We start from the raw sequence: 70,850 nt of genomic DNA, 5'->3' as shown, positions 1-70,850 counted from the left end.
TGAGTTTTATAACTCGGATCATCTTGGTCACTATGCTCCTCGTAAGGCAGCTCTGTAGGAAGCTGGCCTGGTTCCTGCTGAGCAGACACCACTGCTCATATGGCATCCCTTGTGGTGCCCAGGCCCTCCTCCTCCTGGGCACTGCTCACTCAGCAGTGTCCCAGTCTGCTCTGATGTGTGGGGTTCCTCTTCCTTTGTTGCACGACTAGGCTCTTCTCCCTGTAAGTGTCAGGAGGGTTCTGAAGGTAAATCCTGGAATTTCTCGTGGTTCCCCCAACCAATGCTGCATTCTGTCAGCAGTTAATGTCTTCAGGAAGATGGCTCACCCTGACTGTGCTGTCTCTCACAAGATAACAGCATCAGCAGTTGCAGGACAGTTTGTATAATACAGGAGTAACTAGTTGAATGGATTTCCAGCACAAACTTAGAGAAGGTTAGAGGATGGAAAGTTGCCAGGTTCCACCTTTTCTTTGCTTCTTTCCATCCATGCAGTCATTTTGTGTAGAATTGAATCCTGAATGTCATGAAGTTGTGCAGGGACAAATTCAGAATGGCCAAATCCCAACTGAAGCTCAATCTGACTATTACCTTCAAAGACATACGCTGCATATTTTTATGTGTAAATACATTAAAAGAAAAAAAAAAAAAAAAAAAAAAAAAAAAAAAAAAAAAGAGCACTTAGGTGAATCTTCATCCTGTATGGGATGTAGGGGGAAGCATATTCACAAGAGTTGAGGAAAAGGCTGAGGTACTTAATGTTCTCTTAATGTTCTCTTTGCCTCAGTTTTCAGCAACATGACCTGTTGTTCTGATACTCAGCCTCCTGAGCTGGTAGATAGGTACAGGGAGCAGAATGAAGCCTTCATAATCCATGAGGAAATAGTTAGAGCCCTGCCACTGCACAAAGATTTACACACATCTATGGGACCACATGGGATCCACCTGTCACTACCAAGGGAGCTGGCAGAATCACTTCCCAAGTTGCTTTCCATCATTGATCAGCAGTCCTGGCTATCGGGAGAGGGACCAGTAGACTGGTGACTGACAAATATAATGTGCGTCTACAAGGGCTGGAAGGAGGTGTCGGGGAACTACTGGCCTGTCAGTCTGACCAGTGATGAGGAAGTTCATGAAGCAGATTATCTTGAGTACCATCAGGCAACACTTAAAAGACTTACACTTACAAGGTGATCAGGCCCAGTCAGTAGGGCTTTATCAAAGTCAGGATCTACTTGACAAATCTGAACTCCTTCTATGACAAGGTGATGCACTCAGCGGATGACGTAACGGCTGTGGCTGTGGTTTATCTGGACCTCAGTAAGGATTATGGCACTGTTTCCTACAGCATTCTCCCAGAGAAACTGACTGCTTGAGGCTTGGACGGGTATATGTTTCCTTGGATTAAAAACACTCTGGATGGCTGGGCCCAAAGAACTGTGGTACATGGAGCTAAATGCAGATGGAGGCCTTTCTCTAGTGGTGACCTGCAGGGCTCAGTTCTGGGGCCAGTTCCCTTTAATATTTTCATCAATGATCTGGACAAGGGGATCGAGTGCACCCTCAGTAAGTTTGGAGACAACACCAAGTTGAGTGGGTGTTGGTCTGCTCGACGGTAGGAGAACTCTGCAGAGGGTCCTAGATAGGCTGCACCCATGGGCCAAGGCCAAATCTATGAAGATCAACAAGGCTAAGTTCTGGGTCCTGCACTTGGGGCATGACAACCTGTTGCAATGCTGGGGAATGGCAGGTGGAATGCTGCCCATTGGAAAGGGTCTTGGGAGTAATGGTTGATAGTCAGCTGAATATGAGCCAGCAGTGTGCTCAGGTGGCCAGGAGAGCCAACAGCATGCGGGCTTGTACCAGGAATAGTGTGGTCGGCAGGAGTAGGGAAGTGATTGTGCCTCTGTACTCAGCCCTGGTGAGGCCACACGTCAGGTATTGTGTTTAGCTCTGGGGCCCCCAGAACAAGAAGGACACAGGTCTATTAGAACGAATCCAGAGGAGGGCCACGAGGATGATCAAGGGACTGGAGCACCTCTCCTCTGAAGACAGGCTGTGGGATTTGGTGTTGTTCAGCCTGGAGAAAAGAAGGCTCTGGTGAGATGTTATAGTGGTCTTCTAATACTTAACGGGGGTTGTATGAAGGCTGGAGAGGGACTCTTCATCAAATAGTGTAGTGATAGGACTAGGGGAAATGGTTTTAAACCGAAAGAGGGTAGATTTAGATTAGGTATTAGAAAGAAGTTCTTTACTCAGAGGGTGGTGAGGCACTGAAACAGGCTGCCCAGAGATGTTGTGGATCCCCCCTCACTGGAAGTTTTGAAGGCCAGGTTGGATGGGGTTTTCAGTAACCTGGTCTAGTGGAAGGTGTGTCTGCCCATGGCAGAGGGGTTGGAATGTTATTATCTTTAAGGTCCTTTCATACCCAAACTACTCTCTGATTCGCTGATTCTGTAGAGCACCATACCAGCTACTAGGAAGAAAAATTAAGTCTATCCCATCTAAAACTCAGACTGTATCCAGCCCTTATTCCGTACCATTGTTCCTATGTCATATTCAGGTCTGACACTTACTTAATAACTATCACCACTTTTCCTGTCTTTTGATATACACACAGACATATCTTGCCCTTAGCCTATTTGTGTCCTGGTTTTGGTTTGGATTTAATTAATTTTCATCCTAGTATCATAGAATCATAGTATGGCTTGGGTTGGAAGGGACCTTAAAAATCATCTAACTGAAGTCCCCCCAGATTCCACCCACTAGATCAGGTTGGCCAAGGCCCCATCCAGCCTGGCCTTGAACACCTCCAGGGATGGAGCATCCACAACTTCTCTGGGCAACCTGTTCCACTACCTTACTACCCTTACAGTGAAGATTTTCCTCCTAATGTCTAATGTCTAGTCTAAATCTCCCCTTTTTAGTTTAAGATCATTTCCACATCCTCCTGTCATTATCTACCTGAGTAAAGAGTCCTCCATTTTTTTAAAAAAGACCCCTTTAAGTATTGACAAGATGCAAGGAGGTCTCCCTGGAGCCTTCTCTTCTCCAGGCTGAACAAACCTAATTCATAGAATCATAGAGTCATAGAATATCCTAAGTTGGAAGGGACCCTTAAGGATCATCAAGTCCAACTCTTGACACCGCACAGGTCTACCCAAAATTCCTTCAGCCTGTCTTCATGGGAGAGGTGCTCCAGTCCTCTGGTCATCTTTGTAGCTCTCCTCTAGATTCTCTGTAAGAGGTCCACATCTTTCTTGTGCTGGTGGCCCCAAATCTAGACACAGTACTCCAGGTGAGGCCTCACAAGGGCAGAGCAGAGGGGGGCAGTCACCTGCCTCCACCTGCTGGCCACTCCTCTGTTGATGCAGCCCACGATGCAGTTGGCCTTCTGTGTTGCAAGCGCTCACTGCTGGCTCACGTCAAACCTTTCGTCCACCAGTACCCCAAGTCCTTCCCCACAAGGCTTGTCTCAATGTGTTCTTCTCTCAGTCTGTACTCATGTCCAGGATCACCCCCACCCCAACCCGGGTGCCACAACTTGCACTTGGTCTTGTTCAACCTCATTAAGTTCACGTGGGCCCAATTCTCAAGCTTGTCCATGTTCCTCTGGATGGCATCCCTTCCTTCTCTTGTATCAACTGCATCACACTGTTTAGGGTCATTTGCAACCTCGCTGAGGGTGCACTCAATCCTACTAAGTCATTGTTGAAGATATTAAACATTTCTGGTCCCAGGACAGACCCCTGAACAACACCGCCCATCACCAGCCTCCACCTAGACATAGAACCATTACCCCTACTCTCTGGTTGTGGCCATCAAGTCAGTTTCTTTTCCACCAGGTAGTCCACCCTTCAAATCCGATATCTTTCCCATTCAGAGAGTAGTATATCATATGGGACCGTGTCCAAGGCCTTACAGAAATCCAAGTAGATGACATCAGTCAGTAGATCATCGTTTTCTAATTGCACCATGGCTTCCAGGTCCTCCTGCTTGTTTCCCATTCTTCATGCATTGGTGCAGAGGCCCATCAGCTGGGCTATGGGCCACATCACCTTTTTAGAGGAGCCCTTCCTAATTCCTATGGGATGATTCACAGGTGTTTCCCTGATATTTGTTAAGGTTATTGGCACTCAGGGGTTCTTCCGAGTCACTTACAAGTACATCCCCTTCCCCTACCAAATCTAGTTTAAAGCCCTGCTAATGAGTCTGGCCAGCTTGCTGCCCAAAACACTATTGTCCCACTTGGTCAGGTGCATCCATATGCTGCCTCCTCCTCAGTTCCCAGTCTCTGACTGGGAGGATCGAGGAGAACACTACGTGTGATCCAGATCCCTTCAGCATCTTTCCAAGGGGCATAAAGTCCCTTTGGATGCTTCTGAGCCTCCTTGTCATGGCCTCAGTTGTCCCTACGTGCAAGAGCAGGAATGGGTGATAGTCCGCCAGCTTGAACAAGCTCGGTAGTTTCTTTGTGATGTCACAAATACCGGCCCCAGGCAGGTAGCAAACCTCTCAAGAGAGATTGTTTGGGCAGAAAATTGGTGCATCACTGCCACTCAGAGAGGAATCTCCAATCACCAACACCATCTTTTTTTGTTTGTTTGTTTGTTTGTTTTGTCCTTTCTGGTGCTTTGGTACCATTACCATTGCTGTTATTGACACCCTCTCCTTGTTTGAGTGCCAGAGCATCATATCTGTTGTGTAGGGGTATGTCAGAGGCAAGGGGGAGGTTTCTCAGTCTGCTCTGAGTGGAGACAAGGGTCTGGTATTCCTCCTCTTGTGAGTCCATCAATTCTGCTGGTTTCAGGTTGGAAACCATTTTACCACCCCATTGCAAGGAGTTAAGGCAAGTTTGTAAGACTGTTGCTCAGTCTATGCCAGCTCATGATACCACGCGTCAATCTCTCACTTGGATGCATCGCAGCCTGCCGATATCCTCTTGCAACCTGGCCACTTGCTTAGAGAGTGTGTCTATCTGGTCACGATTGCACCCACGAAACACAACCTCTGCCTTCAGGCCTTAGGGGGACTTCCAAATTCTGGAGTTCCTTCAGCTGAAGGTCTGGGCAGCTATTTCAGTCCTTGGGAGGATAGTCTGGGTAGAGGCATCTGCCAGGATGGGTCGTGGCCCCCCTGTCTGGGTTTCTCAGCCTGGCAGGTGCAACAGGTGGACACCATTTTTGTCTCACTACAAAGCCACTCCATATTGCTCCCAGAAGAGAGAGTAGAGAGCCATCTGCTTCCTGCCCTCCCTGGTCACTCTGCATGTGTGCACTCAAATATTGCAAGGGAACATGGGAATGCAGGCCCTCACTACCACAAAGTATGCAGCCAAGGTTTCCACATTTGGAAATCCACATTTTGGATATCCTCCACATTGCAGGGGCCAGCACACCTGGTGTGCAGGGGATGAGCCTCACCCTGGGAAAACAACCTGCCTGATCACGGAGTCTCTGCTGCCCCAAGTGCAGGAGCCAGCACTTAGCCTTGTTGAACTTCATAGATTTGGCCTTGGCCCATGAGTCCAGCCTATTCAGGTCCCTCTGCAGAGCCCTCTTACCCTCGAGCAGACCAATACTTGTGCCTAACTTGGTGTTGTCTGCAAACTTACTGAGGGTGCACTCCATCTCCTCATTTAGATCACTGATGAAGATGAGAACTGGCCCCAATACTGAGCCCTTGGGGTCACCACTAGTGGCTGACCTCCAAATGGATTTAGCTCCGTTCAGCACGACTCTTTGGGCCCAGCCACCCAGCCAGTTTTTAATCCAAAGAAGCTCTAAACCTTGAGCAGCCAGCTTCTTCGGGAGAATGTTGTGGGAAATGGTGTCAAAAGCCTTACTGCATTGCAGGTGGACCACATCCACAGCCTTTCCCTTATCTACTGAGTGCATCACCTTGTCATAGAACGATATCACATTCGTCAAGCAGGACCTGCCTTTGATAAATAACTTCTGACTGGGCCTGATTACCTGGTGGTCCTGGAACTGTTCCATGATGGTAGTCAAGACAATCTGCTCCATGAACTTCCCCGTCACTGAGGTCAGACCTACAGGCCTGCAGTTCCCTGAATTGTCCTTCTGGCCTTTCTTGTAGATGGCTGTCAAATTTGCTAGTTGCCAATTGACTGGGACCTCCCCTGATAGCCAGGACTGCTGATCAACGATGGAAAGCAGCTTGGGAAGTGATTCTGCCAGCTCTCTCCGTAGTGACAGGTGGATCCCATGTGGCCCCATAGATGTGTGTAAATCTTTGTGCAGTAGCAGTTCTCTAACCATTTCCTCATGGATTATGAAGGCTTGATCCTGCTCCCTTTCCCTACCTCCCAGCTCAGGGGGACGAGAACCAGGGGAACAACTGGTCTTCCTGCTAGAGACTGAGGCAAAGTAGGCATTAAGTACCTCTGCCTTTTCATCATCTCTTGTCACTATGTGTCGTATATTTGAGGAATGTAGGACTTCTAGAGAGGGTCCAGCATAGAGCCAGGAAGGTGATTAAGGGATTGAAGCATCTGTCCTCTGAGGAAAGACTAAGCACGCTGAGGGGACATTGTAAAGAGAATGTTGCCAAACTCTCCTCAGTGATGGCCAGTGGTAGGACAAGGGGTGATGGGTACAAATTTAACCACAGGAGGTTTCATCACCAAATGAGGAAGAACTTCACTGTTTGGGTGATGGAGCACTGGAATAGGGTGCCCAGAGAGCTTTTCTCACCCAGAGAGGTTTCTCACACTGGAACAGGCTGCCCTGTTTGAGCAAGGGTGTTGGATTAGATGATGTCTGCAGGTCCATTCCAACCTCAACATTTCTGTAATTCTGTAAGAAAGGGTCATTTAATTAAAAAATAATAATTATTCTCTGTTAGGAATGTTTTAACAATTCGTGTCCATAAAGAGCAGTCCTGTCTGCCTCTGGGCCCTGCACTGGCAATTTAATTCATGAACCACAGATACAGTGTGTCCCAGTCTCCCCCTCATTCTAGTCAATTTATCAAGTCTTCAGAAAATACTCCTCAAATTTATGAACCTGTTTGCTTTTGTTATTCCAGACTTCTATTTCTAACAGTTACAGCCTTTTTTCTGTCTTCTTCGAGATTAACTTAACACTGCTATAGGTGTGACTGTCCCTGTGAATGGCTGGTGAAGAATGTTTTAATTACTGGTGAAGTGTCAATAAGAAAGCTATTTGTGTTTGTATGAAGTCTTTGATGTCTGGGGGTTTCAGAACAACTGATAACAACTAGTGACTGTTATGGGATACTATGCAGGCCTCTGATATCTGGCCAGGTGGCCAAGAGATTAAGAAGAAGAAAAAAAAAAGAAGCTGAAGGACGGCTGGGAGACAAGACCTGCAGGGAATGTTCTACAAACTTGATATGGTGCCAAAGGAGTACAAAGGGGAAGGATGAGAAAGAAACTTGGAGAGGAAGACTACGAGCCTTCAGCATGAAAGACCCCTAGAGACCTCCAGAGGAACCACCGGAGACTGATGCGCATGCTCCAGTAGGAGGGACTGGACCCTGGAAGCTAATTATAATAACCTGTTTTTTTTAGAAGTAGTAATGAATATGTATTAGTCTAGGAGCATAAAAATCAGCTACTTGATGTAACTGGTGTGCGTCCTGGTGGAGCAGAGACTCCCGGTGCACCCAGCACTGTTTGCTTACATCTATTCCTTTATATTCTTTCAATAAATCCTATTTTTTATTTAATCCTATTTTGAAGATTGAGCCATTTCTAACATTCTCTACTTCCCATCACTGAGTGATGCTCAGTAATGTTCTGGGAAGCAGGGCCTGCATACACTTACTGGCTGTACGGAAGGATAGACGTTTTCATAATGAGGGCCCCCTCTCTTCCTCCCCTTTCCCAACTTTTGTTGCTGAGTGTGACCTCATATGGTATGAAATATCCCTGTGGTTGGTTTAGGTCTCCCAGCTACAGGCTGGGAGATGAGTGGTTGGAGAGCTGCCAGGCAGAGAAGGACCTGGGAGTGATGGTTGATAGTCGGCTGAATATGAGCCAGCAGTGTGCTCAGGTGGCCAAGAAGGCCAATGGCATCCTAGCTTGCATAAGAAGCAGTGTGGCCAGCAGGGCTAGGGAGGTGATCGTCCCCCCCCTGTACTCGGCTCTGGTGAGGCCACACCTCGAGTATTGTGTTCAGTTTTTGGCCCCTCACTACAAGGAGGACATGGAGGTGCTTGAGCGGGTGCAGAGAAGGGCGACGAAGCCGGTGAGGGGCCTGGAGAACAAGTCGTATGAGGAGCGGCTGAGGGAGCTGGGCTTGTTCAGCCTGGAGAAAAGGAGGCTCAGGGGTGACCTTATTGCTCTTTACAGATACCTTAAAGGAGGCTGTAGAGAGGTGGGGGTTGGTCTATTCTCCCACATGCCTGGTGACAGGACGAGGGGGAATGGACTAAAGTTGAGCCAGGGGAGTTTTAGGTTGGATGTTAGGAAGAACTTCCTTACCGAAAGGGTTGTTAGGAATTGGAACAGGCTGCCCAGGGAAGTGGTGGAGTCACCATCCCTGGAAGTCTTTAAAAGATGTTTAGATGTAGAGCTTAGGGATATGGTTTAGTGGGGACTGTTAGGTCAAAGGTTGGACTCGATGATCTTGAGGTCTCTTTCAACCTAGACAATTCTGTGATTCTGTGATTCTGTGGGCCTGCTGCTGGCCTTGCAGCTTCTTGTGGAGACACAGCCAAGCCTTGTGCCTGCTGCTGCCCACTCATGGACTCAAGCAGAAGGGACAGGACAACCCATATGGGGCCTTCTTTCTGCCTGGGTCGTCCTGGCTCTGGAGGCAGAGGGGATCCCCCAGTCAGCATGCCAAGCAGGTGCCTTCTGCTGGCCTAGCAGGGCCACTGCCAGATGTCAGCCCAAAAGTGCAGATGCCAGGTCTATGTCAAGGGTGACCTTCCACCTCCAGACACAAGTGACCTCACAGTCCCTTTCTGTGACACGTTCCTGCTGCTGCCCTATCAAGTGCAGAGACAGAAGTGACCTCACATTCCCTGTCACAGTCACATTCCTGCTGCTGGGGAAGGAGATCCTGAGGCAGAGCTTGCATCTCCCTAGTCCCTTAGGGACTAGGACTCACTTTTCTGGGTTAAAGTGTAAACAGAGTTTTTTTGGGAATGTTTGGTGTTCTTCTGTGGTTAGGGTATGGACAAGCTCTGTAGTTTAGCATTTTATTTAGGTCTGCCAAGAAATCGAGGGATAAATAGATCATTTTGATACTAGTGTCCAGGGAAGGCATTTGGGTGAGTAAGCCTCAGCTTGGCAAGAGATGCAAGGAATAATAGGAAGAGATTCTAGAAATACATCGCTCAGAAAATAAAGGCCAAGGAGAGTGTACCCCTTGTGATGGATGAGAAGGGTGAACTGGCAATGACAGACATGGAGAAGGCTGAGGGACTCAACAACATCTTTGCCTCAGTCTTCTCTGCCAGTCAGGCTTCCCAAGTCTTTCATTTCCCTGGACCCATGGATGGAGGCTGGGGGTGCAAAGTCCCACCCACTGTAAATGAAGTGCATGTTTGAGACCACCTACTGGAACTCCACAAGTACAAGTCTATGGCACCTGATGACTTGCATCCGAGGGTCCTGAGGGAACTGACTGATGCAGTTGGCAAGCCTCTCTCCATCATATTTGAAGATTCCTGTCAGTTGTGTGAAGTCCCTGGTGGCTTGAAAAAGGGAAATATCACTCCCATTTTTAAAAAGGGTAGAAAGGATAACCCAGGGAACTACTGAATGGTGAGCCTCAGCTCTGTGCCTCAAAAGATCATGGAAAAGATCCTCCTGGGATCAGTGTCAAGGCACAAAGAGGTGATCCGAGACAACCAGAATGGCTTCACCAAAGGGTAAATGGTGCCTGGCCAATCTGGTGGCTTTCTACAATGGAGTGACCACATCAGACAACAAGGGAAGACCGACCAATGTCATCTACTTGGACTTCTGTAAGACCATTGACACTGTCCCACATGACATCCTGGTCTCCAAATTAGAGAGATACGCATTTGATGGGTGCACCATTCAGTGGGTAAGGAGTTGGCCTGAAGGTCACACCCAGAGAGTGGTGCTCAATGGCTCTATGTCCAAGTGGAGGCTGGTGATGAATCTTGTACCTCAGGGGTCTGTCCTCGGACCCATATGGTTTAATATGTTTATTAGTGACATAGACAGTGGGGTCGAGTGCACCCTCAGCAAGTGTGCAGATGACACCAAGCTGAGAGGTGTAGTTGATGCAACCGAGGAAGGGATTCCTGTGCAAAGGGCCCTGGGCAACCTGATCTCGTAGGAGGCATCCCTGCTTACGGCCGGGGGAGTTGGAACTAGATGACCTTTAAGGTCCCTTCCAACAGGAGCCATTCTCTCATTCTATGCTCTCACAAACTATACCTCAAGCATGACTCCCATCCCATCAGCCTTCCTGTGGTCTCTCACCTGACTAGAACAGAAGGTGCCTCACCATCATCTTCAATGCCATGTGCATGCTTCTGGCCATTACAGTCCCTATCTGTGCCACATTTCTGCAGCTGGTCCGTCAGCTGTACAGACAGAAGTGGCCTCCCAGCCTTCTTCACAGCCATGGGCCTCCTGCAGGCCCAGCACATCCTGAGGCACACCTGATCCCATCCCAGCATTCCCAGCCAGCTCTTCCTTGTGGACTGTGATCTGATCACATACCTTTCACCGCACATGCCTCTTCCAATGCCATGGGACTGCTGCAGGACCTCACAGTCCCTGCCCTACCCCAAGCATAAAAGCCACACAAGGTAGGGGTAGGAGTGGGGTTGAAGCTGAGATGTGCTGTGTGCAGGGTGGAGGGCTTTGAGGGTTAGATGATCAGGTTAATGTTTAGGAATAAGAGGTCACATTCCAGGGTTAAAGGAATGGCAAGGGCTTCAAGGAATTGTTTGGTGTTGTGCCTAAGGAACCTGCTCAGGGTTTAGAATAAGGGCAAGCTTTGAGGACTTCAGTTTAGGTCTGCTTTGGGGCCTAAGGCTAAGGCTGGCACTTTTCTCCTTGGTTAGGCTTAATCATCCTTCTGCTTGCCCCTCTACTAGAAGATGGGTTTGACGTCTACCTTTTCCAAATCCTGAGGAAAGTCTTTGATCCATCTGTCCTTTCCAAGGTATTTGAGATAGGTCTTATGACAATGTCAGCATCTCCACTAGCACCTCTCTCACCCTTCCCACACCACCACTAAGAAACCTGAGGATTCACCAGGGGATGATGAAGGTTTGGAAAGAGCTTGGTTAAGATCTGTGAGGTGGGCTGTTCTGTGCTTCACACAGAAAATGATGATTGTGCCATAGAAAACAGTGACACTCGTGAGGACAGAAGAGCAGGTGGATAAAGCCTTGGGCCTGCCAACACAGGACACACACACATGAAATCTGCATGATTAGGAATTGGAAGATTGGATGCAAATGCAAATTTTGAAAGCAAAACCAAGAGTATCACCGTGGCACTGCAGAACAGCTCCAGCAATGGGGCAAAACAACACAAGAGGTGTCTATGACACAGGGGCCACAGAACTGTAGCTGGGAGGAGGAGAAAGAATTCCTGTACATGAGAGAAATTCCCCTGGTTCAGGTACAGCTGTCTTCTGGAGTCAGACCTTCCACTTCTTGAGCCTTGCAGAGAACAGGGATGGCATACAGCCCAGGGCTGACCGTAGGACACGACCCCAAGCAGGAAGCACTGCGGTAATGCAGAAGGTGCAGCTGAGAGTGCTGCCACCTCTGTGAGCAAAGGGGGTGCTGTCCCCAGCCAGGAAGATGGCCAGCACCTGGCACAGGGTGCTGGAGCTGTGCAAGGAGGACAACTTTCCCCCAGGAAGAAGGCCACGGGCATCTGCAGGTGTTTGTTGGCAGGCACCAGCACAGTGATGAGGGTGTTCCACATCCCAGTCACCATGCCGGTCAAGCAAGAGAGGAAGAAGAGATTTGTGTATGGGTAGAGGATCTTCCAGATGGACAGCTAGGGAAACTCAATGAATGGTGTCTTAGTGTCCAATTCCCTTCTTGGAAAACCTTTTAGAGCATTCAGTTCCCCCCCCCTCTTTTGTTAGAACACAATCAGAGGGGTGAAATGATCCCTGGCAGTCATGGCTGAAGTGTCCTGCCATGCAGTGGGAACACAATAGGAGTTAAGGGAGAGAATCATTTGTAGTCATGTTTGACAAGCAAACTTTAAGAGCATAAAATCAGTCTCTCCCAAATTCATCAAGGAGCAGACAGTGATGACTTCAGTCTGCTTCAGACACCACACGCCAACAGAGACCCTGCTGCCTTGGGGAGCTGTCAGCCCTGAGGCCTTGGGGACACCTCGAGGGAGCCCAAGGGCACAGAGCAAGCGATGCCATGGTCGGGTGCTGTGCTGCTGAGCTGGGCCGGGCTCCTGGGCCCAAGGGCAGCTCCTGGCAAGTGCTGCAGAGAGACAGCTGTGCCCAGAAGCAGGTCCTCTGCACAGTGCAGCAGGGCTGGGGGCTCTGACCGCAGCTGGCACACAGAGAGGAGAGAAGGAGAGAGGGCTTGGAGGCACTGAGGAGCGCAACAACAGAGGGCAGCGTGTGGCAGGACACATCTGCAGGCTCTTGACACCGTGAGGCTCTGGCAGTAGGAACGTGCAAGTGGGGTTGCCAGAGGGGTCTTCTACAGCTGGCACATCCGATGGCTGATAGCATCTGTCAGGGTGGGTCTCTCTGTTTCTCCAGAAACGAGTAGAAAATGCTTTAGAGAATGGCATTTATGATTGGATTTTTGAAAAGGAAGACCAAGGCAGGGGCTACCTGAATGGCAAGACTTTTTCTGTAGCCTGTGCTTGCAGATACCTGTGGTAGAGCGGAGGCCGGTTTCATGGTAATAGGTGGTCAGGTTTGTACTGCAGACTGAGACTCCTAGAACATTGCAGTGAGAGATCAATATTTAATCAATGAACTTCATAAAGTCCCTTCCGACACTTCAGCCCAGAAACTACACCAACATCATCATTGTGGTCCTCTCAGGTTTTATCCTAGCTGATCTTTTGGAGCTGCAAATTCTCCAGTGACCAGTGCCCTGTCTTTTGGAGGTCTCTGCTGACTTGAGGTGAGCACAGATCACCTGTAATGAGCATGATCTGCCTCGTCTGCAGGCAGAGCTGCAGCACAGGAGGGTCTGCTGAGTGTCCGTCTGTCCCTCCCTGACCTTGCCTCCCCTGGCAGCAGCACGCTGGCATTCCTCCTGGCTTCTCCAGCTGGCCATGCTGCTGCTGGTCTTGTTTGCAGGCTGGCTGGGGATGGGGCTTTCACATGCCCCTGGAGTGAGCACTCGGTGTGCTTGGAGGAAGGGGAGTACAGGGACTGGTTTAGGGGTCTGGAGATGTGCACTTTGAGCCTAGATTCCTCTGCTCTCAGCAGTGTCCAGGTTCTTCTCAGGTCAATCTCTGAGTAGAACTTTCCTGCAGCTCACACGAGGTGGCTGAGACCAGCACTGATGGACGGATTGTCTGTCCTCACTAAAGGACACACTACGCTATAGGGACAATCCTTTTTTCTCTTAGGATGCACAAAGTTTGCCATTAAGTGCAGGAGAAAAGCCCAGGAATTCTGTTTTAGAAAAGCTCAGCTGGTGTGGTAGGGTAGCAACAACAAAAATCTGACCCTATGAATTAAAAATTAAAAAAATCCATATATATATATCTGCTCTGAAGTTGGGTGACCTGGGAGCAACACTGGGGCAAGGTTCTTTGATACCAGCAGTGAAGTGAGTCTGAGTTTACCCCATGTTCAACCTTATCTCTGGCTGTAGGGCAAACTTGACTCTTCCATTGTCGACAGAGGAGTCCCCTTCTCCGAGGGATAACCTCAGGCATCATCAGGAAGAACTCAAGAAAGGGAACCACCAAATACCTTTCTGGAAGTGGGCAACTTTTCTGGTGATATTAGATGAGAAATGGGATGAGTTTTTCTGATAAGTCTGTTGTACGTTATTACTGTTCTTCCTCTTCTATGTGCAGGACCACATCCCAAAAACGCAAATGTCAAACAGAAGCAACATCACTGAGTTCCTCCTGCTGGCATTCTCAGACACGCGCGAGCTGCAGCTCCTGCACTTCACACTCTTCCTGGGCATCTACCTGGCTGCCCTCCTGGGCAACGGCCTCATCCTCAGCGCCGTAGCCTGCCACCACCGCCTCCACACCCCCATGTACTTCTTCCTCCTCAACCTCGCCCTCCTCGACCTGGGCTGCATCTCCACCACTCTGCCCAAAGCCATGGCCAATGCCCTCTGGGACAACAGGGCCATCTCCTATCAAGGATGTGCTGCTCAGGTCTTTTTCTTTCTCTTCTTCATATCAGCAGAGTATTATAACCTTACTATCATGGCCTATGACCGCTACGTAGCCATCTGCAAGCTCCTGCACTACGAGAGCCTCGTGGGCAGCAGAGCTTGTGCCCAGATGGCAGCAGCTGCCTGGGGCAGTGGCTTTCTCAATGCTGTCCTGCACACGGCCAACACATTTTCCCTGCCCCTCTGCCACGGCAATGCTGTGGACCAGTTCTTCTGTGAAATCCCCCACATCCTCAAACTCTTCTGCTCAGATTCCTATCTCAGAGAATTTGGGGCATTTCAGTTTAGTATCTTTTTAGCATTTGGTTGTTTTGTTTTCATTGTGGTGTCCTATGTGCAGATCTTCAGGGCAGTGCTGAGGATGCCCTCTTCTCAGGGCCGGCACAAAGCCTTTTCCACGTGCCTCCCTCACCTGGCTGTGGTCTCCCTCTTCATTAGCACAGGCATATTTTCCTACCTGAAGCCCCCCTCCATTTCCTCTCCATCCCTGGACCTGGTGGTGTCATTTTTATACTCAGTGGTGTCTCCAGCAGTGAACCCCCTCATCTACAGCATGAGGAACCAGGAGCTCAAGAATGCAGTGAGGAATCTGTTTCCATACATTCTTCTTAAGCATCCATTATGTGTTCAGAAAATTTATTTTTAATAATATGCAAATATTTTGATTCACATTATATCATATCATTTTTATCGTTACTAGTGTTATCATAACATTGTCATTAATAAGAATCCCAAGAGAAATAAAAGTGTGTTTGGCAAAATGACACAACATTTTTTAAATTATTTTTCTCTGTTAGTATTTGAACAATATTTCATTTTGTTTTTAATAATCTCATTCTACCTTTCAGAATGTTACATCTTTTGTAAGGTTTGACCACATCATCTATTGTACATATAGAACTGGGCTTCCTTGATAGATAAAACAATAAAAAACTCAGCAGAAATTCATTGGTCTCAGTATCCTTCTCTTCCCATCTTCTGTCGAGCTGGGGGAGCAGACCCAGCATCCACGAGGGGCTCAGGGCCAAGAGCCCAGCTGCCACGGGTAGGAGCAGTGTATTTGGATTAGAACTAGTGCATCTAGGTGACAGTCCTCTTGTCTCTATAGCAGGGCTGGCAAAAAGCCATTTCCACGTGCCTCCCTCACCTGGCCATGGTGTCCGTCTCCCTCAGGCCTGTCATGGTTGCCTGCCTGAAGCTCCCTCCAACTTCTCCCCATCCCTTGACCTGGTGGAGGCAGTTCTGTACTCAGTGGTACTTCCAGCAGAGCACGTCCTCATCTGTACCATAATGATCCAAGAGGTCAAGCATGCTTTGTGGAAATTAATGACTAGATGTGTCTTCGATGCAAGAAATTTCGGATCTGCTTCTGCATCTGATTTGTAATGTCAATAATTGGACGAATATCCACTCTACATGCTTTTTTTTTTTTTTTTTTTTTTTTTTTTTTTTGTGGTTGTGCTTGTACATATTCTTATTACATCAATTCAGCTAATGAACACCCATTAAAATGATATGGGTGTACCTGTTGAATATAGCTCATAGACTGTGCATGTGAAGCCATGCTCTCTGTGAATTTAACCTTAAGGAAGTTAAAGTTCAATAGGCTTTTTTGTCTGATATCCTTCCTCCGAGACCTGGTCTGGCTCTGCAGGGGCAGTGCCCATGTGCAGGGGTGCAGAGGAAAAGAGTCCCATCCCAGCAGCACGGCCAGGGAGCACCAGCGCTTGGGGCATGCAGAGCTGCTCTCTTGCCACTGCCGCCCTCTCCTGCTGAGCCCTGCTGGTGGGGTCAGGCCCGGCTGCTCCTCTCACTTGGTGCCAGTGCTGCTGTGGGGCTGTGCTGGGACTGCAGGCAGGGACAGGCAGTGGGCACGGCAGTGGCACAGCTGGCCTCCACTGCAGCACTTCCCTCCTAAGGGGGGATCTCCTCCAAGGTGGACTGACCAGAGCTCAAGTGCTCAATCTGGTGTGAGCAGGCAGAGGAGAGATCTGCAGCCCCACGGCTCAAAAAAGCCCCACCAAAGGAGCCTGGTGAGTGATTCCTTGCAGCCCTGGGGCAATGGCAGTGACCCCATGAGCTGGGTCTGCCTCCCAGCCTGCCCAGCATGGCCCTACAGAGTGCCCCCATGCGCCAGACACCACAGCCCCCTCGCTCTGCAGAGCAGCACCACCAGCTGGGGCTGGGGCTGGGGCTGGCACTGGGGCTTGGAGGCCATTTCTCCTGTGTCTTCTAAGCCAGTTACAGGCTCATGGCTTCTGGATACAAACATGATCCTCACTGTGCACAAGGAGCTGAGAGACCGCCAACAGGCATGGGGCTGGAACATTGCCTGCAAGGTCCCTCCTGCCCTAGCACCTCCCAGGACTGGCACGGAACTGGCTCCTGTGCATCAGAGAGTCTGGGAGCCCAGCAGGTGTGCCATGGGCTTGGAGGATCACAACCAGATCACTTCCACCTGGGCAGGTCCTGGCCCAAAAAGGGGGTGTTTTGTAGGTGTGGTATTATAAGCTCAGTGGTGCGTCAGAAACACTAAGTCCAGCAGGAAGCGAATGGCTGTTAAATGGCCTGTGAGGTGAGCTCTTTCTGAAGTAGCTGACAGGTCACCCTTGACTCCTGGCTGGGATCTGTGCCTTTAGGCTCACATCTGCCAGTGTCCATGGTAGGGCAGCAGAAGGCACTTGCTGTGCATGCAGTTTCTGAGATCGGCTCCTTCTAAGTACCTGGTAGGCCCCATAGTGGAAGAGGTCTGGAGTAGGGGTTGTCATGTCAGAGGTGTCAGCTTTTGCCTGAAGTCATCCTTTAGGGCTGCTTTCAGTTTTCTACACAGAGGGGGCCACTGCCTCCAAGACGCTTGGGGCAAACTGAACGATGCATGAGGGTTTGGAAAAAGATAGCCTGGGTGCACAGAAGGCATTCTGTATCCAAAAGTTGGAGGCAGGAAACAAAATTTTGGGGTGGTACAAGAGCTGCTGGGCACATTGTGCAGGGTTCACCTACAGCCTTTGTGTTCTTTTCCATCCTGACTTAGGTGCCATGTCAATCTCAAGAAAGGAGTAGCCAACAGATATGAGACAGATACTCTGAGATCATGAAAACCATCAGAAAGCTGTCCCTAAGAAAATGACTGATATGGGAAGTCAGGAGAAGCCTGGCCAGGAGAGATGTAAGATTTGAGGGAGGGAAGAGGAGTTTGGCCAGCAGAAATTAATGATTTCTGTGAGGTTCAAACATTCAGGCAATGTTGATTCTGCTGTAATGCTGCCTTAAAACAGTCCTGTAAAGCCATTCCCCTATTTTAGCCAGTGTCATTAATCCCCAAACCTAAATGCTACTCCATACCCTGACAGGAATCCACTACTCTTATGCCTGACCTCAAAGTATCCCTTCAAGCCAAAACACAGCCTATAGTCGCTTCCCTTTATCTTGAGTCTTTTGCTCACCCTGATCTGATCAGCTTGTGGGCCGCAAGGAGGAGATGGGTGGGAATGCTGTGATGAGCTCAGCTCTGCCTCAGCATCTCCTGCCCCAGCAGCAATAATGTGCCTGTGGCAGTGACTGTGAGGTCACCTCTATCTCTGCACTTGATAGGGCAGCAGCAGGAATGTGTCACGGAAAGGGACTGGGAGGTCACTTGTGTCTGGAGGTGGCAGGTCAGCCTTGCCTTCTCCCTGGGATCTGCACTTTTGGGCTGACATCTGGCAGTGGCCCTGCTAGGCCAGCAGAAGGCACCTGCTTGGCATGCTGACTGGGGGATCCCCTCTGCCTCCCGACCCAGGAGGACCCAGGCAGAAAGAAGGCCCCATATGGGTTGTCCTGTCCCTTCTGCTTGAGTCCATGAGTGGGCAGCAGCAGGCACAAGGCTTGGCTGTGTCTCCACAAGAAGCTGCAAGGCCAACATCAGGCCCCTGGCTTGGAAGCTGCTCCTGAGTTGACTTGTGTCTGGTTGGCTGACAGGCCTCAAGGAGCCTGCTGGGTTGGGATGCCTACTTCAGGAGAGGTTTCCACCACAGGGATGCCATAGGAGCAGTGGTGCCTTCTCACAAGGAACCAGGGAAGCTTCCTACAGAGCTGCGATATGAGATATTTGGGTCCATGGCTATGGCTATTGTCTTTGCCACTGAAGTTTTTGAGGAGACAGCTAATCATTAAAGCACCAGAGCCTAATTGACTCCTTGTGGGCTGATCAGCAAAGCCCCCAGAGGGGTGATTCCAATGCCTTGGGCTGTGCCGCTGTTATTGAGCTGGGTTGGTCTTGTGGGATAGATAAAACACATTTGAGAAAGTCCCATGAAGCAGAGAGACAGCTGTGCCCAGGAGCAGCTCCTCTGCACAGCGCAGCAGGGCTGGGGGCTCTGACTGCAGCTGGCAGTGGGAGAGCAGAGAAGGAGAGAGTGGCTGAAGGCAGTTGGCAGTGGGAGGATGCAGAGAGCTGCCTGCAGGAGAAACCTGCACAGCCCTTGACAAGGTAAGTGCCTGGCTGCAGGGCCATGCAGCTGCAGGTCCTGGAAGGGTCTCCTGCTGGGTGTTGTTTCTGGGAGGGCAGTGGGCAATGCAGTAGGCTTTGAGAGTCCTGCTGGGTTGCAGTGTGAGGTGAGGAAGTCTGGCAGAAGCTCCTTGGAGTGTCATTACCTTGCTATCCCCGATCAGATAAGACAGGTGTGGTCAAGCGTCCTCCAAACCCTACAGGGGTGCAGCTGGGATATGGGACAGTCCAGCTTGCGAATATCCAGCTCTGTCTGTGGGGCATCCTCCTGGCTGCAGGCTGCTCTCCAGCAGGATGCAGCTCTCTCGTGGCATCGTTGTGTTATCCAGGTGCCTGAAGGAGAAGACACCTCCATGCTAAGGCCATGTCCGTGCTGCTGGATGGCTGTCTGTGGGAAGCTGGTTTGAGGCTTCTGCACTCCTATATAGGAGGGAAGAGCTGAGATCCTGATCACACACCCAGAAATAAGGTGAGGATTCTGTCCATCTGCCTTTTGAGTTGGGCTTCTCTGCTCTCAGCTGTCTCCAATTTCTTCTCGTGCCCAAGCTCACTTCTGTTCAGATCTGCTCTGCTCAGTCTTCACCAAGGGACAGTCCTTTTGCCTCCTGGCATCCGCAAGATTTCACCAGGAGCACACATGAAAAGTCACAGAGTTCAACTATCCAATAATTCACCTAAGCATTACAGGGGCAACCGAATAACACTAAAGCAAGTAAAACACTGCTCTAAATGCAGCTCTGCTCTGCATTCAGATGTGTTGTTTGCAAGAAAACACTGCAAACTCATTGACCTAACAAGTGGACTGAACTTGAGTTTCCCTCATGTTCCTTCTTCCCTCCTGCTGCAGGCAGGACTCCTCTGCAGCCCACAGCAGCCCCTGCTCCCCATGCCACTCAGCCAGCACCAGCCACAACTCAAGCAGGAGAGCTGCAGAAAGATTCTCCTGCAAAGAGAGAGGCTCTGTTTGGGGGTTCTCTAAGACTTGTAATAGGTTTTCCTCATCCAAATCAGTTCTAACTTTGTTCTACCTTTTTCTCTCCAACAGAGAATGTCAGAAAATGCCCAACATCAGCTCTGTGAGCGAGTTCCTCCTGCTACCATTCGCAGACACGCGCAAGCTGCAGCTCCTGCACTCCGCGCTCTTCCTGGGCATCTACCTGGCTGCCCTCCTGGGCAATGGCCTCATCATCACAGCCATAGCCTGCGACCACCGCCTCCACACCCCCATGTACTTCTTCCTCCTCAACCTCGCCCTCCTCGACCTGGGCTGCATCTCCACCACTCTGCCCAAAGCCATGGCCAATTCTCTCTGGGACACCAGGGCCATCTCCTATCAAGGCTGTGCTGCACAGGTCTTCCTTTTAGTTTTCCTGGTTGGAGCAGAGTATTCCCTTCTCACCATCATGGCCTATGACCGCTACGTTGCCATCTGCAAGCCCCTGCACTATGGGAGCCTCATGGGCAGCAGAGCTTGTGCCCAGATGGCAGCAGCTGCCTGGGGCAGTGGCTTTCTCAATGCTGTCCTGCACACGGCCAACACATTTTCCCTTCCCCTCTGCCACGACAATGTTGTGGACCAGTTCTTCTGTGAAATCCCCCAGATCCTCAAGCTCTCCTGCTCACATGCCTACCTCAGGGAAGTTTTGTCTCTTGTGTTTAGTGTTTTTTTAGGCTTTGGTTGTTTCGTTTTCATTGTGTTGTCCTATGTACAGATCTTCAGGGCAGTGCTGAGGATGCCCTCTGAGCAGAGCAAGAACAAAGCCTTTTCCACGTGCCTCCCTCACCTGGCTGTGGTCTCCCTGATGGTTAGCACTGGCATGTTTGCTTACCTGAAGCCCCCCTCTGTCTTCTCCCCATCCCTGGACCTGGTGCTGGCATTTCTGTACTCAGTGGTACCTCCAGCACTGAACCCCCTCATCTACAGCTTGAGAAACAAGGACCTAAAGTATGGAGTGAGGAGACTGTTCCTATACATGTTTCTTAAGCATCAATAATGTAGTTATAATATATAATCATAATTATTTCAAATTATTGTTATTCGTGTCATTTCATTTTTATCATTATTTCACTAATATTATTCTTAACATCCTGCCTGTTAATTAATTTCTTTACTTTGACCAAATCATCTAATCTACCTGTAGTACTAGTCCTCCAGTGCAAATAAAAACAATAATGAAGCCATCAGAAATTCATTGGTGTCAGCATCCCTCTCTTCTGATCTCCTCTGGAGGGGCTCAAGCTACCACATGCAGGAGCAGCCCCGGTGGCCCTCGGGGCTGCCCCTCACTGCCCATTGGGTTCTGCCTCTCTGCTGCCTTCGGGTTGGGGCTGCTGCTTCCCTGGAGCCATGGCCATGGCCAGCAGCAGAACGTGGTCTGGTAGGGAGTGTAATGTTAGCATAACATAAATTATGTGGTATAAAGGGTGGATATATGTCCTGGTTTCAGTTAGGACAGAGGTAATTTTCTTCCTAGTACCTTGTAGAATGCTATGGTTTGGCTTAGGATGAGAAGAGTGCTGGTAAGACGCTGATGTTTAATTGTTGCAGAGCAGTGCTTACTCCAAGCCAAGGACGTCTCAGCTTCTCACTCTGTCCTGCCAACGGGCAGGCTGGGGGTGCAGTGGGAGCTGGGAGGGGACAGACCCAGGACAACTGACCCAAACTGGCCAAAGGGGTATTCCATACCATCTGACGTCATGCTAAACAATACGTAGGGGTGGCTAACCATGGGGAGGAGGGCTGGACTGCTCGGGGTTAGGCTGGTCTTTGGTCAGCGGGTGGTGAGCAATTGCGTTGTGCATCACTTGTTTGTACACATTATTAGTAGTAGTACTATTATCATCATTATTGTTATTATTGTAATTGTTATTATTATTTTCTTGCCTTAATAAACTGTCTTTATCTGAACTCACAGGCTTCACTTTCCCGTTTCTCTCCCCCATCCCAGAGAGGGAGGGCTTACAGTTCTGTAAGCACACCAGGTCAGTGATCTCCTGTGCATTCAGCATCTCAATAATAGAATGCCTGCTTTCTAAAACTCCTATTTGAGTCTTAGAGAGTTACTTTGAGTGGCTTTTACAGTATCACCCTCGCCTCCTGTCAGCTGCTGCCCACCCAGGCTCCTGGCACAAATGTGGCCCCTCAACAACTCCACAGCTTGTGTTGCCTTTGCTGCCTCACCCTGTCCTCTCCCTTGACTCTTTGTCTCTGCCAGGCCCCACATTCCACACCCAAACGCATCCCTTTGCTATTGTCACCCTCTCCCCTGCCCAGCAGGATGGCAGAGCCAGGGCAGGACATGATAGAGTTAGGCCCTGTAGCGACCTTGCAGAGTGCTTGTGGCAAAGTGGGACCTGGGACTGGGCTCTGTGGTACAGAGGAGGCCCCATGCAGGAAAGATGAGGTTAAACAGCAACTTTGCAGGGGGGTTGTCCATCATGGTTTGGCACGGGAGACTTCTGGCCACGAAGGGGCTAGGGATGGGTTGACACATCTTCTCTGGGCAACCCGTTCCATTGACCACTACCCCCAAAGGAAAGAGTATCTTCCTTATAATTAATTTTAAAGTACCCTCTCTTGATTTTAAAACATTACCTAAAGGCCCCCCTTTAGGTACTGGAAGGCTGCTATAGGGTCTCTCCAGGCTGAAGAGAACCAGCTTTCTCAGCCAGTCTTCATGGAAAAATTGCCACAGCCTCTCTATCATATTTCTGGCCTCTTCTAGACTCCTTCTAATACTTCCATGTCCTTCTTGAGTTTGGGGCCCCAGAGCTGAATGCAGTAACCCAGGAGTGGTCTCCCAAGAGCAGAGCTGAGGGAGAGAAACACCTCTCTCAAGCTTTGGGTCAAACTTCTTTGATGCAGCCCAGAATACAGTTTTCTTTCTGGGCTGCAAACTCCCATTTTCAGCCCAGGTTGAGCTTCTCATCCACCAGCACTCCAGGTCCTTCTCCTCAGAGCTGCTCCCTATCCATTGGCTGCTCCACCCAGCTAGTATTTGTGCTTGGGAATGCTCCAATCCAGCTGCAGAACCTTGCATTTGGCCTTTGTGAACCTCATCAGGTTCACACAGGAATATCTCTCAAGCCTGTCTGGGTCCATCTGCATATCATCCCTTCCCTCCAGTGTATCGACTGCACCACCCAGCTTGGTGTCATCAGCACACTCGCTGAGATTGCACTCAGTCACACTGTCCACGTCACTGACAAAGTGTTAAACAGTGCTGGTCCCAATACTGACCCCTGAGGAACAGCACTCTTTACTGATTTCCACTTGGACATTGAGCTGTAGACTCCAGCTCCTTGAGGGTGACCATCCAGCCAATTCCTCACCCACCAGGTGATCCGTCCATCACATCCATGTCCCTCCAATTGAGAGACAAGGATATCGCGTGGCACAGTGTCACATGATTTGCACAAGTGTCGTGGTTTAACCCGACCGGCAGCTAAACACCACGCAGCCGTTCGCTCACCCTCCCCCCTCCCTCTCTGGGACGGGGGAGAGAAATGGAAAGTGAAGCCCGTGAGTTGAGATAAAGACAGTTTAATAAGACAGGAAAAAAAAATAACAAAATAATAATAACAATAATAATAATGATGATACAATGGTGATAATACGAAAGTAATAATAGTATGTACAAACAAGTGATGCACAATGCAATTGCTCACCACCCGCTGACCGATGCCCAGCCTAACCCCGAGCAGTCCGGCCCCCTCCCCCCGGCTAGCCACCCCTATATATTGTTTAGCATGACGTCAGATGGTATGGAATACCCCTTTGGCTAGTTTGGGTCACCTGTCCTGGGTCTGTCCCCTCCCAGCTCTTACTGCACCCCCAGCCTGCCTGTTGGCAGGACAGAGCAAAGGCTGAGATGTCCTTGGCTTAGTATAAGCACTGCTCTGCAACAATTAAAGCATCGGGGTGTTATCAGCACTCTTCTCATTCTAAGCCAAAACACAGCATTCCACCAGCTACTAGGAAGAAAATTAATTCTGTGCTAACTGAAACCAGGACATCTATCCACCCCTTATTCCATACCATTTATGTCATGCTCAGGTTACACTCTTTTCCATACATTCTAATTAGTCACCTATAGTAATCATGGTAGTGATAACATACAGTATAATATACTATTTAACATGGTGCAATTCAGTTCATGGGCTATTCTCACCCAGTATTAAATCTCCTTGAGGTACACACCGGACCTCTCCGTTCTTTTGCATCACCCACCAAGTATATCCAGGTCCCTGAGCGAAAACAATTCCACGAATAGGTTTGCCTTTTCCTGAGGCAGGAGTAGCCCAGACTGTTTTACCCAGCATATTTTTTACATGCACTACAGGAACTTTATCCCCATCTACAGTACGTAACAGGTTTGATTGGGCAGGTCCAGCTCGGTTGGTAGATCCCCTAGTATTGACTAACCAGGTGGCCTTTGCCAAATGCGTATCCCAGTTTTTGAACGTCCCAGCGCCCATTGCTTTCAAGGTAGTCTTTAACAGGCCATTGTATCGTTCAACTTTCCCGGAGGCTGGTGCATGATAGGGGATGTGATACACCCATTCAATACCATGTTCTTTGGCCCAAGTGTCTATAAGGTTGTTTCGGAAGTGAGTCCCATTGTCTGATTCTATTCTTTCTGGGGTGCCATGTCGCCATAGGACTTGCTTTTCAAGGCCCAGGATGGTGTTCCGGGCGGTAGCATGAGGCACAGGATATGTTTCCAGCCATCCGGTGGTTGCTTCCACCATTGTAAGTACGTGGCGCTTGCCATTGCGAGTTTGAGGGAGTGTGATGTAATCAATCTGCCAGGCCTCTCCATATTTATATTTCAGCCATCGTCCTCCATACCAAAGAGGCTTTGACCGTTTGGCTTGCTTGATTGCAGCACATGTTTCACAGTCATGAATAACCTGTGCTATAGCGTCCATGGTCAAGTCCACCCCTCGATCACGAGCCCATCTGTATGTTGCATCTCTACCTTGATGGCCTGAGGTGTCATGGGCCCATCGGGCTATAAATAATTCACCTTTATGCTGCCAATCCAGGTCCACCTGAGCTACTTCAATCTTAGCAGCCTGATCCACCTGCTGGTTGTTTTGATGTTCTTCAGTAGCCCGATTCTTGGGCACATGAGCATCTACGTGGCGTACTTTCACAGCCAGGTTCTCTACCCGAGCAGCAATATCTTGCCACAATGCAGCAGCCCAGATAGGTTTGCCCCTACGCTGCCAGTTGTTTTGCTTCCATTGCTGTAACCATCCCCACAGGGCATTTGCTACCATCCATGAATCGGTGTAGAGATAGAGAACTGGCCATTTTTCTCGTTCAGCAATGTCTAAAGCCAGCTGAATGGCTTTCACTTCTGCAAACTGACTCGATTCACCTTCTCCCTCAGCAGCTTCTGCAACTCGTCGCGTAGGACTCCATACAGCAGCCTTCCATCTCCGATGCTTCCCCACAATACGACAGGACCCATCAGTGAACAGGGCATATTTCTTTTCATTCTCTGGCAACTGGTTGTACAGTGGGGCTTCTTCAGCACGACCCACCTCCTCCTCTGATGATATCCCAAAGTATTTGCCTTCTGGCCAGTCCATGATCACTTCCAATATTCCTGGGCGACTGGGGTTTCCTATTCGAGCCCGCTGAGTAATCAGTGCAACCCACTTGCTCCATGTAGCATCAGTTGCATGATGCGTAGAGGGGACCCTTCCCTTGAACATCCAGCCTAGTACCGGTAATCGGGGTGCTAGGAGGAGCTGCGCTTCAGTACCGACCACCTCCGAAGCAGATCGAACTCCTTCATATGCTGCCAATATCTCCTTTTCAGTTGGAGTATAGCGGGCCTCAGATCCTCTGTATCCCCGACTCCAAAACCCCAGAGGCCGACCTCGAGTTTCCCCAGGTTCTTTCTGCCAGAGGCTCCAGGTGGGGCCGTTCTCCCCGGCTGCAGTGTAGAGCACATTCTTTACATCTGGTCCTGTTCGAACTGGCCCAAGGGCTACTGCATGGACTATTTCCTGCTTGATTTGTTCAAAGGCTTGTCGTTGTTCAGGGCCCCATTCAAACTCATTCTTCTTACGAGTTACTTGGTAGAGTGGGTTTACAATCAGACTGTAATTTGGGATGTGCATTCTCCAAAAGCCCACAACACCTAGGAAAGTCTGTGTTTCTTTTTTGTTAGTTGGTGGAGACATAGCTGTTATTTTGTTGATCACATCCATTGGGATTTGACGACGTCCATCTTGCCATTTTATTCCTAAAAACTGGATCTCCCGTGCAGGTCCTTTGACTTTATTTTGTTTTATGGCAAAACCGGCTTTCAGAAGGATTTGGACTATTTTCTTCCCTTTCTCGAAAACTTCCTCTGCTGTGTCACCCCACACAATAATGTCATCGATGTACTGCAGGTGTTCAGGAGCTTCCCCCTGCTCCAGTGCAGACTGGATCAGCCCATGGCAAATGGTAGGGCTGTGTTTCCACCCCTGGGGCAGCCTATTCCAAGTATATTGGACTCCCCTCCAAGTGAAGGCAAATTGTGGCCTGCACTCTGCTGCTAGAGGGATGGAGAAAAATGCATTAGCGATATCAATTGTGGCGTACCACTTGGCTGCCTTCGATTCAAGTTCGTACTGAAGTTCCAGCATGTCCGGCACTGCAGCACTCAGTGGTGGCGTGACTTCGTTCAGGCCGCGATAGTCCACTGTTAGTCTCCACTCGCCATTAGACTTTCGCACTGGCCATATGGGACTATTGAAAGGTGAATGAGTCTTGCTGATCACTCCTTGGCTCTCCAATTGACGAATTAGCTTATGGATGGGAATCAGGGAGTCTCGGTTGGTGCGATATTGCCGCCGGTGCACAGTTGTGGTAGCAATTGGCACTTGCTGTTCTTCGACCCTCAGCAACCCCACAACAGAGGGGTCCTCTGAGAGACCAGGCAAGGTAGAGAATTGTTTAATGCCCTCTGTCTCTAAGGCAGCAATACCAAAAGCCCACCGGAACCCTTTTGGGTCCTTGCAATATCCTCTTCTAAGATAGTCTATGCCAAGGATACATGGAGCATCCGGGCCAGTCACAATGCGGTGCTTTTCCCACTCATTCCCAGTCAGACTCACTTCAGCCTCCAATACAGTCAACTGCTGAGATCCCCCTGTCACTCCACAAATATAGATGGGCTCTGGTCCTTTATAGCTCGATGGCATTATAGTACATTGTGCACCGGTGTCTACTAAAGCCTTATACTTCTGTGCGCGTGATGTGCCAGGCCATCGAATCCACACAGTCCAATAAACTCGATTGTCCCTTTCCTCCCCCTGGCTGGAGGCAGGGCCCCCCTAATCCTGGTCAGAATCTTCTTCATTTCTGTGTTTGAAGGACTGTCTGCTGGAAGTTGGAGCAGCAAACTTTTCAGAGAATCCCTTTTTCTTGATTGTTTTCTTTTGCAACTCACGTACCCGTGCCTCTAGGGTCGCGGTAGATTTTCCATCCCACTTTCTCATGTCCTCTCCATGGTCTCGTAAGTAAAACCACAGGGTGGCACGGGGTGAGTACCCACCATATCGTCTTCCTTGTGTGGGTGAACGCCTACCCCTGATAGCTGAGACACTGCTTTGTACAGGTGCGAAGGAGAATAATCTCTCTTCAAGTTGGTGAACCTTTTCAGAAAGTTTCTCCACAGCTGAGACGCAGGCCTGTAAGGAAGAGGAGAGACTTTCTTCGTACTGCTGGAGTTGTTTAGCCGCTTCACCCACTGTGGGTTCCTCATCCTCTTTCCAGGCCATTATTGCCAAGGAGCTGGCATATGATGATGGTGCACTCCGTACAAACTTCCGCCACATGGGTCGTGTACACTTGACTTCATCTGGATCTGTGGATGTTTGTTTGAGGTCTGGATCCTCATAAATCACTTCCCGTACGGCTAATTCCCTCAGGTACTGGATTCCCTTCTCCATAGTGGTCCACTTGCCTGGTAGACATAAAAGTTCTTCCTTGAAGGGATACCTTTCCCTCACAGCTGAGAGGAGACGCCTCCAGAGGCTGGTGGGTCGTGCTCCATCTGCAATTGCTTTGTCAATGCCGGCGTGTCGAGCAAGGGATCCCAGCCGCTTGGCTTCCCTGCCGTCTAATTCCACACAATTGGCTCCAGAGTCCCAGCACCGGAGCAGCCAGGTGACAAGCTGCTCACCTATACAGCGACCAAAATCTTTTCGCACATCTCGTAGCTCGCGCTCGTTTAGGCTTCGGGTAGTTACTGTTGCTCTTTCGGCATCCTCATCTTCCTCCTCCTGAATCCTTGACGGCCCAGCGTCGTCATCATCTTCATCATCTCTATACTTAGTTTTGGCAGAAGCCTTACCTGGATTGGCAGAAGACTCTCTGCGTTCTAAACGACTTGAATTTCTATACCATATTTTCACCTTCTCTACAGGGGCAGCTTGCACTGCTACTGCTCGTTTCTCTGACTTTGTTACAGGGTCTGCCACAGGGGTTGGAATGCCCTCTGCAGGGTCAACTTGCACTGCTACAGCTCGTTTCTCTGACACGGCCACAGGAGCTGGAGCGGCTACAGGAGCTGGAGCAGTTGCAGGAACCGGAGCTGTAGCGGCTACAGGAGCTGGAGTTGGAGCTGGAGCAGTTGCAGGAGCTGGGACTGGAGCAGCAGTAGGAGCTGGAGCTGGAGCGGCTTCAGGAGCTGGGACTGGAGCAGTTGCAGGAACTGGGACTGGAGTAGCGGCCGGAGCTGGAACTGGAGCGACTGCAGGAACTGGGACTGGAGCAGCTGCAGGAGCTGGAGCTGGAGCGGCTTCAGGAGCTGGAGCTGGAGCAGCTTCAGGAGCTGGGACTGGAGCAGTTGCAGGAGCTGGGACTGGAGCAGCTGCAGGAGCTGGGACTGGAGCGGCTGCAGGAGCTGGGACTGGAGCGGCTGCAGGAGCTGGGACTGGAGCGGCTGCAGGAGCTGGGACTGGAGCGGCTGCAGAATCCACCGTAGGGGTCACAGTGGCCGTTGGATCTGTCACAGGGTTTGGAGTGGCCGCAGGGTCTGTCACTAAGTTGACAGCAGTATCAATGGCAGCTCGATAGGCATGAGCCAGGCCCCAGCACGTTACAATGATTTGTGTTACTTTGGAACTGCCAGAATCATTACACCTTTTTTTCAAGCATTCTGCCAGTTTTTGAGGATTTTGCCATTGTTCAGGGGTGAATTTCCAACACACTGGGGGTGCCAACTGCTCTAGATGCCTGCCCATATCCACCCATACTCCCTGCCACCCACAACTATACTGCCTCCGGGCAGATCTCCGGATGAGCTTCATAAGTAGTTGTTTAACTTTAAGCAGAATCTGAAGTGCATTCATGAGGCAGAACAACAAGACTATGGTATTCTGAGTATTCCAGAAATATTCAATATCTTGGAGAGCTATTGGGACAAGCTCAGGGGATAAGAGGGTGGTGAAGGAGGAAGGCAGAGTGACCCAGGAGGATACAGGGGTGGTGAAGGAGAAAGGGAGAGTAAGCAAGTAAGGAAAAATATCCTCCCCTTTCCCCTCCACAGATTGACTCTCTAATGGAGAAAAACAATAGGTATAATTGCTAATAGTTCCCAAGATGCTGTTTCCAAAGTACAGAGTCCACGATGTTACTGAGTATAAATACCAAGTTAGAGTCATGACCAGATATCTTATCGTCTCATAAGCCATTGCTATAACACTTAGTACCATAATGGTCTGAAACCAGGGCCCGGAGAGGAGAAACAACACTACAGAGAGCAAATACGGAAAATAATGTACTATAATACTCAATTTGGAAAACAGGCGCAGCAGAGTTGTGATTAAAGCAATCAGCATCATGACAAGTGACTATTAAGCAGGTCTAATCCTTACACCAATTTTAGTTTAACACACTCTGATCAGATCTGCCGTTATCTCAACCTTTCGGGCCCCACGTTGGGCGCCAAAAAGACTGTCGTGGTTTAACCCGACCGGCAGCTAAACACCACGCAGCCGTTCGCTCACCCTCCCCCCTCCCTCTCTGGGACGGGGGAGAGAAATGGAAAGTGAAGCCCGTGAGTTGAGATAAAGACAGTTTAATAAGACAGGAAAAAAAAAAAATAACAAAATAATAATAACAATAATAATAATGATGATACAATGGTGATAATACGAAAGTAATAATAGTATGTACAAACAAGTGATGCACAATGCAATTGCTCACCACCCGCTGACCGATGCCCAGCCTAACCCCGAGCAGTCCGGCCCCCTCCCCCCGGCTAGCCACCCCTATATATTGTTTAGCATGACGTCAGATGGTATGGAATACCCCTTTGGCTAGTTTGGGTCACCTGTCCTGGGTCTGTCCCCTCCCAGCTCTTACTGCACCCCCCCAGCCTGCCCGTTGGCAGGACAGAGCAAAGGCTGAGATGTCCTTGGCTTAGTATAAGCACTGCTCTGCAACAATTAAAGCATCGGGGTGTTATCAGCACTCTTCTCATTCTAAGCCAAAACACAGCATTCCACCAGCTACTAGGAAGAAAATTAATTCTGTGCTAACTGAAACCAGGACAAGCTGTCAGACCAGCACACTCTGCTCTTCCTCCCAATGAAGGTCTCCAAAGAAGTCACCCTGGATGAATAGCAATAGGAGAATGATGTTCAAAACTGAAATGCAGCAAAATTCAGCCTTTGAAACAAGAAAATTTTTTTATTGGTTGCTCTTTGAAATCTTCCTTAATTACATCTTGCAGCTCTGCAATTAGCTGCAAAAGGAATGAAGGCTTGAAGAAAACTATCAAAGAGATGTTAGGTGTTTCTGCATTTTAATGAGTTCCATGGTGCATTTTGGTGCTGAGTCTGTGAAGTTCAGGTACTGAGAGGACAATGCTGCAACTGCTAGAGAAAGTAAAGTCAGAAGGAAAACTTGAAGTGACTTGGAGTATTAATGGGCCCCACTGAGGGCTGTTACTAACAAAGCCTCCCCAGGGCCTTGTTAGGGAAGATAATTGGAGTCCATGATTGCAGACAGGCAAAGCACTGTGCTGAGAAATGTCTTGGCTGGTTTTGGTGATGCAGAAGAGCCAAGGTCTGGCCCCAGCCTCTGGAAGGGGAGATTCTGCACTGCCACATCTGGCTTAAGGGTCTTGCTGGGGTCTGTGGGATGTGGTGGGCAGTGTGATGCCATGAGAACACTGGTATGACACCTCTGAGGTGCTGCACAGGGTTGCAAGGAATCAATGAGGCCCCACTGCAACGAGTATAACATCTGTCCTCATAAGCTCTAGCCAAGGTGACAAAACCTTCAGGGCTGTTGGGACCTTCCATTCTTGCCAGCACGCTCTGCCTTCTCCTCTGTAGCTTTTCCTACGTTGTCCCACAATTTGTCCTATTTCCTTGAAGTCTGCAGACAAACATCTCTGTTCACCAATTTGCTCTCATCCCTTGCTTTCTCCCATGTCTCGTCAACCCTCACCAGCTGTTCCTTGAAACACAAAGCCATGGTCTGATCAGAGGGTGACCTGTGGCACTACAGCACGACCCTTTGAGGGATATTTCTTCGTCCTCATGGCCATTGCCAACATTCCTGGGCACACATTGTGGCAAGTTTTTCTCTCCTGCTCTTTCCTACTACCACAGAAAGCTCCATCAGGGTGGAAACCACTCCTGAAGTAGGCATCCCAACCCAGCAGGCTCCTTGCGGCCTCTCAGCCAACCAGACACAAGTCACCTCAGCAGCAGCTTCCAAGCCAGGGGCCTGCTGCTGGCCTTGCAGCTTCTTCTGGAGACACAGCCAAGCCTTGTGCCTGCTGCTGCCCACTCATGGACTCAAGCAGAAGGGACAGGACAACCCATGTTGGGGCCTTCTTTCTGCCTGGGTCCTCCTGGGTGTGTAGGCAGAGGGGATCCCCCAGTCAGCATGCCAAGCAGCTGCCTTCTGCTGGCCTAGCAGGGATATTGTCAGATTTCAGCCCAAAAGTGCAAGTCCCAGGGAGAAGTCAAGGCTGACCTGCCACCTCCAGACACAAGTGACCTCACAGTCCCTTTGCGTGACACGTTTCTGGTGCTGCCCTATCAAGTGCAGAGACAGAAGTGACCTCACATTCACTGCCACAGTCACATTGCTCCTGCTGGGCCATGAGATCCTGAGGTAAAGCTAAGTTTTCTCTAGCCCCCTCGGTACCTATTTTTCACTTACTATGTTAGAGATTAAGCAAAGTTTTAGTAGGAGTGTTTGTTGTTCTGCTTGTGCTGTCAGGTCTCCGGTTGAGGTATGGACAAGCTCTGTGTTTTACGGGTGTTTTACATCTGCCAGGGAGTCTAGGGTTGAATAGAGCATTTTAATGTTAGTTTTAAGGGAAGGGATTATGGTTATCAAGAGAGAAAATTGATTCCTTTTAGAGTGTTGTAGTAGCATTTAGGTTTAGGGATTAAAATTACTGGTTCAAATAATTAAGGGCCATATGTGGCTTTTTTAATTCATTGTTACTGCAGTATTGGCATTGCAGGAATGTTTTTACCTCTATGAAATCATTAATTTCTGCTGGCCATGCTCCTCTTACCACCCCATAATCTCATATACCTCTTGTCCAGGCTGCTTCTGACCTCCCCATATCTTCTTGAGATCAGCTTTCTGATGACATTTACCATCTCAGTGTATCTGTCTCACCTCTGTTGGCTCCTTCATTCCTGAGAAGGAAGTGGCATTGTAGTCAGGAGGGAAAAGGACACAAAGATCTTTAGGAGCATCCTTCGCAATGTGCCCATCAGCTCTGCACCTACACAAAGTCATGCTTCCGACCTACATGTTTTTTTTTCCCAAATGGCTTCTGTCGATCCAGGGTTACTTTTCCCAAGCCCTCATGCATGTTTCTGTTTTGGATGTGGAGGGATGGGAAAAGGAAAGCAATGCATGAATGGAACTGAGCTTGGCAAGGGATGCAAAGAATAACAGGAAGAGATTCCATAGATACATTGCTCAGATATGAGAGGCCAAGGAGAGTGTACCCCCTTCTGATGGATGAGAAGGGTGAACTGGTAATGACAGACATGGAGAAGGCTGAGGTACTCAACGGTGTCTTTGCCTCAGTCTTCCCTCCCAGTCAGGCTTCCCAAGTCTTTCATTTCTCTGAAGCCAGAGATGGAGGCTGAGGGGCCAAGTCCCACCTGCTGCAAGTGAAGAGCAGGTTTGAGTCCACCTGAAGGACTAAAGACGTGCAAGTCTATGGGGCCTGATGTCATGCAACCCAGGGTCCTGAGGGAACTGCCTGATGTAGTTGTCCAGCCTCTCTCCATCATGTTTGAAGAGTTCTGGCAGTCAGGTGAACTCCCTGCTGGCTGGAAAAAGGAAAACATCACTCCCATTTTTAAAAAGGGTAGAAATAAGAACTCCTTCACAGCCATTGCCTCCTGCAGGCCCAGGAGATCCTGTGGCACACCTGATCCCATTCCAGCCTTCCCAGCCAGCTCCTCCTTGTGGCCTCTGATCTGATCACATACCTGTCACCTCACATGCCTCTTCCAATGCCATGGGACTGCTGCAGGACCTCACAGTCCCTGCCCTGCCCCAATGGGACAAGAAGATGAAGATAGGGATAGGAGTGGGTTTGAAGCTGAGATGTGCTGTGTGCATGGTGGAGGGCTTTGAGGGTTAGATGATCAGGTTAATGTTTAGGAATTAGAGGTCACCCTCCAGGGTTAAGGGAATGGCAAGGACATTGAGGGTTGGATTGGTGTTCTGCTGAAGGTGCCTGCTCAAGGTTTAGGATAATGACAAGTTTTGAGGCTTTTAACTTAGATTTGATTTGAAGGCTAGATTTAAGAATGGCATTTTAATCCTTAGTTACGCTTAATCAGCTTTCTGTTTAGCCTTCTTGTAGAAGATGCCTTTTACCTCTGCCTTTTCCAAATCCTGAGCAACGTCTCTCCTATATCTGGCTTTTCCAAGGTCTTTGAGAGAGGTCTTATGATGACATCTGCATCTCCACCAGTACCTCTCTCGCCCTTCCCACACCACCTCTAAGCAACCTGAGGACGGACAGGGAGGATGATGATGATTTGGGAAAGGGCTTGGTTAAAATCTCCGAGGAGGAAGACCAAAAGTTCTTCTCAATAAAAGAGAAATTTTGTTCATGCCTAAGAGTATGTCCTGTTCCTGTGTGGACTAATGTTATGATTGCTGTACAGTCACAATAAATAAATAAATAAATAAATAAATAAATAAATAAATAAATGAATAAGATGCCGTACCAAATGCTTGAAGGAAATAAGATACTGATTTATTATTTATTTATTTATTTTTGACTTGCTGATTGTATTAGTAGCTTATGTTATGCACTGTTCTGCACTTCACATGGAGATATCATGGTGTCATAGGAAACAGTGACACCCATGAGGACAGAAGAGCAAGTGGATAAGGGCTTGAGTCTACCAACACAGGATGCACGCACATAAAAACTTTATGGAAGGGAAGAGGTAGCTTGGATCCAAAATGTAGATTATGAAATCAAAGACCATGAATATCACCTTGGCACTGCAGGAGAGCTCCAGCAATGGGGCAAAACCACGCAAGAGGTGTCTACGACACTGGGGCCACAGAGCTGGAGCTGGGAGGAGGAGAAAGAATTCCTGTACATGAGAGAAATTCCCCTGGTTCAGGTACAGCTGCCTTCTGGAGTCAGACCTTCCACTTCTCGAGCCTTGCAGAGAAGAGGGGTGGCATACAGCCCAGGGCTGACCGTAGGACATGGCCCCCAGCAGGAAGCACTGCAGTCATGCAGAAGGTGCAGCTGAGAGTGCTGCCACCTCTGAGCAAAGGGGGTGCTGTCCCCAGCCAGGAAGCTGGCCTGCATCTGGGGCAGGCTGCTGGAGCTGTGCAAGGAGGACAACTCTCCCTCAGGAAGAAGGCCACAAGCATCAGTAGGTGCTTGGACGCAGGCACCAGCACAGTGATGAGGGTGTTCCACATCCCAGTCACCGTGCTGGTCATGAGAAAGAGGAAGACGAGAGTTGTCTATGGGTAGAGGATCTTCAATGTGGATTACTGGGAAAACTCAACAAATGGTGTCTTAGAGTCCCATTCCCTTCATGGAAACCCTTTTAGAGCATTCTGGTCCCCCCTCTTTTGTTAGAACACGTTCAGAGGAGTGAAATGATCCCTGGTAGTCATGGCTGAGGTATCCTGCCATGCAGTGTGGGGGGAATACGGGTTAAGGAAGGGTATTGTTTTACTCATGTTTGACAATCAAACTTTAATAGAATAAATTACGCTTCTAAAATCAGTCTCTCCCAAATTCAGCAAGGAGTAGTTGGTGATGCGTTCAGTGTGCTTCAATCAGCACACCCCAGCAGAGACCCTGCTGCCTTGGGGAGCTGTCAGCCCTGAGGCCTTGGGGACACCTCGAGGGAACCCAAGGGCACAGAGCAAACGATGCCATGGTCGGGTGCTGTGCTGCTGAGCTGGGCCGGGCTTGTGGGACAGAGAGAGAGCTCGTGGCAAGAGGGCCCTGGTACAGAGAGACAGCTGTGCCCAGGAGCAGCTCCTCTGCACAGCGCAGCAGGGCTGGGGGCTCTGACCGCAGCTGGTGCACAGAGAGGAGAGAAGGAGAGAGGGCTTGGAGGCACTGAGGAGCGCAACAACAGAGGGCAGTGTGTGGCAGGACACATCTGCAGGCTCTTGACACCGTGAGGCTGTGGCAGCAGGGCACTGCAGGTGGGGTTGCCAGAGGGGTCTTCTACAGCTGGCACATCCGATGGCTGATAGCATCTGTCAGGGTGGGTCTCTCTGTTTCTCCAGAAACGAGTAGAAAATGCTTTAGAGAATGGCATTTATGATTGGATTTTCCAAGAGGAAGGCCAAGACTGGAACTACCTGAAAGGCAAGACTTGTTCTGTAGCCTGTGCTTGCAGATACCTGTAGTAGAGTGGACGCCAGAATCATGAAAATAGGTGGTCAGTTTGTACTACAGACTCAGACTGCTAGAGCATTGCAGTGAGGGATCAATATTTCATCAATGAACTTCATAAAGTCCCTTCCCACACTTCAGCCCAGAAACTCCATCAACATCATTCTTGTGGTCCTCTCAGGTTTTATCCTAGCTGATCTTTCAGAGCTGCAAATCCTCCAGTGCCCAGTGCCCTGTCTTTGGGAGGTCTCAGACAGTTTGAGATGACTACAGATTGCCTGCAATGAACATGAACTGACTCCTCTGCAGGCAGAGCTGCAGCACAGGAGGGTGTCACGTTAAGGGGTGTAGCTGATTAACCGTTACGGGCCCGGTCAGATTCAGGATACTGAACCAGTCGGACATTCACCAAAAACACATTAACCGCCTGGGGGTCCAGTCAGACATTCACCAAAAACGCATTAACGGCCTGGGGGTCCGTTCAGACATTCACCAAAAACGCATTAACCATCTGGGGGTCCGTTCGGACATTCACCAAAAATGCATTAACCGCCTGGGGGTCTGGTTAGATTCAGAACACTGAACTATCACGGATAACCACCCTCACCCTCGTTGCACTCAATGAGAGTTATCACAATGCAATCAAGTATGGTTTATTACAGCAACAGATAATCAGGTTCTTTTGGATTGCCGGCGATAGTGACTGTCTGCAAAAGCAAGTAAGTATGCATAAAATACACAGGTGTTATAGGTGTTATAGGTGTTATAGATGTTACAGGTGTTACAGATGTTATAGATGTTACAGGTGTTTACAGATGTTACAGGTGCGCAGCCTAGAAATAAACGCGTTAAAAGGATCAAAGACTCTATAGAGGTTTATAAGCAAGTATTCAGATCTCACCCAAAGGCGTCCCAATGGGGGGGGAAGAGAGGCTCAGCCCGTCGACTGATCCCAAGAGTCAGGAGGTCCTAAGGATGTTGTCCTCGGGATGGTATCTCCCCTGACGGTGGTATCTTCCCTAACATCCCCTTTCTCTTGGGCCAATTTATATTATTTTCTATCTTTTAGGTGGAGCTTGAGTGGCTCTAGTCAAGCATATCTTAGTTATGATTGGTGTAAAGTTTTCCCGTCTCCGTTTAAAGTAATAGGCTCCGAGGAATTCAGAGCGCATGCTCAGTGAGGGGTGGTCGCACCTTGGAGGCGGGTAGCTTTTGGGATGGAGGTGTGTTTTGGTATTATAATGATATTATAATGAGCAAAAAGTACACTAGGGTACAGCATTTGTCAAAACATGACAGGTCTTTGGCTTAGGGTGGCAAAAAGTGCAGCTTTGTGCACAAGAACAATCGAGGTCCCATCTGATTACAGAGCCTAGCCGTGGTGTCTCCACTCCACTCTATGCTCCGTGCTGTTCCTTAGAGCTAGCACACCAAGTTTCCCCAGCGCGATAGCATCTAAGGCTGGGAGCCTAGGGAACGCTCTGATAAAGCAGTTATGCCCTACCCTGAAAGCCTCTTCAATGCTGTACCTTTTCCTTAAAAATGTGAATGTTAGTTTTATTTTCCTAGTTACTTCAGGCATTTACACCACATCTCATGCCTTGCTTTCACCCATGTCTCGTCAGCCCTCACCAGCTGTTCCTGGAAACAGAAAGCCAGGGTCTGATCAGAGGGTGACTTCTGGCACCACAGCACGACCCTTAGAGGGACATTTCCTCACAGAATCACAGAATCACAGAATTTCTAGGTTGGAAGAGACCTCAAGATCATCGAGTCCAACCTCTGACCTAATGGCAACAGTCCCCACTAAACCATATCCCTAAGCTCTACATCTAAACGTCTTTTAAAGACTTCCAGGGATGGTGACTCCACCACTTCCCTGGGCAGCCTATTCCAATGCCTCACAACCCTTTCGATAAAGAAGATCTTCCTAATATCCAAACTAAAACTCCCCTGGCGCAACTTAAGCCCATTCCCCCTTGTCCTGTCACCAGGCACGTGGGAGGAGAGACCAACCCCCACCTTGCTACAGCCTCCTTTAAGGTAGCTGTAGAGAGCGATAAGGTCGACCCTGAGCCTCCTTTTCTCAAGGCTGAACAAGCCCAGCTCCCTCAGCCGCTCCTCATAGGACTTGTTCTCCAGGCCCCTCACCAGCTTCGTCGCCCTTCTCGGGAGCCACTCAAGCACCTCGATGTCCTTCTTGTAGCGAGGGGCCCAAAACTAAAAACAGTACTCGAGGTGCGGCCATTCTTACTCCTTGTGACCAGTGCCAGGCTCCCTGGAACACTTTGTGGCAGCTTTATTCTCTCCTGCTCTTTCCTACTACCAAAGAATGCTCCATCAGGGTGGAAACCACTCCTGAAATAGGTATCCCAATCCAGCAGGCTCCTTGCGACCTGTCAACCAACCAGACACAACTCACCTCAGCAGCAGCTTCCAAGCCAGGGGCCTGCTGCTGGCCTTGAAGCTTCTTGGCTACACACAGCAAAGCCTTGTGCCTGCTGCTGCCCACTCATGGACTCAAGCAGAAGGGACAGGACAACCCATGTTGGGGGCCTTCCTTCTGCCTGGGTCCTCCTGGGTGTGTAGGCAGAGGGGATCCCCCAGTCAGCATGCCAAGCAGGTGCCTTGTGCTGGCCTAGCAGGGCCACTGCCAGATGTCAGCCCAAAAGTGCAGCTCCCAGGGAGAAGTCAAGGCTGACCTGCCATGTCCAGACACAAGTGACCTCACAGTCCCTTTCTGTGACACGTTCCTGCTGCTGCCCTATCAAGTGCAGAGACAGAAGTGACCTCAAAGTCCCTGCCACAGTCACATTCCTGCTGCTGGGGCAGGAGATCCTGAGGCAGTGCTGAGCTCATCACAGCATTCCCACCCTTCTCCTCCTTGTGGCCCACAAGCTGATCAGATCAGGGTGAGCGAGAGTGTAAAGATAAAGGAAAGCGGCTATAGGCTGTGTTTTGGCTTGAAGGGATACTTTGAGCTCAGGCATAAGAACAGTGGATTCCTGTCAGGGTGTGGAGTAGCATTTAGGCTTGGGGATTACTGTCACTGGTTAGAATAGGGGAAGGGCTTTACATGACTGTTTTAAGCCAGCGTTACAGCAGAATCTACATTGCCTGAACGTTCTAACCTCACAGAAATCATTCATTTCTGCTGACCTCTTCCCTCCCCGAAATCTCACATCTCTCCTGGCCAGGCTTCTCCTGACTTCCCCATATCAGTCATCTTCCTAGGGGCAGCTTTCTGATGGCTTTCATGATCTCAGAGTACCTGTCTCATATGTTTTGGCTACTCCTTTCTTGAGACTGACGTGGCACCTAAGTCAGGATGGTGAAGAACACAAAGGCTGTAGGTGAACCGTGCACAATGTGCCCAGCAGCTTTTGTACCACCCCAAAATTTTGTTTCCTGCCTCCAACTTTTAGATATGGAATGGCTTCTGTGCACCCAGGCTATCTTTTTCCAAACCCTCATGCATGGTTCAGTTTGCCCCAAGCGTCTTGGAGGCAGTGGCCCCCTCTGTGTCGAAAACTGAAAGCAGTCCTAAAGGATGACTTCAGGCAAAAGCTGACACCTCTGTCATGACAACCCCTACCCAAGACCTCTTCCACTATGGGGCCTACCAGGTACTTAGAAGGAGCTGATCTCAGAAACTACATGCACAGCAAGTGCCTTCTGCTGCCCTACCATGGACACTGGCAGATGTGAGCCTAAAGGCACAGATCCCAGCCAGGAGTCAAGGGTGACCTGTCAGCTACTTCAGAAAGAGCTCAACTCACAGGCCATTTAACAGCCATTCACTTCCTGCTGAATTTAGTGTTTCTGATGCAGCACTGAGCTTATAATACCACACCTACCAAACACCCCCTTTTTAGGCCAGGACCTGCCCAGGTAGAAATGATCTGGTTGTGATCCTGCAAGCCCATGGCACACCTGCTGGGCTCCCAGCCTCTCTGACACTCAGGAGCCAGTTCCGTGCCAGTCCTGTGAGGTGCTAGGGCAGGAGGGACCTTGCAGGCAATGTTCCAGTCCCATGCCTTTTGGTGGTCTCTCAGCTCCTGGTGCACAGTGGAGATCACACTCAAGTACAGAAGCCTGAAGCTGGCCTAGAAGACACTCGCCCTCCCCAACCCCAGCCCCAGCCCAAACCCCAGCTGGCGGTGCTGCTCTGCAGAGCGAGGGGGCTGTGGTGCCTGGGGCATGGGGACACTCTGTAGAGCCATGCTGGGCAGGCTGGGAGGCAGACCTAGCTCATGGGGTCACTGCCATTGCCCCAGGGCTGCAAGGAATCACTCCCCAGGCTCCTTTGCTGAGGTTTTTGTGTGTTCTCGGGCTGCAGAGCTCTCCTCTGCCTGCTCACACCAGACTGAGCACTTGAGCTCTGGTCAGTCCACCTTGGAGGAGATCCCCCCTTAGGAGGGAAGTGCTGCAGTGGAGGCCAGCTGTGCCACTGCCATGCCCACTGCCTGTCCCTGCCTGCAGTCCCAGCACAGCCCCACAGCACCACTGGCACCAAGGAGCAGCCGGGACTGACCCTACCAGCAGGGCTCAGCAGGAGAGGGCAGCAGTGGCAAGAGAGCAGCTCTGCATGCCCCAAGCGCTGTTGCTCCCTGGCCGTGCTGCTGGGATGGGACTCTTTTCCTCTGCACCCCTGCACACGGTCACTGATCCTGCAGTGCCAGGCCTGGTCTCAGAGAAAGGATGTCAGACAAAACAGGCAGTTAAATCTTAACTTCCTTAAAGTTATATTCACAGAGAGCATGGCTTCATAATCATAGAGTCTATGAGCTATATTCAACAGGTACATCCATATCATTTTAATGGGTGTTCATTAGCTGAATTAATGTAATAAGAATATGCACAAACACAACCACAAAACAAAACAAAACAGTTATACTGGCTATTCTGCCAATTATTTACATTACAAGACATGTGCAGAAGCAGATCAAAAATTTCTTGCTTCCAAGACACATCTAGTCATCAATTTCCACAAGGCATGCTTGACCTCTTGGATCATTATGGTACAGATGAAGACGTGCTCTGCTGGAGGCAACACTGGGTACAGAACTGCCACCACCAGGTCCAGGGATGGGGAGGAGATGGAAGGGGCTTCAGGCAGGCAACCATGACAGGCCTGAGAAAGACGGACACCATGGCCAGGTGAGGGAGGCATGTGGAAAAGGCTTTGTGCCGGCCCTGCTATAGAGACAACAGGACTGTCACCTAGATACACAAGGTCTAATCCAAATACACTGTTCCTACCTGTGGCAGCTGGGCTCCTGGCCCTGAGCCCCTCCTGGATGCTGGGGCTGCTCCCCCAGGTCAAGAGGAGATGGGAAGAGAGGGATACTGAGACCAATGAATTTCCACTGGTATCTCTATTGTCTTTATCTACCAAGGAAGCCTGGTTCTGTATGTACATTAGATGATGTGGTCAAACCTAACACAAGAAGTAACATTCAGAATGCTAAGAATGAGATTATTAAAAACAAAATGAAATATTGTTAAAATACTCACAGAGAAAAATAATTTAAAAAATGTTGTGTCATTTTCCCGAATACCCTTTGATTTCTCTTGGAATTCTTATTAATGACAATGTTATGATAACACTTGTAATGATAGAAATGATATGATATAATGTGAATCAAAATATTTGCATATTATTAAGAATACATCTTCTAAAAGCATCATGGATGCTTAAGAAACGTGTATGGATACAGTTTCCTCACTGCATCCTTGAGCTCCTGGTTCCTCATGCTATAGATGAGGGGGTTCACTGCTGGAGGCACCACCGAGTACAGAAGTGCGACGACCAGGTCCAGGGATGGAGAGGAAATGGAGGGGGGCTTCAGGTAGGAAAATATGCCAGTGCTAAGAAACAGGGAGACCACAGCCAAGTGAGGGAGGCATGTGGAAAAGGCTTTGTGTTGTCCCTGCTCAGAAGGCATCCTCAGCACTGCCCTGAAGATCTGCACATAGGAGAAAACAATGAAAATGAAACAACCAAATGCTAAAAAGATACTAAACAGAACTGCCCAAACTTCTCTGAGATAGGATTCTGAGCAGGAGAGCTTGAGGATGTGGGGGATTTCACAGAAGAACTGGTCCACAGCATTGCTGTGGCAGAGGGGAAGGGAAAACGTAGTGGCCGTGAGCAGGACAGCATTGAGAAAGCCACTGCCCCAGGCAGCTGCTGCCATCTGGGCACAAGCTCTGCTGCCCACGAGGCTCCCGTAGTGCAAGGGCTTGCAGATGGCAATGTAGCGGTCGTAGGCCATGATAGTAAGGTTATAATACTCTGCTGATATGCAGAAGAGAAAGAAAAATAGCTGTACAGCACATCCTTGATAGGAGATGGCCCTGGTGTCCCAGAGGGCAATGGCCATGGCTTTGGGCAGAGTGGTGGAGATGCAGCCCACGTCGAGGAGGGCGAGGTTGAGGAGGAAGAAGTACATGGGGGTGTGGAGGTGGTGTTGGCAGGCTACGGCGCTGAGGATGAGGCCGTTGCCCAGGAGGGCAGCCAGGTAGATGCCCAGGAAGAGCGCGAAGTGCAGGAGCTGCAGCTCGCGTGTGTCTGCGAATGCCAGCAGGAGGAACTCACTGACAGAGCTGCTGTTGGGCATTTCCTGCTTCTGGGCATGGGGTCCTGCCCAAGGAAAAGAAAAACACTGAGTGTTTATCAGAGTTATCTTAACAGAGTTATCTTACAAAATAAAAGATAATATATATCCATTTTTCTTTTAGGCCTTCATTTCTCATTTCAGAAGAAAAATCATTCCATTTTTCATTTAATCCCTCCCAAACGATTCTCCATTTCTATTCAGTTTTTTGGCAGGTCCCTTTTATGAGTTCTGGCTGGTGCTGCTAGAGGGTGTCACTGAGAGCACGGGACTTGCTGTGGGCAATGTGGGAGTCAGTCCTGCACCAAGCTAGTGGTAAAGATCATATAGTGATTTTTATTTTCTCCTTTGTTCTAGCAGCCCCACTGTACTCAAAGTAAATCCTTGTGTGTCATCAACGTGGTGATGGCTTCAGTGCAGTGTCCTTGAGAGAGCACATCAAGTCTGTGTGTTAGTCCTAGTGTCAACTGCCCTGTGCTGGTGTCTCTTTGACCTACTGGACAATTGCAAGTAGTAGTAGTCAGAGGCAAGTTTCCTGCAGTGTCCCATTGAGGGCCAGCACTGACACAGCCTCCCTTGGAGCTCGTTAGAGCAGAACCCTGGAGGCAGTGAGGACAAGGAGACAAAGGCAGCGTGAAGGTGACACTGATGTGGAGGAAATCTGGATGTGTGTCACCAAGCCCAAGGCCCAGCGCTTGCCCCATACCCTGGGAAGAGAGATCCTTTCCTTCCCACATTGCTCAGGGCTCTTTGTGGTGCAGTAGGAGATGGGGATGTGCATGGCCAAGTGCAGGAGAATGGTACGACCCTGCCTGTTTCATGGGTGGGGGTGAGGAGGCAATGAGGCCCTGGTGCTTTAACAAGATGTCTCCTCATTGGCTTTAGTGGCTTAGATAGCAGCCATTACCATGGATACAAAGATTTTGGTTCTGTTGGGACTTTCAGCCTTTCCAGTGTCCTTGCTCTTCTCTGAACCAGGCTGTCATAGGAAATCCCAGTCCTGTACGTTTTTACCCATTCCTGTAGACCATTTTGTTTGTGGTGTCTCACTGAATCTGAGCTTAGTCTGTTAACTCCGATTCTCTTGGTGGCCATAGTCTGTGTAAGGCAGCTCTGTAGGAAGCTGGCCTGGTTCCTGGTGAGCAGGCACCACTGCTCGTACGGCATCCCTCATGGAGGGTGTTCACAAATCTATGGAGCTGGATGGGATATAGCCGAGGGTACTGAGGGATCTGGCAGAAGTGCTCACCAAGCTGCCTTCCATCATTTATCAGCAGTCCTGGCTATCAGGGGTGTTCCCAGTCAGCTGGTGACTAGCAACTGTGATGGTCACCTACAAAATGGCTGGAAGGAGGATTGTGGAACTACAAGCCTGTCAGTCTGAACTCAGTCCTGGGGAAGCTCTTGGAGCAGATTATCTTGAATTCCATCACACAACGCTTCCAGAACAACCAGGTGATCAGGCCCAGTCAGCATGGGTTTGTCAAAGGCAGGTCCCGCTTGGCAAATCAGATCTCAAGGTGTGACAAGGTGATGCTCACAGTGGGTGAGGGAAAGGCTGTGGATGTGGTCTACCTAGACCGCAGTAAAGATTTTCCATCTTTTCCCACAACATTCTCCAGAGAAACTGGCTGCTCAAGGCTTGGACAGGTGTACGCTCTGTGGGGTTAAAAACTGGCCCAAAGTCATGGTAAATGCAAATAAATGCAGATGGAGGCCTGTCCTTAGTGTCCCGCAGGGCCCCATACCGCGGCCAGGTCTCTTCAATATCTCCATCAATGATGTGGATGAGGGGATCGAGTGCACCCTCAGTAAGTTTGCAGATGACACCAAGTTTGGAGTGAATGTTGATCTGGTAGAAGGGCTTGTGAGGCCACAACTCGAGTACTGTGCTCAGCTCTGGGGCCCCAATAAGGATGTGTATCTATTAGAAGGAGTCCAGAGGAGGGCCATGAGGATGATCAATGGGCTGCAGCACTTTTCCTAGGAACATGCTGAGGAAGATGGGTTTGTTCAGCCTGGACAAGAGAAGGCTCTGGGGAGACCTTAAAGAGCCCTTCCAGTACCAATAGGGGGCCTACAGCTGGAGAGGGACTCTTCATCAGTGTCATGATAGGAGTAGCGGTAATGGTTTTAAACTGAAAGAGGGTAGATTTAGATTAGCTATTAGAAAGAAGTTCTTGACTTAGAGGGTGGTAAGGCAGCGGAACAGGCTGCCCAGGGAAGCTGTGGATGCCCTATCCCTGGAAGTATTCAAGGCTAGGTTGGATGGGACTTTGAGCAACCTGGTCTAGTGGACGCCGACTCGATGGTGAGGCAGAGTGAGAAGCAGAGAAGGCCTTGATGCTGTGCAAACACTGCACAAGAACAGCGACTACAGCCGTGGGTGACCAACGGTGCTCTGGTCACACATTAAAAACACAGCACTGCAGTGTTGCAGGAAGCACGGCCGAAAGCACGACAGACACCAGTAGAGTCAGATCATGCTCCATTTTATTGCCCGAATAGCCTAACTTTTATAGAGAACTTAACAGGGGTGGACAGTGTTTCACACAAGATTATTGGTCAAAGCACTCAGAAAAACAACTAGAAGAAAACAACCCCACCTGCAAGAAAACAATCCCCTTGTGATTAGTAGTCACGTAGACCTTATCCTTGATACCCGCTGCTAGTAACAATATTTTCCGGCATTCCTCAGTTGGGCGATGTGGGAACACTGTCATAGATGCTTCTCACAGTTATCCTGGTATCTTGGTTTGCTCAGCTGCAGCAGGCCGTGGGATCTATGCTGTTTCCAGATTCCCTCAACACTGCAGGGGTTGCTCTGCAGAGGAACTCTGTCCCAGCCAGAATCAGTGTCCCCACAATGGACAAGAAGCTCTGGAAGGAGGCAGGAAGGTGCTAATAAGCACCAGGACAATTGAGGAAGCCCAAAGGCCCTTCCGAAGGGTCACTGAGTGCCACCTGAGAGGCAGTGCTGGGCAGTGGGGAGGGCCAAGAGAAAGACTTGGGTGAAGGCTGTGAGAAACAGAGACACTCAGGGCTTTAGCAGCTGTCTGTGGATGGAGTAGGAGGACGAGGTCACTCCTGGGACTGGGGCAGGGCTGAAGTTCCTGCATGAAGCTGGGATGATGGAGAAGTGTCCACCTTGCATGTGTGCCTCAGCCTGGGAGCAGGGGCCTGCCCACGGTGCAGGATGGCTGGGCTGTGCTCAGCCATGCCCCAGGAGATGACCTTGCTCTCTTCCTCCCCACCACTCCCCACACGGGGCAGGCCCTCAGGAAACACCCCTGAGCCTGGAGATGCACCAACCTGCTGCGCTGAGGTGCCACTACTGTAGGGGAAGAGGGGAGGGTTGGAGAGGCACATGGGGCCTGCGGGCAAGAGTGGTGTGGCCTGGGGAACGTAGTGCCTGGGAAAAGTTACCCTGGAGCCATAGGAGCCGTTCTGGAAAGAAAACTTGTAGGCAGGAACCATACTTTTGTGGCACTGCAGAGCTGCTGGGCACATTGTGCAGGGTGCTCTGATGGACTTTTGTGTCCTTTTCCATCGTGTCTTAAGTGGTGCTTTTCTCAGAAATAGAACAGCCAACAGAGGTGTGATGGATACTCTGAGATCATGAAATCCATCAGAAAGCTGATCCCAATGAGATGTCTGATATGGGGAGGTCAGGAGAAGGCTGGACAGGAGAGATGTGAGATTTGGGGGAGGGAATAAGGGCTTGGCCAGCAGAAATTAAGGATTTTGTAGAGGTAAATTGGTTCAGGTTATGCTGATGCTGCTGTAACCGTGACCTAAAACAGTCATATGCGGCCCTTCCCCACTTTCAATCAGTAACCTTAAGTCACAAATCTAAATGCTGCTCCACACCCTGACAGGAATCCACTACTCTTAATCCTGATCTCAAAGTATCTCTTCAAGCCAAAAGTCAGACCATAGCCCCTTTCCCTTACCTTTACTCTCTTGCTACCCTGATCTGATCAGCTTATAGGCCAAAAGAAGGAGAAGGGTGGGAATGCTCCGATGAGCTCAGCTCTGCCTCAGGATCTCCTGTACCAGCAGCAGGAATGTGACTGTGGCAGGGACTGTGAGGTCACTTCTGTCTCTGCAGCTGATAGGGCAGCAGCAGGAACGTGTCAGGAAAGGGATTGTGAGGTCACTTGTGTCTGGAGGTTGCAGGTCAGCCTTGACTCCTTTCTGGGATCTGCAATTTTGGGCTGACATCTGGCAGTGGCCCTGCTAGGCCAGCACAAGGCACCTGCTTGGCATGCTGACTGGGGGATCCCCTCTGCCTCCAGAGCCAGGAGGACCCAGGCAGAAAGAAGGCCCCCAGATGGGTTGTCCTATCCCTTCTGCTTGAGTCCATGAGTGGGCAGCAGCAGGCACAAGGCTTGGCTGTGTCTAGCCAAGAAGCTGCAAGGCCAGCAGCAGGCCCCTGGCTTGGAAGGTGCTGCTGAGGTGACTTGTGTCTGGTTGGATGAGAGGCCGCAAGGAGGCTGCTGGGTTGGGATGCCTACTTCAGGAGTGGTTTCCACCCTGACGGAGCTTTCTGTGGTAGCAGGAAGGAGCAGTAGAGAAAAAACTGCCACAAAGTGTTTCATGGAAGGCTGGTACTGGTTATAAGGAGGGCGAAATGTCCCTCAAAGGGTCATGCTGTGGTGCCAGAGGTCACCCTCTGATCAGACCCTGGCTTTGTGTTTCAAGGAACAGCTGGTGAGGTGTGATGAGAAATCAGTGAAAGCAAGGGATGAGAGCAAGATGATGAACAGAGATGGGTGTCTGCAGACTTCAAGAACATAGGGCAATGTGTGGGACAGCATTGGAAAGCCTGCAGAGAAGGCAGAGGGTGCTGGTAAAAGGGGAGGGCCCCAACAGCCCTGAAGTTTTTGTCTCCTCGGCTAGAGCTTAGGAGGAGATATGTTATTTTCATTGTGATGGGAACTCGTGGATTCCTTTCAACCCTGTGCAGCAGCGCAGAGGTGTAGTACCACTGTTCTTCTCATGGCATCACACTGCCCACCACATCCCACAGACCCCAGCAAGAGCCTTGAGCCAGATGTAGGGGTGCAGGATGTCCCCTCCCAGTGGCTGGGGTCAGGCCTTGGCCCTTCTGCATCACTAAAACCAACCAAGACTTTTCTCAGCACAGTGCTATGCCTGTCTGTAACCATGGCCTCCAGTTATCTGCCCTAACAAGGCCTTGGGGAGGCCTTCTTAGTAACAGCCCTCAGTGGGGCCCATTAATACTCCAAGTCACTTCAGCTTTTCCTTCTGACTTCACTTTCTCTAGCAGTTGCATTATTCTCCTCTCAGTACCTGAGCTTCATAGACTCAGCACCACAATAAACTCCTAACATCTCTTCCATAGTATTCTTCAAGCCTTCATGCCATGTGTAGCTAATTACAGAGCTTGCATGGCGTACTTAAGGAAGAAAATTTCAAAAAGCAGATAATAAAAAATATTTTCAGTTTTTAAAGGCTGAATTTTGCTGCATTTCAGTTTTGAGCATCATTCTCCTCTTGCTATTGATCCAGGGTGATTTCTTTGGAGACCTTCTTCAGGAGGAAATGCAGAGTCTGGAGATCAGACACCTCCACTACCAACAGTAGTCTTTGTCCCTGTAACTACAGCCCAGACCAGCACGTGAAACCCTTTCTAAGATAATTCAGAGAAAAAATGATAAATAACAAAATAAAATTAAAATTAAAGGAAATTAAAGAAAAGAAAATGAAAGGAAAGGAAAGGAAAGGAAAGGAAAGGAAAGGAAAGGAAAGGAAAGGAAAGGAAAGAAAAGAAAAGAAAAGAAAAGAAAAGAAAAGAAAAGAAAAGAAAAGAAAAGAAAAGAAAAGAAAAGAAAAGAAAAGAAAAGAAAAGAAAAGAAAAGAAAAGAAAAGAAAAGAAAAGAAAAGAAAGTTGAAATGACCGTTGGAACCTGAGAAATTCTAAACGAATTGTATTAGACTACTGGACATCCATGGTCTCTATTGGGTCTTCTGTGGAAAACTCAGGGAGAAAAGTAAAAAAAAAAATTCTTCAAGTGGCTGTACCTGTACCCATGAGCTCGGCCTCTTTGGGGAAATTTTTCAATTCCAGCCACGGAAACCTAAACTGAGTGATGTGAAAAGACCTGGCCAGTCAATAGAGTAGGGCAAAGTCCTAATTCCAGTGCTATAGATGCAGAAGGCAAAAAGAATTGCATTGTGCCTGACACTACTCTGGGACGTGTCACCCAGGTCAGGCAACTTTACCTTAGTGCTGATAAGGCCATCACTAAGCCATGCTACCAAGCTCTGCATCTACACCTTGGCTCTCCATTCAATGACCCAGCTCATGGATGGCAATCAGGGAGTCTCGGTTAGCGCGACGCTGCCTCAGGTGCTCCACCATGGTAGCCATTGGCACCTGCTGTTCTTCAGCCCTCAGCAAACCCCCAACAGAAGTATTTTGTGGAAGGCCAAGCAAGGTAGACAACTGTTTCATGTCCTTTGTCTCCAAGGCAGGTATGCCAAAGCCCCACTGGTGGTGCCCTCTTGGAACTTTGAAGTACCCTCTCCTGAGACAGTCTATGCCAAGGATGCACATAGCCTCCGAGCCAGTCCCAATGGGGTGCTTTTGCCATTCCTTCCCAGTTAGACTCACTTCAGCCTCCAGTACAGTTAACTGTTGGGATCCCCCTGTCACTCCAGAAATACAGGTGGGTTCTACCTCTTTCTAGCTTTATGGAATTAGGAACACTGTGCACCGGTCTCCAGTAGAGCCTGATACATTTGTGGATCTGATGTGCCAGGCCATTAAATATACCCAGTCCAGTAAACCCGATTCTCCCTTTCCTCCATGCCTCCCCTCCGGCTGGAAGCAGGACCCCTCTAGTCCTGCTCAGAGTATTCATTACTGTGTCTGATAGATGACCCAATGGAAACATGTGCTGCCATAGCACAGTAATTCCATGAGGCAGGGGAATGGAGCCGACAGTCAAGGGACACATTTGGGTGGGGAATGTGGGGCCCAGCAGAGACAAGGAGTCAAGGCAGTGGGGTGGGGGAGGCCAGCAGAAGCAGCCCAAGGGGTGGTGCTGCTGGTGAGGACACGTTTGTGGCAGCAGCCTGAGTGGGCAGCAGCTGTGCGCAGGCGAGGGGAGGCCAGGAAGCGCATGCCAAGAGCGCTCCTGCCAGCAGAGCCAAGGCCGGGGCCGAGGCCGAGGCCAAGGGCAGAGGCAGGCCCAGGGCAGGGGGCTGCAAGGGCCATGCTGAGCTCCCTGCCCCTGCAGCAGCTGCCCTGGCCCTCGGCCTCCTCTCCCCTGCCCCTGCAGCTCTGGGCTCCCTTGGCGCAGCCCTGGCTCTGCAGCACCAAGCCCTGCTGGGAGCCCTCCCCTGCATGCTGCCACCACTCCCTGATGCTGCTGTTGCCCTCTGCCGGGCACTGCCCAGCCCAGCCCAGCCCCTGCCCACCTCTCCCCACCTCCCTGCCCTCTCCCCAGCCAAGCCCAGCAGCCCAGACTGTGCTGTCCCCAGGGCAGTGCCCACCACAGGCTGCTGCAGGGCTCTGGGCACGGCCACCACAGCCCCAGCCCCTTGCAAGGCACCGCAGCTGCTGCCTCAAAGGCAGCTCTGGGCCTCCCCAGCAGTCCCCACGCTGGGGCCAGACCCGGCTCAAGAGATGGAGGTCTGTGAAGCTGCAGGAGCCCTGCTCTCTTGCCTGGCAGATCCCCAGCACACAGTGCCTGTGCCCCGCAGGGGCAGCCCCGCTCCCCAGGCCAGCACAAGAGGCCTGGCCCAGCCACAGAGCAGCTCCACATTCCTCTCCAGCATGTTATTTGCCATCAGACTAAGCACCATGGGGACAGTTCCAGGCCAGTCAAGGCCAGTTATTGTTTGCTGAGCCATGGCCAGCCAAGAAGGGAACTCCCAGTCCAGCACTACACTGAGCACTCTGAAATTCTGATCCACAGTGAAGGCCAGAAAAGCAAGAGGTCCGTTCATGCAGCAGTTCCTTGGGTATATTCCTAGCACCAGCTTTGGAAGAGCTGTGCAATGAAAGAGATGCCACTGTACAGACAGCAAGATACATGAGATCTGAAGACTTAGTTGAATGTGAAAGCACAAGAGAACAATGAGGAAGCCAAAGGGAGCAGCAGTGACAAGGCCACGTCCTGCTGCTGGCCATGGCCATGGCTCCAGGGAAGCAGCAGCCCCAACCCGAAGGCAGCAGAGAGGCAGAGCCCAGCGGGCGGTGAGCCTCTTGGCCCTGAGCCCCTCCTGCATGCTGAGGCTGCTCCCCCAGAATCAGAGGAGATGGGAAAAGAGGGATACTGAGTCCAATGAATTTATGCTGTCTTCTTTATTGTCTGTACTTACAGAGGAAGCCTAGTTCAATATGATTGATTAGAAGACATAGTCAAAGTAAATAAATTACTTAATAAATTAAAACAATGTCAAAAGTTATGAAAATAATCAAAATGAAAAATGAAATGAAAATCTCTCGTCAGTTACTTAAAATAGAATGGTAGCATTTAAAGGATTATTATTGTTATTACAATATGATAATAATACTAAGTACAAAAAATGATATGATACAAATAACAATAATGTTAACAGCACTGATGCTTAAGAAGCACATATAGAAACAGTTTCCTCACTGCAACCTTGAGCTCCTGGTTCCTCATGCTGTAGATGAGGGGGTTCACTGCTGGAGGTGCCACTGAGTACAAAAGTGACACCACCAAGTCCAGAGATGGGGAAGAGATGGAAGTGGGCTTCAGGTAGGCAAACGTGGAAGTGCTGAGAAAGAGGAAGGCCATGGCCAGGTGAGGGAGGCACGTGGAAAAGGCTTTGTGTCGGCCCTGTTCAGAGGGCATCCTCAGCATTGCCCTGAAGATTTGCACATAGGACAGCACAATGAAAACAAAAGAACGAAAGGCTAAAGAAATACTAAAACACAAGTGCCCCAACAAGTGCTCCCCCAGCTCCTGAGGGGATAGGAAGAGGTGGCAGCTCAGACCAATGAATTTCTTCTGGATTCTTTATTGTGTTTACCTACACAGGAAGCCTGGTTCTATAGGTAAATCTTTAACAAGTAGGAGGTTAAGATTAATATTATTTATATCTGAAACAATAGCTAGTGAAAATAACAACACAGACAAATAAAAAGAAAAAAAAAAAAGTATCTTAAAGATTTCTGAAAAAATAGGTGTTTCTGATTATAAGCTTATTGTTATAATCAACGAAGCTGAAGAATATGTATTCAATCAGTGTCCTCACTGCAACCGTTAGTTCCAGGTTCCTCATGTTTTAGATGAGTGGGTTCACTGCTGGAGGCACTGGCGATGGGAAGAGACTGTGGTAGAGACTAATGAAATTGTCCCAGTTTCTTTATTGTCTTTATTTAAACAAGAATAATGATTGTAAAGTTATTTGAAATTATTGACTTCATAATAATAATAATAAAATAATAATTAGGAGGCTTAGAATAACATTAAATCAAAGCAACCAATTATAGGAAATAATAATAAAGAAAATTACTTTCAAGAATTTGCACTAATAGTGTTTGTTTGCAGAAATCCTATTACCATTTTATGCACATTATTAATGCTGAAGGAAGAGGTATAAAATAGTTTCCTCACTGCATGTTTGAGCTCCTGGTTCCTCATGCTGTAAATGAGGGGATTCACTGCTGGAGGCAACACTGAGTATAGAACAGCCACCACCAGGTCCAGGGATGGGGAAGAGATGGAGGGGGGCTTCAGGTAGGCAAACATGCCAGTGCTGACAAACAGGGAGACCACGGCCAGGTGAGGGAGGCACGTGGAAAAGGCTTTGTGCCGGCCCTGCTCAGAGGGCATCCTCAGCACTGCACTGAAGATCTGCACATAGGAGAAAACAATGAAAACAAAACAACCAATGACTAAAGAAATACTAAACAAAAGTGCCCCGACTTCCCTGAGGTAGGCATCTGAGCAGGAGAGCTTGATGATCTGGGGAATTTGACAAAAGAACTGGTCAACAGAGTTGCCTTGGCAGAGGGGAAGGGAAAATGTGTTGGCCGTGTGCAGGACAGCATTGAGAAAGCCACTGCCCCAGGCAGCTGCTGCCATCTGGGCACAAGCTCTGCTGCCCACGAGGCTCCCGTAGTGCAGGGGCTTGCAGATGGCAACGTAGCGGTCATAGGCCATGACGGTGAGAAGGGAAAACTCTGAGCCAAAGACGAAGACAAAAAAGAGAACTTGAGCAACACATCCTTGATAGGAGATGGCCCTGGTGTCCCAGAGGGCATTGGCCATGGCTTTGGGCAGAGTGGTGGAGATGCAGCCCAGGTCGAGGAGGGCCAGGTTGAGCAGGAAGAAGTACATGGGGGTGTGGAGGTGGTGGTGGCAGGCTACGGCGCTGAGGATGAGGCCGTTGCCCAGGAGAGCAGCCAGGTAGATGCCCAGGAAGAGCGCGAAGTGCAGGAGCTGCAGCTTGTGCGTGTCTGCGAATGGCAGCAACAGGAACTCACTCACAGAGCTGATGTTGGGCATTCTCTGACATTGGACACTGCTGTCTGTTGAAGAGGAGAAGGCAGAACAATGTTAGTTCACACTTCTCTGAGGGAGACTTATTGCAAGTCTTAGAGCACCCTCCAGCCTGAGCATCTCTCTTTGCAGAAGAACCTTTCTGCAGCTCTCTTACTTGAGCTCCAGCTGGTGCTGGCTGAGAGTGGCACTGGGAGCAGGGGCTGCTGTAGACTGCAGAGGAGTCCTTGCTGCTGTAGAAAAGAAAGAAATCAGGAACATGGGGGAAGCTCAAGTTCAGTTCACTGGTCAGATCAATGAGCTTTTCAGTGTTATTTCAAACAACTCCTCTGAATGTAGTTACACAAGCCACTGCCCACAAGTCGTGTTCTAATCTACCCTGTGTTTGCTGTCTTTGAGCCGCAGGACCATCAAGCTCTGGAGTTTCCTTGAGAAGCAACTGGAGAGAACTGAGAGCAGAGAAGCCCCAGTCCAAGTGCAGCTGGACAGAAACCTCACCTGAGGTGAAGTTCTCACACAGACAGAGCTTGGGAGCATCTCTTTGAGCTCTACCTTCTCTTCTACCCCTGCCTGCCCCACAGCCCATGGGCTGCAGGGGAAGAGGAGGCCAGGGAGGGGCTGCTCCAGGGGAAGGTGTCTGCACTGCAGGGCATGGCCACGAGGTGCCCGAATCCCCCCTGCCACGGCGTTTCTGCCGACAGCTCCTTCTGGCCGCCTGCCCCTCTCTCTGCTGCCTGCAGCTGTCCCTGCCGGGAGCTGCTGCTCTGCGCCCACCTCTTCTTTCCCCCTACCGATGTGCACAGACCCCATCCCACTTGGCTGTGCTCAGCGCTGCCCTGTAGCACCCTGCCACCAACAGGGCCCTGCCAAGGGGCACCTCCATGGCTGCAGGAGTTACGGGGCAGCTGACAGAGAGCCCGGCATGGCCAGCCAGGGCAGGGTGTTCTGGGCTGACTGGGGGCACCTGCCTTAGGGCACTCCAAGGAGCTTCTGCCAGACTTCCTCACCTCGCACTGCAACCTGGCAGGACTCTCAAAGCCTACTGCATTGCCCACTGCCCTCCCAGAAACAAGACCCAGCACGAGACCCTTCCAGGACCTGCAGTTGCATGGCCCTGCAGCCAGACACTTACCTTGTCAAGGGCTGTGCAGGTTTCTCCTGCAGGCAGCTGTCAGAATCCTCCCACTGCCAACTGCCTTCAGCCCCTCTCTTATTTTCTTCTCTCTGTGTCTGTGCTTCTGTGTCTCTTTCCTGCTGTGCTGTGCAGAGGAGCTGCTTCTGGGCACAGCTGTCTCTCTGCACCACGGCCCTCTTGCCACGAGCTCCCCTTGGGCTCACGAGCCCAGCCCAGCTCAGCAGCACAGCACCAGACCAAGGCACTGCAATCACCCCTCTGGGGGCTTTGCTGATGAGCCCACGAACCTCAGGCACTCAGAGACAATTGAAGACATCTCTCCAGAAGTCCAAGTCAGAGGCAAGTTTCCTGCAGTGTCTCCCTGAAGGCCAGCACTGACACAGGCTCCCTTGGAGCTCGTTAGAGCAGAACCCTGGAGGCAGTGAGGACAAGGAGACAAAGGCAATGTGAAGGTGACACTGATGTGTAGGAAAACTGGATGTGTGTCACCAAGCACAAGGGCCTGGCCTTGAGTCCCAAATCAAGGAAGGGAGATCTTTCCATTTAGAGGTTGCTCAGGGCTCTTCATGGAGCAGTAGGAGATGGGGATGTGCATGGCCAAGTGCAGGAGAATTGTACGACCCCTGCCTGCTTCATGGTGGGGGTGAGGAGGCAATGAGGCCCTGGTGCATTAAGAATAAGCTGTCTCCTCATAGGCCTCAGTGACAGTGACAACAGCCATAGCCATGGACACAAAGACCCCAATCCTGTTGGGACTTTGAGTCTTGCTATTCTCATTGCTCCTCGCCACATGAGGATGTCCCAGTGAATCCCAGACCTGCACCTCTTTACTGGCTAGTTGTTGGCACTTGTTCGTGCGGTGTCTCAGGGGATCTGAGCTGAGTCTGATAACTCTGATCTTCTTGGTGGCCATGCTCCTCATAAGGCAGCTCTGTAGGAAGCTGACCTGGTTCCTGGTGAGCAGGCACCACTGCTTGTATGGCATCCCTCGTGGTGCCCAAGCCCTCCTCCACCTCGCCACTGCTCACTCAGCAGGGTCCCAGTCTGCCCTAATGCATGGGGTTACTCTTCCTCTGGTGCAGGACTGGGTCCTTCTCTTTGTAAACATCAAGAAGTTACTTTAGGCAAAATCCTGCTGTTTCTCAACATTCCCCCACACTCATGCTCCTTTCTGTCAGCTGTTCATATCTGCAGGCAGATGCTTCAACCTTTGTGTGACTGTGCTATCTCTGACAAGATAGTAGCATTACGAGCATTATGAACGTTTGGATAATACAGGAGTAACCAGTTGAATGGAACTGTATCACAGAGTCACAAAAAGCAGTGGGTGGAAGGCTGCCAGATTCTACTTTTTCTGTTCTTCCTTCTCATGCATGCTGTCAGTTTGTCTGGAGCTGGGTCCTGAATATTATGGGTCTGTGCAGGTCAAAGTTCAAAGGGCCAAAGCCCAGCTGGAGCTCCATCTGTCTATCACTGTCAAAGACAATAAACACTACTTATAGAAATACTTTAAATAAAAGAGGATTAAGGAGAATCATCATCCTTCGTTGGACACGGGGGAAATCTGTTAATGATCTCAAGATAAGGTAAAGGCTGAGGTACTTAAGGCCTTCTTTGCCTCAGACTCTAGCAGCAAGACCAGTTGTTCCCCTGGATATTTCTTCTTCCTTGTAGCCAGTGCCAACCATCCATGGTGCACTTTGTGGAATTTTTTTCTTTCCTGCTCTTTCCTACTACCAAAGTAAACTCCTTCAGAGTGGAAAGCACTCCTGAAGTAGTCATCCCAACCCAGCAGGCTCCTTGCAGCCTCTCAGCCAACCAGACACAAGTCACATCAGCAGCAGCTTCCAAACCAGGGGCCTGCTGCTGGCCTTGCAGCTTCTTGGCTACACACAGCCAAGCCTTGTGCCTGCTGCTGCCCAATCATGGACTCAAGCAGAAGGGACAGGACAACCCATGTTGGGGCCTTCTTTCTGCCTGGGTCCTCCTGGGTCTGCAGGCAGAGGGGATCCCCCAGTCAGCATGCCAAGCAGGTGCCTTCTGCTGGCCTAGCAGGGCCACTGGCAGCTGTCAGCCCAAAAGTGCAGCTCCCAGGGAGAAGGCAAGGCTGACCTGCCACCTCCAGGCACAAGTGACCTCACAGTCCCTTTGTGTGACACGTTCCTGCTGCTGCCCTATCAAGTGCAGAGACAGAAGTGACCTCACAGTCCCTGCCACAGTCACATTCCTCATGCTGGGGCAGGAGATCCTGAGGTAGGGTTCATAGGATTCCCACCCATCTCCTCCTTGTGGCCCACAAGCTGATCAGACCCATGGCCCCTCACATTCATCTTTGAATGCCAAGCAACTGCACAGCAGCCTCACAGTTCTTCTCCTGCACCAAGGGGCCAAGCACCTGAAGTTAAGGTTGTGGAGAGGGGCTGAAGGTGATGAGGTTAATGCACAGGAACAGGGGCTTTGGGTGTTAGGTGTTCATGTATGGCATTAGGGAACAAGGCTCACCTTTCTGAGTTAGAGTTTAGGCAAAATTTTAGTTGAAGACTTGTGTGTGCTGCCTGGGGTGTCAAGCCTGTGGTTAAATTATTGGCAAGCTTTGCGATTTAGGATTTTGTTCTGGTCTGCCTAGAAGTCCAGGGTTAAAGAGAGCCTTTTAATGCTCGTGTTAAGGTCAGGGATCAGGGTGAGCAATAGAGGAAAGTTAAGGGAAAGAGGTTATGGGCTGAGTCTTGACTTCAAGGGAATCTTTGAGTTCAGACATTAGAGTAATGGATTCCTGTCAGGGTGTGGAGCAGCACTTAGATTTGTGACTTAAGGTTACTGATTGAAAGTGGGGAAGGGCTGCATATGACTGTTTTAGGTCACGGTTACAGCAGCATCAGCATAACCTGAACCAATTTACTTCTACAAAATCCTTAATTTCTGCTGGCCAAGCCCTTATTCCCTCCCCCCAATCTCACATCTCTCCTGTCCAGCCTTCTCCTGACCTCCCCATATCAGACATCTCATTGGGATCAGCTTTCTGATGGATTTCATGATCTCAGAGTATCCATCACACCTCTGTTGGCTGCTCTATTTCTGAGAAAAGCACCACTTAAGACACGATGGAAAAGGACACAAAAGTCCATCAGAGCACCCTGCACAATGTGCCCAGCAGCTCTGCAGTGCCATAAAAGTACGGTTCCTCCCTACAAGTTTTCTTTCCAGAATGGCTCCTATGGCTCCAGGGTAACTTTTTCAAGGCACTCAGATCCCCAGGCCACACCATTCTTGCCCCCAGGCCCAATGTGCCTCTCCAACCCTCCCCTCTTCCCCTGCAGTAGTGGCACCTCAGCGCAGCAGGTTGGTGCATCTCCAGGCTCAGGGGTGTTTCCTGAGGGCCTGCCCCGTGTGGGGAGTGGTGGGGAGGAAGAGAGCAAGGTCATCTCCTGGGGCATGGCTGAGCACAGCCCAGCCATCCCACACCGTGGGCAGGCCCCTGCCCCCAGGCTGAGGCACACATGCAGGGTGGACACTTCTCCATCATTCCCGATTCATGCAGGGCCCTTCAGCTCTGTCTCAGTCCCAGGAGTGACCTCATCCTCCTACTCCATCCAGACAGCTGCTAAAGCCCTGAGTGTCTCTGTTTCTCACAGCCTTCACCCAAGTCTTTCTCCTGGCCCTCCTCACTGCCCAGCACTGCCTCTCAGGTGGCACTCAGTGACCCTTCAGAAGGGCTTTTGGGCTTCCTCAATTGTTCTGGTGCTTATTAGCACCTTCCTGGCTCCTTCCAGAGCTTAGAGGGAGTCTTCTTGTCCATCACGGGTCCTGTACTGGCTGTGGCTGGGACGGAGTTACTCTCTGCAAAGCAGCCCCTTGTGGTACTTTGTTTTGGTTGTGTGACCAGTGATGGTCACCCACAGTTGTGGTTGCTGTTTTTGAGCAGTTCTTGCACAGCATCAGGGCCTTCTGTGGCTCACAATTTGTGAGTTTTACTTGGTTTTGCTATTCTGCCTCCAGTTCCTCTAGAAGAAGAGAAAGCAAGTGGCCGATAGGTGTTTATCTGCTGGATGCATGGAGCAAGGAGGTGTCCATGGTGCCAGGAGATGGAGGTCCATGAAGCTGCAGGAGCCCTGGTGTCTTGCCTGACAGATCCCCAGCACAGGGTGCCTGTGCCCCGCAGGGCCAGCCCCGCTCCTCAGGCCAGCAGAAGAGGCCTGGCCCAGCCACAGAGCAGCCTGACCTGAGTTCTTTTCCATTCTCAGGAGCCTGATTTTCACACCCACTGTTTTCTGTTGCATGTAGAGGCAAGAGATCCTGGCACAGGTTGGTGCTCTGGCTTAGCAAGAGCAGACCTGGGGGGTCTGGTCTAGGCCCCAGACAAGACCTGAGGCCTGTCATAGGTGCTGGAGTGGCGGCAGGACATGTCAGAGGTGTTGTAGTAGCTTCAGGGCCTGTCACTGGGCTTGGAGTGGCACTGACTGAGGCTCCCTTTGGAATTCCCTTTGGAATTGCCAAGGTGATAACCCCTCCTTTTCAAGCACTTCTGCAGTTTTTAAGGATTCTGCATGTGCTCAGAGGGGAAGTTCCAAAGCACTGGAGGTGCCCACTGCTCAAGGTGCCTGCCCAGATCCTCCCATGCTCCCTGCCACTCCTAACTCTCCTGCCTTGGGGCAGGTCTCAGGAGGGCATTCTTAACGAGATGTTTATCCTTAAACAACAGTTGAAACACATTCAGGAGACATCACAGTAGGACCATCCCATGGGTATCCAAAGCTTTGTAGAGCTAGTGTAATTAGCCTGGAGGAGAAGGGGGAGGTGAAGGAGAAAGAGAGATTGCATAAGTGGAGAAGTGTCTCTCCCGTTTCTCCTCATGGATTGGCTCCCTAAAGCAAAAAGGGGAAGAGTGTAGTTCTTAATAGTTTCTGAGTGATGGTTCCTGAGGTATGGAGGTGATGGCAATGCTCAGTACAAAGAACAGATTTGTCACATGACCAGTAATTTTCTAGACTCATAAGCCAGTGCTACACAACATAGCAAAATAACTTTATACCAGACCCAGAAATGATAAAGAGCACAATGGGAACACGTGCAGTAAGTAATGTGCTATACAACACATTTCTGAAAACAAGCCCCACAGAACTGAGATCCAAAACATTGACATTGTGATCAGCAACTATTAAACTGGTCTAATGCTTATAACAATTTATCTTTAGTACTCTGTAGTAAGATCTGTCATTATCTCAACCTTTCATGCCCCACACTGGGTGCCAAAAAGACTGCTGTGGTTTAACGTGACAGTTTGAGTACATGGAATTATTTGAACAAGTCCAGATCAAGGGGCTAGAGCAAGTCTTCTATGAAAGCACACTGAGAGAACTGGTACTGTTCTGCCTGGAGAAGACAAGGCACCGGGGAAACCTTAGAGCAACCTACCAGTGCTTAGAGAGGACCTACAGGAAAGCTGGGGAGACAGTCTTTGTCTGGGATTGTAGTGATAGGACAAGGATTAATGACTTTAAAATAGAAGATGGCAGGTTTAAATTAGATACATGGAAGAAATTCTTTCCTCTGAGGATGGTGAGGCACTGGAACGGGTTGCCTGGAAAAGCTGTGAATGTCCCATCCCTGGAAGTGTTCAAGGACAGGTTGGAATGTGTTTTGAGCAACCCGGTCTAGTGCAAAGTGTCCCTGCCCACTGCAGGGGGGTTGGAATAGGACGATCTTTAGGTCCTTCCAACCCAAACCATGATCCCATGTTTCTATGATTATCTACGACACTGCCATCATTGACCATGTGAAGCTCATAAAGGCTCTCCTCAGAGATTTTAACCAAGCCCTTTCCCAAAATTTCACCATCCCCCTGGCCAGTCCTCAGGTTGCTTAGAGTTGGTTTTGGAAGAATGAGAGAGGTGCTGGTACAGCTGCTGACATCATCATAAGACCTTTCTCAAATACCTTGGAAAGGACAAATTGATTAAAGTCATTCCTCAAGACTTAGAAAAGGCAGATGTCAAACCCATCTTCTACTAGAAGGCTGAGCAAAAGGATGATTGAGCCTAACCAAGGATTATAACGCCAGCCTTCACCCTAGCCCCCAGTCAAGAACTAAACAAATCTCCAATCTCCAAAGCTTGATCTTCCCCTATAAATTGAGCAGGCATCTTGAGAAGAACACTGATCCTTCCCTTAAAGCCCTACCATTCCCATAACCCTAGAAGGTGACCTCTAATCCCTAAATGTTAATCTGAACACCTAATTACCAAAACTCTCCACCATGCACACAACACATCTCAGATTCAACCCCACTTCTACCCCTAACTTCAGCTGTTTGTCCCCTTGGGGCAGGGCAGGGACTGCGAGGTCCTGCAGCAGTCCCATGGCATTGGAAGAGGCATGTGAGGTGACAGGTATGTGATCAGATCAGAGGCCACAAGGAGGAGCTGGCTGGGAATGCTGGGATGGGATCAGGTGTGCCTCAGGATGTGCTGGGCCTGCAGGAGGCACATGGCTGTGAAGGAGGCTGGGAGGCCACTTCTGTCTCTGGATCTGACGGACCAGCAGGAGGAATGTGGCACAGATAGGGACCGTAAAGGGCTGAAGCATGCTCAAGGCATTGAAGATGATGGTGAGGCACCTTCTGTTCTGGTCAGGTGAGAGACCACAGGAAGGCTGATGGGATGGGAGTCATGCTTGAGGTATAGCTAGTGAGACCATAGAATCAGAGAATGGCAAGGGACTTTAAAGATCACCTATTGCCAGCCCTCTGGCCATAAGCAAGGATGCCCCCCAGGAGAATAGGTTGCCCAGAGCCCTTTGGACAGGAATCCCTTCCTCTGTTGCATCAACTACACCTCTCAGCTTGGTGTCATCTGCACACTTGCTGAGGGTGCACTCGACCCCACTGTCTATGTCATCAGTAATAATATTAAACAATACGGGTCTGAGGACAGACCCCTGAGGTACAAGACTCATCACCAGCCTCCACTTGGACATAGAGCCATTGAGCACCACTCCCTGCATGTGACCTTCAGGCCAACTCCTTACCCACTGAATGGTTCACCCATCAAATGCATATCTCTCTAATTTGGAGATCAGGATGTCATGTGGGACCATGGCAATGGTCTTACAGAAGTCCAAGTAGATGACATTGGTCGGTCTTCCCTTGTTGTCTGATGTGGTCACTCCATTGTAGAAAGCCAGCACACTGGTCAGGCAAGATTTATCCTTTGGTGAAGCCATGCTGGGTGTCTGAGATCACCTCTTTGTCTTGCATGTGCCTTGACATTGATACCAGGAGGATCTTTTCCATGATCTTGCCAGACACAGAGGTGAGGCTCAGCATTCAATAGTTCCACAGATTCTCATTTCTACCTTTTTTAAAAATGGGAGTGATGTTTTCCTTTTTCATCTCACCAGGGACTTCACCCAACCGCCAGGACTCTTCAAATATGATGGGGAGATGCTTGGCAACTACATCAGCCAGTTCCCTCAGAACCCTGGGATGCACGTCATCAGGCCCCATAGACTTGTGTTTGTTGAGTTTCTTCAGGTGGTCTCAAACCTGCTCTTCACTTAGAGTGGGTGGGACTTTGCACCCCCAGCCTCCATCCGTGGGTTCAGGGAAATGAAAGACTTGGGAAGCCTGACTGGCAGAGAAGACTGAGGCAACAATGTTGTTGAGTCCCTCAGCCTTCTCCATGTCTGTCATTCTCATCCATCACAAGGCGTACACTCTCCTTGGCCTTTTTTTTATGAGCAGTGAATCTGAAGAATCCCTTCCTATTATTCCTTGCATCCCTTGAGAAGATCAATTCCATCTGTGCCTTAACTTTCCTTATCCCATCCCTGCACACCCAAAACTGAAACATGTGAGAGGGCCTGGGAAAAGGAACCCTGGCTCCATAGATGCCACTTGGGAAACAGAAATTGTAGGTAGGAAGCATGATTTTGTGGAGGTGCAAAGCTGATGGGCACATTGTGCAGGATGCTCCTAAAGACCCATATGTCCTTTTCCCTCCTGACTACAATGCTGACTACAATGCTTCTCAGGAATGGGGTAGCCAACAGAGGTGAAATAGATACACTGAGATGTTAAATGTCATCAGAAAGCTGATCCCAATAAAATATGGCACAGTCAGGAGCAGCTTGGACAAGAGACTGTAGATGCTAGATGCTACACTAACACTGATTTAAAACAGTCATGTATTGCCGTCACCTTATTTGAACCAGTAATTTTAATCATTAAAACTAAATGCTACTAAATACTAAACACTACTCCACCTCTCTGAGAGGAATCCACTACTCAAAGTATGCACTGAAGCAAAACACAGCCCTTAGCCCCTTTCCCTTACCATTCCCTTACCTTTACACTCCTGCTTACCCCAATCCCTACCCCAAACACTAACATTAAAATGCACTATTTAGCCCTAGAGAAGTTGTTGGCAGGCCTTAAAATTCCCTAAACCACAGGGCTTGCCCATACGATTATGACAGACCTGATATGCACAGAAGAACACCAAAGATTCCCATTAAACTTGTGTTTATCCTCTAACCTAGAATGGTGAGCTCTAGTCCCTAAAGAACTCTAGAGAGGTCAGCCCTACTTCAGGATGTCCTGACCCAGCAGGAGAAATGTGACTGTGAAGTCACTTCTCTCTTTGCACTTCATAGGACAGCAGCAAGAACATGTCACAGAAAAGGACTGTGAGGTCACTTGTGTGTGGAGGTTGCAGGTCACCCTTGCCTTCTCCCTGGGAGCTGCACTTTTGGGCTGACATCTGGCAGTGGCCCTGCTAGGCCAGCACAAGGCACCTGCTTGGCATGCTGACTGGGGGATCCCCTCTGCCTCCAGAGCCAGGAGGACCCAGACAGAAAGAAGGCCCCATATGGGTTGTCCTGTCCCTTCTGCTTGAGTCCATGAGTGGGCAGCAGGAGGCACAAGGCTTGGCTGTGTGTAGCCAAGAAGCTGCAAGGCCAGCAGCAGGCCCCTGGCTTGGAAGCTGCTGCTGAGGTGACTTGTGTCTGCTTGGCTGAGAGGCTGCAAGGAGTCTGCTGGGTTGGGATGCCTACTTCAGGAGGGGTTTCCACCACAGGGATGCCATACGAGCAGTGGTGCCTTCTCAGAAGGAACCAGGCCAGCTTCCTACAGAGCTGCCTTATGAGATATTTGGGTCCATGGCTATGGCTATTGTCTCAGCCACTAAAGCTTTTGAGGAGACAGCTAATCATTAAAGCACCAGAGCCTAATTGACTCCTCATGGGCTCATCAGCAAAGCCCCCAGAGAGGTGATTATAATGCCTTGGGCTGGGCCTGTGCTGCTGAGCTGGGCCGGGCTCCTGGGACATGAAAAAAAAAACACATTTCAAAAAGTCCCATGAAGCTGATAGACATCTGTGCCCAGGAGCAGCTCCTCTGCACAGTGCAGCAGGGCTGGGGGCTCTGACTGCAGCTGGCATGCAGAGAGGAGAGAAGGAGAGAGGGCTTGGAGACAGTTTTGAGTGGGAGGATGCTGAGAGCTGCCTGCAGGAGAAACCTGCACAGCCCTTGACAAGGTAAGTGTCTGGCTGCAGGGCCATGCAGCTGCAGCTCCTGGAAGGGTCTCGTGCTGGGTCTTGTTTCTGGGAGTGGGCAATACAGTAGGCTTTGAGAGTCCTGCTAGGCTGCTCTGCGAGGTGAGGAAGTCTGGCAGAAACCCCTTGGAGTATCATAATCTAGCTACTCCTGGTCATATAAAACAGGGATGGCCAAACTCCTAAAGAAACTGCATGGGATGCAGATTGGATATTGGGATACCCCAGCTTGTGAATATCCAGCTCTGTCTGAGGGTTGTCCTCCTGGGCTGCAGGCTGTTCTCCTGCAAGATGCAGCTCTCTCGAGGCATCCCTGTGTTATCCAGGTGCCCCAAGGAGGAAGCAGTTCTGTGTTAAGGTCATGTCCGTGCTGCTGGATGGCTGTCTGTGTGCAGCTGGAGTGAGTCCTCTACACCCCTGGTTAGGAGAGAAGAGCTGAGATCCTGCTCATGCACCTGCAGACAAAGTGAATATTCTGTCCATCTGCACTTCTACTGCAGCTTCTGTGCTCCCAGCTGTCTCAGCTTTCTTCTCAGAGAAATCCCTGACCATGTTCATCATGCTAACCATTACAGGGATAACTACTAGATAACAAAAGAAAATTCTACCTTGCTCAAGCAAGAAAGCTGCAGGAAGGTTCTCCTGCAAAGAGAGAGGTTCAGGCTAGGGCATGCTTTAAGGCTTGCAATGGATTTCCTGAGAGAAGTTTGTTATGACGTTTCTCTGCCATCTCGTCTTCAGCACACAACTGTGTCCAGAGTCAGCAAATGCCCAATGTCAGCTCTGTGAGTGAGTTCCTCCTGCTGGCATTTACAGACACACGTGAGCTGAAGCTCTTGCACTTCGTGCTCTTCCTGGGCATCTACCTGGCTGCCCTCCTGGGCAACGGCCTCATCCTCAGCGCCGTAGCCTGCCACCACCGCCTCCACACCCCCATGTACTTCTTCCTCCTCAACCTCGCCCTCCTCGACGTGGGCTGCATCTCCACCACTCTCCCCAAAGCCATGGCCAATGCCCTCTGGGACACCAGGGCCATCTTCTATCAAGGATGTGTTGCACAGGTCTTCTTTTTTGTCTATTTTATTGGAGCAGAGTATTCCCTTCTCACTGTCATGGCCTATGACCGCTACGTTGCCATCTGCAAGCCCCTGCATTACTGGAGCCTCGTGGGCAGCAGAGCTTGTGCCCAGATGGCAGCAGCTGCCTGGGGCAGTGGCTTTCTCGATGCTGTCCTGCACACGGCCACTACATTTTCGCTGCCCCTCTGCCACGGCAATGCTGTGGACCAGTTCTTCTGTGAAATCCCCCACATCCTCAAGCTCTCCTGCTCAAATGCCTACCTCAGAGAAGTCTGGGTTCTTGTGCTTAATGTTTCTTTAGTCTTTGGTTGTTTTGTCTTCATAGTGCTGTCCTATGTGCAAATCTTCAGGGCAGTGCTGAGGATGCCCTCTGAGCAGGGCCGGCACAAAGCCTTTTCTATGTGTCTCCCTCACCTGGCCGTAGTCTCTCTGTTTGTCAGCACTGCTGTGTTTGCCAACCTGAAGCCCCCCTCCATTTCCTCGCCATCCCTGGACCTGGTGGTCACACTTCTCTACTCAGTGGTGCCTGCAGCTCTGAACCCCCTCATCTACAGCATGAGGAACCAGGAGCTCAAGGATACAGTGAGGAAAATGTTTCCATACATGCTTCTTAAGCATCCATGATGTGTTCAGAAGATGTATTCTTAATAATATGCAAATATTTTGATTCATATTATATCATATCGTTTTGATCGTTACTAGTGTTATCGTAAGTTTGTCATTAATAGTAATCCTAACAGAAATCAAAGGGTATTTGGGAAAATGATACAACATTTCTTAAATTATATTTCTTTGTTAGTATTTGAAAAATATTTCATTTTGTTTTTAATAATCTCATTCTTAGCATTCTGAATGTTACATCTGATGTAAGGTTTGACCACATCATCTAATGTACATACAGAACCAGGCTTCCTTGGTAGAGAAAGACAATAAAGATGTCAGTGGAATTTCATTGGTCTCAGTATCCTTGTCTTCCCATCTTCTGTCAAGCTGGGGGAGCAGCCCCAGCATCCGGGAGGGGCTCAGGTCCAGGAGCCCAGCTGCCACAGTTAGGAGTAGTGTATTTGGATTAGACCTTGTGGATCTAGGTGACAGTCCTGTCGTCTCTATAGCAGCGTGTCGTGGTTCCGCTCAAGTGGGCAGCCAAGCTCCACCACAGCCGCTCTCTCACTCCCCCTCCTCAAAGAAGAATGGGGAGAAAATATGTGAAAAGGGCTCAAAGGTTGAGATAAGGACGAGAAAATCACTCAGTAATTATTGTAACGGGCAAAACAGACTCAGCATAAGAAGATAGTAAGATTTATTGCGCATTACTAACAAGCTAGAGAAGTGAGAAACAAAGGAAAGAAACCAAAAGGACCTTCCACCCCCCAACCACCCTCTTCCACCTCCTCCCCCCAAGTGGCGCAGGGGAACGGGGGAATGGGGGTTATGGTCAGTCTACAGCACTTCTTCTCTGCCTCTCCTTCTCGGTCACTCTCGTCCCCTGTGCTGTGGGGTCCCACCCACGGGATGCAGTCCTTGATGAACTGATCCGGCGTGGGCTTCCCACAGGCAGCAGCTCTTCCAGAACTGCTCCAGATATGGGTCCGTACCACGGGGTCCATCCCTCAGGAGAAAACTGCTCCAACCTGGCTCCCCTATGGGCAGCAGCTCCTGCCAGATCACCTGCTCCTGCGTGGGCTCCTCTCCACGGGCTACAGGTCCGGCCCGGAATCTGCTCCGGCAGGGGTCTTCCACAGGCGGCAGCCTCCATCAGTGCAGGGCCACCTGCTCCACCGTGGTCTCCTCCACGGGCTGCAGCGTGGAACCCTGCTCCACCGTGGTACTCCATGGGCTGCAGGGGGACATCCTGCTTCACCATGGTCCTCACCACAGTCTGCAGGCGACTTCTGCTCCGGTGCCTGGAGCACCTCTCCCCCTCCTTCTACACTGACCTTGGTGCCTGCAAGGCCGTTCCTCACTCCTCTCACTCTCCCAGCTGCTGTGTGGCGCAGCGTTTTTTTCCCTGTCTTAAATATGCTCTCACAGAGGCGCAAAACAACATCGCTTATTGGCTCGGATCTGGAAAACAATGGGGCCCTTCCCAAACATGGGGCAGCTTCTAGATCTTTCTCACAGAAACCACCCCTATGGCTCCCTGATACCAAAACCTCGCCACGTAAACCCACTACAGCCCATTAGCAGGGCTATGGGCCACATCACCTTTTTAGAGGAGCCCTTCCTAATTCCTATGGGATGATTCACAGGTGTTTCCCTGATATTTGTTAAGGTTATTGGCACTCAGGGGTTCTTCCGAGTCACTTACAAGTACATCCCCTTCCCCTACCAAATCTAGTTTAAAGCCCTGCTAATGAGTCTGGCCAGCTTGCTGCCCAAAACACTATTGTCCCACTTGGTCAGGTGCATCCATATGCTGCCTCCTCCTCAGATCCCAGTCTCTAACTGGGAGGATTGAGAACACTACTTGTGATCCAGATCCCTTCAGCATCTTTCCAAGGGGCAGAAAGTCCCTTTGGATGCTTCTGAGCCTCCTTGTCATGGCCTCAGTTGTCCCTACGTGCAAGAGCAGGAATGGGTGATAGTCCGCCAGCTTGAACAAGCTCGGTAGCTTCTTTGTGATGTCACAAATACCGGCCCCAGGCAGGTAGCAAACCTCTCAAGAGAGATTGGGCAGAAAATGGGTGCATCACTGCCACTCAGAGAGGAATCTCCAATCACCAACACCGTCTGTTTTTTTTTTTTTTTTTTTTTTTTTTGTTTTTTTGTTTTTGTTTTTGTTTTTGTTTTTGTTTTTGTCTAATGGGTCCTTAAAGTAGTGGTATGCTGGTCTTACCTTTTTACAGTTGTCCTTTCTGGTGCTTTGGTACCATTACCATTGCTGTTATTGACACCCTCTCCTTGTTTGAGTGTCAGAGCATCGTATCTGTTGTGTAGGGGCACTTTAGAGGCAAGGGGGAGGTTCCTCAGTCTGCTCTGAGTGGAGACAAGGGTCTGGTATCCCTCCTCTTGTAAGTCCATCAATTCTGCTGGTTTCAGGTTGGAAACCATTTTACCACCCCATTGCAAGGAGTTAAGGCAAGTTTGTAAGACTGTTGCTCAGTCTATGCCAGCTCGTGATACCACGCGTCGATCTCTCGCTCGGATTCCTGGATGCATCGCAGCCTGCCGAGCTCCTCTTGCAACCTGGCCACTTGCTTAGAGAGTGTGTCTATCTGGTCACGATTGCACCCACGAAACACAACCTCTGCCTTCAGGTCTTAGGGGGACCTCCATATTCTGGAGTTCCTTCAGCTGAAGGTCTGGGCAGCTATTTCAGTCCTTGGGAGGACAGTCTGGGTAGAGGCATCTGCCAGGATGGGTCGTGGCCCCCCTGTCTGGGTTTCTCAGCCCGGCAGGTGCAACAGGTGGACACCATTTTTGTCTCACTACAAAGCCACTCCATATTGCTCCCAGAAGAGAGAGTAGAGAGCCATCTGCTTCCTGCCCTCCCTGGTCACTCTGCATGTGTGCACTCAAATATTGCAAGGGAACATGGGAATGCAGGCCCTCACTACCACAAAGTATGCAGCCAAGGTTTCCACATTTGGAAATCCACATTTTGGATATCCTCCACATTGCAGGGGCCAGCACACCTGGTGTGCAGGGGATGAGCCTCACCCTGGGAAAACAACCTGCCTGATCACGGAGTCTCTGCTGCCCCAAGTGCAGGAGCCAGCACTTAGCCTTTTTGAACTTCATAGATTTGGCCTTGGCCCATGAGTCCAGCCTATTCAGGTCCCTCTGCAGAGCCCTCTTACCCTCGAGCAGACCAATACTTGTGCCTAACTTGGTGTTGTCTGCAAACTTACTGAGGGTGCACTCCATCTCCTCATTTAGATCACTGATGAAGATGAGAACTGGCCCCAATACTGAGCCCTTGGGGTCACCACTAGTGGCTGACCTCCAAATGGATTTAGCTCCGTTCAGCACGACTCTTTGGGCCCAGCCACCCAGCCAGTTTTTAATCCAAAGAAGCTCTAAACCTTGAGCAGCCAGCTTCTTCGGGAGAATGTTGTGGGAAATGGTGTCAAAAGCCTTACTGCATTCCAGGTGGACCACATCCACAGCCTTTCCCTTATCTACTGAGTGCATCACCTTGTCATAGAACGATATCACATTCGTCAAGCAGGACCTGCCTTTGATAAATAACTTCTGACTGGGCCTGATTACCTGGTGGTCCTGGAACTGTTCCATGATGGTAGTCAAGACAATCTGCTCCATGAACTTCCCCGTCACTGAGGTCAGACCTACAGGCCTGCAGTTCCCTGAATTGTCCTTCTGGCCTTTCTTGTAGATGGCTGTCAAATTTGCTAGTTGCCAATCGACTGGGACCTCCCCTAATAGCCAGGACTGCTGATCAACGATGGAAAGCAGCTTGGGAAATGGTTCTGCCAGCTCCCTCAGTAGTGACAGGTGGATCCCATCTGGCCCCATAGATGTGTGTATATCTTCGTGGAGTAGCAGATCTCTAACCATTTCCTCATAGATGATGTAGGCTTCATCCTGCTCTCTCATCCTACTCAGGGGGATGAGTACCAGGGGAACAACTGGTCTTCCTACTAGAAACTGAGGCAAAGAAGGCATTAAGTACCTCTGTCTTTACCTCTCCTATTGTCACAATGTTTCCCTCACATCCAATAAAGGATGATGATTCTCCTTAATCCTTCTTTATCTGAAGTATTTGTATAAATATTTTTTATTGTCTTTCACAGTAACGGATGGATTGAGCTCCAGATGGGCTTTGGCCCTTCTATATTCGTCCCCGTACAGCCCCATAACATTTAGTACACAGCTCCAGACAAACTGACAGCATGCATGAGAAGGAAGCACAGAAAAGGTGGAACCTGGCAGCCTTCCATCGCCTAACCTTCTGTGACTCTGTGCTGCAATTCAATGCAGCTGGTTACTCCTGTATTATCCAAACTTTCCTGCAGCTCCTGATGCTGCTGTCTTGTCAGAGAGCGCACAATCACACAAAGGCTGAACTGTCTGCCTGCACACATGAACATCTGACATGATGTCAATTTAGAGCTTGGTAGCGTGGTTTAGTGATGGACTTGTCAGTACTGAGGTAAAGTTGCATGACCGGGGTTACAGGTCCTCACCCTTCTATGTTCCCTCTAAACTCTTTTACATTGCTGATGGCCTCATCCTTAAGAGTCTGAAGGTATCATCAACCATGGGGCTTGCCAACCCCGATGGCCACACCCCCACTTGACCCCTTCTTCATATCAACCATCTTCTTGACACAAATATTACTCCATATATCACACACCCCAATGGGACTGGCTCAGAGGCTATGTGCATCCTCGGCTTAGACTGCATCAGAAGAGGGAACTTCAGCGTTTCAAGAGGGCACCACTGGTAGGGCTTTGGCAGAGCTGTCTTGGAGACAAAGGACATGGAACAGTTGTCTACCTTTCTTGGCCTTCCACAGAACCCTTCTGTTGGGGGTTTGCTGAGGTTTGAAGAACAGCAGGTGCCAATGGCTACCATGGTGGCGCACCTGAGGCAGCGTCGCGCTAACCGAGACTCCCTGATTGCCATCCATGAGCTGGGTCATCGACTGGAGAGCCAAGGTGTAGATGTAGAGCTTGGGAGCATGATTTAATGATGGCCGTGTCAGCACTAAGGTAAAGTTGCCTGACCTGGGTGACACGTCCCAGAGTAGTGTCAGGCACAATGCAATTCTTTTTGCTTTCTGCATCTATAGCACAGGAAGTAGGATTTTGCCCTACTCTATTGACTGGGCAGCTCTTTTCACATTACTCAGTTTAGGTTTCTGTGTCTGGAAGGGGATGATTTCCCAAAAGCGGCCAAGCTCGTAGGTACAGCTACATCCAATAATGGTATATTTTCTTTATTTCTCACCCTCAGTTTTCCTCAGATGACCCAAGATAGTCCATGGATGTCCAGTTGTCTACTAAGATTCATTTACAATTTCTCAGATCCCAATAGTCATATCAAATTTTATTTTATTTTATTTTATTTTATTTTATTTTATTTTATTTTATTTTATTTTATTTTATTTTATTTTATTTTATTTTATTTTATTTTATGTATTTTATTTTATTTTATTTTATTTTATTTTATTTTATTTTATTTTATTTTATTTTATTTATTACTTTAATTGTTTCCTAATGAACCCGTGACTTGTCTCAGAAAGGGTTTCATGTGCTGGGCTGGGCTG

General features: G+C 49.7%; 4 protein-coding genes across 4 annotated transcripts; 2 read left to right on the top strand and 2 right to left on the bottom strand.

Annotated features, from left to right (window-relative positions):
- Positions 1–14,029: 14,029 nt before the first annotated feature.
- LOC311428151 (olfactory receptor 14A16-like) lies at positions 14,030–18,495 on the top strand (the record flags this gene model as incomplete). The annotated part of the gene is made up of 2 exons (XM_084539699.1): positions 14,030–14,923; positions 18,301–18,495. The coding sequence occupies 2 exons, from the start codon at positions 14,030–14,032 to the stop codon at positions 18,493–18,495; spliced, it is 1,089 nt and encodes a 362-aa protein (XP_084395825.1).
- A 1,392-nt stretch (positions 18,496–19,887) lies between these two features.
- LOC311428150 (olfactory receptor 14C36-like) lies at positions 19,888–65,242 on the top strand (the record flags this gene model as incomplete). The annotated part of the gene is made up of 2 exons (XM_084539698.1): positions 19,888–20,181; positions 64,601–65,242. 2 exons carry the CDS (start codon positions 19,888–19,890, stop codon positions 65,240–65,242), a joined length of 936 nt encoding a protein of 311 aa, XP_084395824.1.
- On the bottom strand, positions 41,415–42,350 carry LOC311427982 (olfactory receptor 14C36-like; the record flags this gene model as incomplete). The annotated part of the gene is made up of 1 exon (XM_084539554.1): positions 41,415–42,350. The coding sequence occupies one exon, from the start codon at positions 42,348–42,350 to the stop codon at positions 41,415–41,417; it is 936 nt and encodes a 311-aa protein (XP_084395680.1).
- Positions 51,869–52,861, bottom strand: LOC311427981 (olfactory receptor 14C36-like; the record flags this gene model as incomplete). Its single annotated transcript, XM_084539553.1, has 1 exon — positions 51,869–52,861. One exon carries the CDS (start codon positions 52,859–52,861, stop codon positions 51,869–51,871), a length of 993 nt encoding a protein of 330 aa, XP_084395679.1.
- Positions 65,243–70,850: the final 5,608 nt, after the last annotated feature.

This window comes from Aythya ferina (genome assembly GCF_964211825.1).
Source record: "Aythya ferina genome assembly, contig: HAP1_SCAFFOLD_29, whole genome shotgun sequence".
NCBI classification, from domain to species: Eukaryota; Metazoa; Chordata; class Aves; order Anseriformes; family Anatidae; genus Aythya; species Aythya ferina.
The sequence above is the reverse complement of the archived record's forward strand: the minus strand, read 5'-3'. Positions and strand labels throughout refer to the sequence as shown.